Source organism: Rhododendron vialii, chromosome 11a (assembly GCF_030253575.1).
Source record: "Rhododendron vialii isolate Sample 1 chromosome 11a, ASM3025357v1".
NCBI classification, from domain to species: domain Eukaryota; kingdom Viridiplantae; phylum Streptophyta; class Magnoliopsida; order Ericales; family Ericaceae; genus Rhododendron; species Rhododendron vialii.
In genome coordinates this window covers 21,517,316-21,588,993 of record NC_080567.1, presented here as the reverse complement: position 1 = coordinate 21,588,993, position 71,678 = coordinate 21,517,316, and the positions used below count along the sequence as shown (strand labels likewise).

At 44.3% G+C, this 71,678-nt stretch overlaps 3 protein-coding genes across 4 annotated transcripts in view; 2 read left to right on the top strand and 1 right to left on the bottom strand.

The window, feature by feature from the left end:
- Positions 1-16,264: 16,264 nt before the first annotated feature.
- LOC131307793 (sucrose transport protein-like) lies at positions 16,265-19,279 on the top strand. 2 transcript variants are annotated; one of them, XR_009194230.1, is made up of 5 exons: positions 16,265-17,710; positions 17,839-17,902; positions 18,192-18,235; positions 18,324-18,625; positions 19,109-19,279. XR_009194230.1 is itself a non-coding variant. In XM_058334481.1 (4 exons), exons 1-4 carry the CDS (start codon positions 16,493-16,495, stop codon positions 18,468-18,470), a joined length of 1,473 nt encoding a protein of 490 aa, XP_058190464.1. In that variant the 5' UTR covers positions 16,265-16,492; the 3' UTR covers positions 18,471-18,820. The 2 variants fall into 2 exon arrangements, 1 of the variants encoding a protein (XP_058190464.1); XM_058334481.1 differs by lacking the exon at positions 19,109-19,279 and having other exon boundaries at positions 18,324-18,820.
- A 6,144-nt stretch (positions 19,280-25,423) lies between these two features.
- Positions 25,424-28,271, top strand: LOC131308472 (sucrose transport protein SUC8-like). Its single transcript, XM_058335415.1, has 4 exons — positions 25,424-26,873; positions 27,318-27,381; positions 27,462-27,505; positions 27,849-28,271. The coding sequence occupies exons 1-4, from the start codon at positions 25,659-25,661 to the stop codon at positions 27,981-27,983; spliced, it is 1,458 nt and encodes a 485-aa protein (XP_058191398.1). The 5' UTR covers positions 25,424-25,658; the 3' UTR covers positions 27,984-28,271.
- Positions 28,272-70,096: 41,825 nt separating this feature from the next.
- Positions 70,097-71,678, bottom strand: part of LOC131307450 (putative sucrose transport protein SUC6) — a 2,489-nt gene continuing 907 nt past the window's right edge. The window contains exons 1-4 of the mRNA XM_058333944.1: positions 71,120-71,678; positions 70,949-71,012; positions 70,825-70,868; positions 70,097-70,492 (exon numbers count right to left, since the gene is read on the bottom strand). The exon at positions 71,120-71,678 is cut by the window's right edge and continues 907 nt beyond it. Coding sequence (XP_058189927.1) covers positions 70,358-70,492; positions 70,825-70,868; positions 70,949-71,012; positions 71,120-71,678 — 802 coding nt within the window. The 3' untranslated portion in view covers positions 70,097-70,357. The remainder of the gene's footprint in view (positions 70,493-70,824; positions 70,869-70,948; positions 71,013-71,119) is intronic.

The following is a 71,678-nucleotide window of genomic DNA, read 5'->3' as shown; positions in this document are numbered from 1 at the left end:
AGGAGCCCATCTATAGGATTTTTTATCGAATAAAGAATCAACCTTACTTCAAGTGGCCCCCAAGTCTTGGTGGAGATAAAAATACAAAACGTGCTACGAATCAGCACTACAGCTACCATAAGGATTGGGGCCATATGACTGAGGATTGTGAGATGTTTAAAAGGTACTTCTATGATCTGGTCTCGCGAGGTTATCTCAAGGAATTTATCCAGGAAGACCCCAAGGATAAAGAAAAAGCAATGGAATTGGATTATGAGCAGAATCTAAAGGGCATAATCCTTATGATACATGGATTGGCCGAGCCTTATACGAGGAATGAGGTGAGATTATTCCAGAGACAAATCAAACATGACCAACATGTAATGCGGTTGGGAAAGAAAAGAGGGCGTGACGAAAAAACATGCAACGAGGGCATAGTTTTCACGGATGAGGATCTGAGAGGAGTCCAGGTACCTCACAATGATGCTTTAGTCATAACCCTACGAGATGGGGAATATGACATGGAAAGAATCCTGGTGGATTCAGGGAGTTGCACCCAGGTGCTATATTATGATGCATTCAAGAAGGTGGGATTGACTTAAGCAGATTTGATACAATCAGTAACCCCTTGGTCGGATTTGGGGCAGGAGCAATATGGCCATTAGGAAAAGTAACTTTGCCTGTTCGGGCTGGGACAGTGGTACTGCGAACTGACTTCCTGGTGGTGGATGTGCCATCCTCCTATAACGTGATTATAGGGAGAACATGGTTACACAAGATGAGGGCAGTCTCTTCCACCTTCCATCAAATGGTAAAGTTCCCAGGATCCAATGGGATTGAAAAGATCAAGGGTAACCAGAAGGTAGCTCAACAGTGCTTGGTGTCCATAGTAAAGAGAATCCAGAATGCCCACCATGTCCATACGGTGGAAGCCCCGGATCAACCGACTATCGAGGACGTCGGAAAGGACCCAACAGAGAGGGTAATTGAGGGTTTGAAGAAAATACAGATCAACGAGACTGATCCAGAAAGGTATTTCCTCATTGGAGAATCATTACCGGCTGAGGAAGAGGCTGAATTGGTAAGTTTCCTAAATAGATACATTGACGTATTTGCCTAGATACCAAAGGAAATGCCGGGGTGGATGCAGATGTCATCTGCCACCATTTGAATGTTGATCCACAATATAAGCCAGTCATTCAGAGGAAGAGAAGGGCAGGCGTGCAGCATGTTGACGCTGTTATCAAAGAGGTAGATTGTTTGTTGGAGGCCAAGGCAATACGAGAGGTTTATTATCCAGAATGGTTATCCAACACAGTGGTAGTGAAAAAGAAGAATTGAAAATGGCGTGTCTGTGTAGATTTCACAGACTTAAACAAAGCATGCCTAAAAGATAGTTTTCCTCTTCCCAGAATTGACCAGTTAGTAGATGCCACTGCTGGATATGAGCGAATGAGCTTTCTCGATGCATATTGAGGATATCATCAAATTGCTATGTTTGGGCCTGATCAGGACAAAACTTCTTTCATTACACCACGAGGGTTGTACTATTATAGTGTCATGTCCTTTGGACTAAGGAATGCAGGGGTAACATACCAAAGACTGGCAACCATCATGTTCAAAAAGCTCCTTGGTAAGACCATGGAGGTTTACATTGATGATAGAGTGGTGAAAAGTAAGACTCGCCAAGAACACATAGCAAATTTAAAGGAGGCCTTTGAAATCCTACGAAAGTACAAACTAAAACTCAACGCCTCGAAATGTGCGTTTGGAGTGGGATCTGGAAAGTTCTTGGGTCACCTTGTAACCATGAGAAGGATTGAGGCAAACCCTGACCAAATAACGACCCTACAGAATTTGCAAAGTCCCAAAACCACAAAGGAAGTCCAGAGATTGACTAGAATGGCTGCAGCACTCAACAGATTTTTCAGCAGATCAAGTGATAAGTGCAGACCCTTTTTTCAGTTACTAAAAAAAGGGGAAGGATTTGAATGGGGAGCAGAGTGCGAGCAGGCCTTCCAGGACCTAAAGAAGTATTTAGCCGAAGCCCCACTTCTGTCAACTCCACTACCTGGTGAGTCTTTAATTTTGTATCTGGCAGTTTCTGAACATGCTGTAAATGCGGTCCTGTTAAGGGATACAGGATCCGAGCAAATCCCAGTCTATTACGTGAGCAAAACATTGCTAGACGCAGAAACAAGGTATCTGCCCCTTGAGAAGCTGGTCCTAGCATTAAGGACAGCGACAAGGAAATTGCCACATTATTTTCAAAGTCATAAGGTTGTGGTTTATACTGAGTTCCCATTAAAGTTGCTGCTACGAAAAGCAGACTTCTCGGGAAGGATCTCAACTTAGTCCGTCGAGTTAAGCCAATACAATATTGATTATCAGCCGCGTACGGCAATCAAAGGTCAAGTGTTGGCTGATTTTATGGCAGAATTCTCGCCTGCAGTAGCACCTTTGCCTCCTACAAGAAAGGAGCAGGTAACAGGGCCACCAGCAAAGAAGAACCAGGCCCCAGCCGAACAGAATCTCCTAGAATGGAAGCTATTTGTTGACAGATCAGCAAGTAACACAGGATCAGGGATTGGGATTGTGCTCTTTCCCCCTGATGGAGTGATGTTGGAGCTATTTGTTCGGCTAGGGTTCAATGCATCAAATAACGTGGCGAAGTACGAGGCACTCTTAGCTGGCTTGAGAAGTGCAAAAACCCTAAAAGCAGAACGGGTTAGGGTATATTGTGATTCACAGCTCGTGGTCAATCAACTGTCCGGGGAATACGAAACCCGGAGTGAAAAGATAGCAGCCTTCATGCAGGCAGCCAAAGACCTGCTTGATACCTTCGAAAGGGTAAATATTGAACAGATAAGTTCTGGATAGAATGCTCACGCAGATTCATTAGCTTGGTTGGCTACAGCTGTACCAATTGAGTTTAAAAGGTAGGTGGCAGTAGAGTATCTGAGTGAGCCGAGCATTAGGAGAAGTGTGGAGTTGGTCTTGGATGTGAACCAAGGACCAAGTTGGATGGACCCAATCGTGGAGTTTTTACGATACGAAATACTCCCTTTTGACAAAAAGGAGGCTCATAAGATAAGGACCAAATCTGCTAGGTTTTCGCTGTCCCCAGAAAGAAAATTGTACAGGAAGTCATTTACAGGTCCCTATTTGCTTTGTGTGCATCTTGAGATGGTGCAAAAATTCCTACACGAAATTCATGAGGGAACTTGTGGAAGCCATGCTGGGGGCAGATCCATAGCCCACCGAGCAATTACCCAAGGTTATTGGTGGCCACACATGCAAGAAGATGCCAAGGTTTATGTGAAAATCTGTGAAAAGTGTCAGAAATTCTCACCAATGATTTGGACACCAGCAGAAGACTTGGTGCCATTGACAAGTCCTTGGCCATTTGCCCAATGGGGTATGGACATCGTGGGTCCACTCCACAAAGCAACTGGCAATAGGAAATTTCTGTTGGTGGCAATAGATTACTTCACTAAGTGGATTGAGGCAGAACCGTTGCCTAAAATCACAGAACCTATGATAGAAAGGTTCGTGTGGAAAAATATTATTACTCGATTTAGGGTCCCTTATTCATTGATTACAAACAATGGGTCCCAGTTTCAGAAAAAATTTAAAGCTTTTTGTGCCCAATACGGGATATGAAATTACTACTCAACCCCAGCCTACCCTCAGAGTAACGGGCTGGCAGAAGCTTCTAACAAAACCATTCTTGACGGGATCAAGAAAAGGTTGGATAAAGCAAAGGGAAATTGGCCAGATGAATTACCATTAGTACTATGGGCGCATCGAACGACGCCTAGGAGGTCTACGGGAGAGACCCCCTATTCATTGGCATATGGTACAAAGGCAGTTATACCCCTAGAAGTTGGCCTTCCAACCAATAGAACTGCATTGGTTGAGAGTGGGGGCAATGACAGGGCGCTTGAGATTGAGCTTGACCTTGCCGAGGAAAGAAGGGAAAGGGCTCTGGTTCATTTAGCCTCATATCAGGAGCAGCTGATGAAAAGCTACAACAAAAATGTCCACCCACGAGAGTTTGTTGTTGGAGACCTTGCACTTTGAAAAGTGCTCGGTAACACCAAGGTGGCCTACGAGGGCAAGTTAGGGGCCAATTGGGAATGCCCGTATCGAGTGACCGAGGTTGTGGGCATAAGGGCTTACAGATTGACAGATTTGGAAGGAAACCCAGTACCAAGGCCTTGGAATGTCCATAATTTAAGGAAGTTTTTTATTTAAAGGCCTCCAGCCTTTTAGGGCTGCATTTCGTGATTGTGTGGAAGTTACGAGTAAAACTTTTATGTTTTTATTATTTGTTAGTTGCAAGGGGTACGAATAACGCCCTCTTGAGTTTCAAAGATTATGAATAAAATCAATTTTTGCAGTATAATATTGCGTTCTTGGTATTTGTCCTAAAAATGTGAACTACGGGCTTGGTTTCCTCCATTCGTATTGGGGAGCAGGGAACATGCACCTATACACTAAGTACGAGAAACTTAAAACTGTTAAGTACGTGAAACTTAAAACTGTTGAGTACGTGAAACTTAGCAAGTACAAGTATAAAACACTTGTATGGTTTGCCATTCATTTTAAGTACGAGAAACTTAGAAATATTTAAATACGAGAAACTTAGATACATACAAGTACGAAAAAACTTGGTTCGCATACGAAAACATGCTTGAACACTTGCAGTACATACAAGTACGAGAAACTGAGGATTGTATAAGTACGCAAAACTTACAATTTTTTTAAGAGTACGAGCAACTTAAACATCATCTAAGTACGAGAAACTCAGATGTGCAGGATTACTGAGTACGAAGCACTAGGCTAAATAAACATAACGAGCATATGTTTAAAGGGTCAATCATCAAAAACTTTGTTTGGATAAACTGTTTGCATCCGAACACATGCAAACACATGAGAAAGCCGAGCAAAATGTATAGTTATGCCGCAAGGGGCCGAATACCTGTGTTATCAAAAGTATAGAAAGTACTGGTGCCACGCAAGGCTCAAATATCACGGTCACACAGGACCGGCCAAAATGTTTCGAAAAGTATTTTATGCAACCTTACCAAATCAATCCAAGTTCTGGACCTCTGAATGCGTTTCATCTGGGACCTTTCCACTGACTCCTGCGGTAGTATCACCTTCAGTTGCATTCTCCTCCAGGTTAATGGGCTCGATGGTTGAGTCTCGAACAGGTGATTCCACAGGGTGAGAGTCAATTGGCGTATCCTCTCATGCATCAGCAAACTCTTCAATCTGCTGCTCAACGTCATCCTCTAGGGTCTCATCGTGTTCTTGAGAGGCTGCAGAATGCCTGCTCGGTAGGTCATTCTCCACCCAGAGGACTGAGTCTTCGGCAGTGCCAACCTTTGTCAAATAGGCCTCCCAACTAGCGGTCCAGATTTGGTCTTGTATGGCTGGCATCTGCTCCACATAGCTGGCTGTAGCAGCGTCGAACCCCTTCTGGTAACCTTCTTCATAAGCAGCTTGTTTGGGCCTGTCCATTTCTGACAAAGCCTGGTTGAGGCTATCTTCAGCTGTTCCGAGTTTTCCTTTCGCATCTTCAAAATCAGCATTGGTTTTATCTCTTTCTCTCTCTAGTCTTGAGATTGTACGGAGCAGCCTAGCGTTGTCGTTCAACAACCTGATCCTCTTAGCATCTGCGTCTTGGAACTTCTCTCCCAGTGTAATCATTTTTTGAATGAACTGAGAGATGTTCAAAAATAGTGACAATACTGTAATAGTAAACAAGGGGAACATGGAGCGTGCATAAAGTAATGATAATACTTTACCTTTATCCCACTGACGAGACCAGTGGAGATGAGCCGATCAGGTGGAGATCCAGACTCCTTTTGCATATCAATAGGTAGCAGAAGGCCTTGGGCAAGTGCTAGTGCAGTTTCAGAAGAACTTGCACTATCTCCAACATGAACGGACCGATCACCCCTGGTGAATTGAGAGGCCCAGGTTTGAGGTAATGCTTGGGTACTCGGCGATAAGGGGGTGGAATCGAAGCTACGGCTTGTCCGGCGGCATCACCGGAGTCTTCTACTCTAGGACGTTTGTCCCGATAAGCATCACCAGCTTCATGAACAGTATCGGACCCTCGAGGAGAAGAGGAAGACCGGGTAGAGCCACCCTTGGTACGACGAGGTAGGGGAGGAGCATGCCCGGTTGACGCTGCCCTCCCAGAGCCCCGTCCCTGGGCAGAAACAGTCAGGAGAGAGCTAAGGTTTATGGGTTGATGGGACATTGTACTTGAATTTGGCGGAGACAGGGAATAACCGGATGACGATGATTGATTGGAATCAAGATCAACGGCTGGTTGTTCGGGTTGTCGTTCAGAGATGGCTTGACGTTGTGAGGACCTTCTAAGGATTAAGCGAGGCAATGAGATGCCCTCGGAGACGGGAACTTCACTTGGTTGTCCGGCAACAGTAACTCCAGCACGGGATCTCGAACTACGTGGTTGGGGAGCAGTCGAAGTTAAGGCAGCACTAGTACTTGGGTTGGCGAGTCTTCTGTCAATAACCCTTCTGTACGCAGGATCGTATCCTAATAGAACGTCTGCGTTGCGACCCCGACTAGCTGTTAAGGTACCAGGCTCACCTGTATATTTCAGGATCCTGTTAATATCCGCTGTTCGGACGTAACTTGGCTGTCGCCTAGGACGTTCGTTGGCGTTATCCGCTGCAGATTAAAGCACAGGTATGCTTTAAATACAAAAAAGAGGAAAACAGTGGAAAGAAATTATAAGTAGAGCAAAAAAAATCAGGAGCATACGTGGGTAGCCCTAAATATAGGGGCAATAGAGGCCCACCACCTGGCCATCTTCCCCTATTGGCTCGAATGCTCCGGTAACATAGAGGAATTCAATCTCGTGGTCGCGAGCAGAATCAGGCAGATTTAGCACGAGACGCTATTCTGCTCTTCTGACCTTGAAGTCATATGTATTGTAATCGGGGTTTAGCACTATGCTATACCACCACTGAATGTCCCAAATTCCTAACTGAGTCCCCAGAATTCTATTCAGAGCTTTTACTCCTATTACAAGCCTAAATACATTCGTAGAAACTTGCATGAGGGTGAGACGATACCAATTCAGGATCTGGCGGAGAAGTGGGTGAAGGGAAAATCGAACCCCACCCTCGACAATGGCCACAATAGGGATACACATTCTATCCCATGAGCCACCGTTCCTATCTGCTCCCAATGGGGCAAGTTCGAGGCCCACATTGTCTGGGACGTTATACTCTGCCCTAAATGCTGCCATGGCAGTAGGAGTTTCACAAAGTTTCCTAAACTTACTGGGTTTAGGAAGGTTTTCATTGTCATCCGCCATAGAGGTAATCAAAAGAAAGCTATGAAATCAGAAAAAGGGTATGAACTAGCCCTAGAAACCAGCGGTTCTGAGATCTCAGAATGGACTAAAAAATGAAGTAAGAACGAGGATCTTACAAAGATACTGTGAAGACTCCCTGGGATGCAATCGAATTTGCAGACGACGACGATGGCAGATGTGAGGCGGGTTATTTTCGCTTGGTTTTAGAGAGAGAAAGAGAGGATTCAAGTTTTAGGTGGAAAATCCAAAAGTATCCTTTCTAGGGGTTTAAAGTGGAAGGAACGGAGACGAAACGTCTCCTCCCACACCGTTACAAGAAAAGTAACGGAAAGAAGGCTTCGAAGGATGCCGTTGTGATGCCATTTTGGCCGAAACGTCAGTCAGAATTAAATACAAGACGTACGAAATATACCACGTGGAAATAATACTTCGAGGAAATGATGATTAAACCGCCAAAAACATCAATGGGTTTGGGTATTATATCTACATGGAACTCAAGGAGCTCGGCTTAGGGTTTAATTTTAGCTTTACCTGTAGTCCCCAAACAGTGGCAACAAGCAAAGTTGGGGAGCAATTGTAGGGAGGTATTCCCGAACAAGTACAATCAAATGGCCGAATACGTGGTACGTGGAATCACGGGTGATATGAACCACGATAAGCGGTGATCGGCGATATGGACAAGTGGCATGAGAGGTCATTGGTCCAAGCTATCTGTTCGGCAGATAGAGACATACAATGACACTGGTCCAAATAGTTAATACAGGACCAGTTACATGTGAAGTAACTAGTCCAAGCCAATCTGTTATCGCCAGTTCGGCCGGGATCTACGTTGAAGTGTCGTTCTTCTGTTTCTGCGTGGAAAAGGAGTCCCGATGGCAGCCCCCTTCTATTTTTCTCTGATGTGAAAAGTAATGATATCTCCCACTAAACCCTTGCTGCTCTTTTTGTATTAGCCGTGAGTTAGCAGCCATGGGCTCCAATCTCCATATTAACTTACTTGCTTAAGCCCACAAGTCAAGCTTTGATTCTTTAAGATTAGCCTCATTGGTACTTTACAAATATGGGTCCAACAATTAAAATCATAAACTTCAACAAACTTCCTTCCGAATTGAATTTGCTTTTCTACGTGGGCCCATCACATAAAATAATTCTCAATTTAGCTCCGTACACTATGTAATTACTTCGCGAGTCCTGAAACACAATTAACAAGTATCAAACTCTAAATACCGTGCTAAATGGACATAAAAAGCCTAAGTTAGGGGGCGTAAATAGGCATATTTACACACCTATCAGTACCCTATCAAACCCTTTACCCCATCTCAAAACAACCAACCTTGGAAGAATGCTGCACTAGGGCATGGTGAACCGCAGAGGGGCGGCCAGAACATAGCAACAGTTCAATGCTAAAACTGTCAGGCCATGAGCCACATCAAGCGCGACTGCCCCCAACTTCAAAGGGGAAGGAATGGGAGCTTTAGAAGTCAAAAAGCTCAGCAACTTGAACAGGCCGATTTCGTGAAACAAAACCTCAGAGGCCCATCGCAGCAGCAGAATGGGCAGAACAAGGGGAAGCAGCCCATGGGAACACAGCAGGATACTAGAGGGCGTATCTTTGCGCTACAAACAAAGGAGCAAGAGCAGGATCCCTTTGTGATCCAAGGTACACTATTATTGTATAGTACCTGTGTGCAAGCTTTGTTTGACTCTGGAGTATCACATTCATTTTATATCTTCTGCCTGCGTAACTGCTCTAGCATTAGAAACAAAACCCCTAAGAACGAGTACGAAAGTCACATCGCTGTTGGGGGGAGTATAGCTGTTAATTTAGTGTGTAGAGGGTGCGAGATAGAAATAGCCAACCTACGTCTGACCTGCGACCTCAGAGTGATCGACATAGCGGATTTCGACGTAATCCTTGGAATGGACTAGCTATCAGCTCATAGAGCGGTCATAGACTGCCATCAAAAGACTGTAACGGATTATACCTCTGAAGGGACTCGTTTCCAATTTAAGGGGGATAGACAGATGGCAAATTCAACGACGAAAAGATCAAGGTGGCAAAATCAACTGTTTGGATGGCTAGCTAGTCTCCAAATGGAAGAAACTGACTGGATGGAATTGGGATTACCGCACATCGTTTGCGAGTACGCCGATGTTTTCCCTGAAGAACTTCCGGGCTTACCACCTCAAAGTGAGATAAACTTCTCTATAGAGCTCCAACCGGGAATAATACCAATCTCTATGGCACCATACCAAATGGCCACTGCAGAACTAAGGGAGCTCAAGACCCAATTGCAGGATCTGTTGGACAAAGGATTCATCAGACCAAGTACATCACCATGGGGAGCGCCTGCATTGTTCGTGAAGAAGAAAGAAGGAACGTTTCGACTGTGTATTGAGTACAGGAAGTTAACCAAGTCACAGTCAAGAACTGATATCCGTTGCCTAGGATCGATGACCTATTTGATCAATTAAAAGGAGCAACCTACTTTTCTAAAATCGATCTCCGGTCAGGCTATCATCAGTTAAGGATTCGAGATGAGAATATCGCCAAGACAGCCTTTCGCACTAGATACGGGCACTACGAGTTTGTAGTAATGCCGTTCAGGCTGACCAACGCTCCGGCAGTATTCATGTGTCTCATGAATAAGATCTTTCAGCCCTACTTAGACAAATTTGTAGTGGTGTTCATTGATGACATCTTGATATACTCCGCCAATAAGGAGGAGCACGAAGAACACCTTCGGATAGTACTACAAGTACTCCGAGATAGCTAACTTTATGCCAAGGTAAGTAAATACAAGTTTTGGCTGGAAGTGGTTAAGTTCTTGGGGCACGTGGTATCCAAGGACGGAATCGTGGTTGATGAAGGTAAAGTCGAAGCAATGTTGAATTGGAAACAACCAACTTTAGTGTTCGAAATCAGGAGTTTTCTAGGATTGGCTGGGTATTACGGAAGATTCATACAAGACTTCTCAACCCTAGCCAAACCAATGACCAGGTTGACTTAGAAGGAGTGAAGCTAGATTGGAATGAAGCGTGCGAGAAATCCTTTAAAGAACTGAAGAAGAAGCTAACCAGTGCACCGATATTCATCATTCCTGAGCAGGGTGTGGATTATATGGTTTACTGCGACACATCAAGAGATGGCTTGGGATGTGTGCTGATGCAAAATGGAAAAGTTGTAGCCTACGGATCCCGACAACTTCGACCGCACGAGAGGAATTACCCTACCCATGACCTAGAATTGGCTGTAGTAGTATTCGCCCTCAAATCCTGGCGTTACTATCTGTGGGGAGAACAATTCAAAGTTTTCACCGACCACAAAAGCCTCAAATGTCTATTCACTCAGAAGGAGTTGAACCTAAGACAATGTCGATGGATGGAATAGTTGGAGGACTACAAATTCACGCTCCAGTATCACCCCAGCAAGGCCAATGTAGTAGCTGACGCTCTAAGTCGAAAGGATAAGGCACAGAAGGTCAAGACAACTATTAAAGAATGGGAGATGGTACGTGGACACCCTCAACGAGTTCAACATGCGACCATCATTAGAAAATAGGAACGCTCGATTATATGCTTTAGTTTGCAGAATCGGCACTTCACCGATAAATCCTACTAGCCCAAATCTTTAAGCACGATTGTGGGTTCATTCGGTATCGAATCCGAGAAGAAAATGCGCTACCAGGATGGACAATCGAGAAGGACAACAGCTTGAGATTCAAGGGAAAAGTGTTCGTACCTAACATTGGAACCCTTCGTGAAGCTGTACTTCGAGAAGCTCACCATTCAAACTTCGTAGTCCACCCTGGTGGTACAATGATGTATCATGATCTGTGAAGAACGTACTAGTGGAAGGAATGAAGAAGGATGTAGCCCAATTTGTATTTACCTGTCTAGTGTGTCAGCAAGTCAAGGCTGAATACCAGAAACCTGGGGGAGACCTCCAACACTTACCAATACCAACCTGGAAGTGGCAGCGCATCTCAATGGATTTCATGACTAGACTGCCAAAGTCTACCAAATCCAACACTGCTATTTGGGTGGTTGTGGATCGACTCACCAAATCTGCGCATTTTCTGCCTGTTAAGATGACAAAGAACGTAGAACAGTTGAGTCTGCTATACATTCGAGAGATTGTACGTCTACATGGAGTACCTATCTCGATAGTATCTGACAGGGATCCACGTTTCGTATTACACTTTTGGAAAGGATTGCAGAGGGCATTGGGAAAAGATGTAAGGCTTAGTACGGCCTTCCACCCGCAAACAGATGGACAAACAGAGAGGACAATACAGACATTTGGAAGATATGCTGAGAGCTTGTGCTTTGAATTTTTCTGAAAACTAGGAGCAGCACTTAACATTGATAGAGTTCGCTTAACAACAGCTACCAAGCCAGCATTGAGATGGCACCATACAAAACTCAATACGGTCGACCCTGTCGATCTCCATTCTGCTAGACAGATGCCGGGGAAACGAGATTGATTGGACCCGACATTGTACGAGATACCACAGAGAAGGTCAAAACCATCAGGCAAAGGATCCAAACAGCTCAAAGTCGACAGAAGAGTTATGCGGATAAAAGGAACCGACCATTAGCCTTTGCAGTAGAAGATTACGTATTCTTGAAGATCAAACTAAAGAAAGGAGTCATTAGATTTGGGAAAAAGGGAAAGTTGTCCCCGTGCCACATTGGACCCTTCGACATCGTGGAGAAGATCGGAAGAGTTGCGTATTGTCTAGCGCTGCCGCCACAGCTAGATAGAGTACATAACGTGTTCCACGTTTCAATGTTCCGCAAGTATCTTGCATTGCCCACGCATGTCCTCAACTGGGAAGACCTCACCATCGAAGAAGATGCGATGTACGAAGAAGAACTAATAGAAATTCAGGACCGAAGTGAAAAGACAATCTGAAACAAGACAATCAAGTTGGTACGAGTTTTGTGAAAACACCGCGGATCTGCAGAAACCACATGAGAGAGAGAAGAAACCATGAAGGCAAATTTACCCCCACCTGTTCGAATCCGAGCGTGCGTCTAATTTCGAGGACGAATTTGTTTAAGGGGGATAGTTTGTAACGACTCTGATTTTCAATAAATAAAAATTTCGTTATATAATGGAATTGGAATTTTTATTACTTGGTATTACTTTTAAAAAATTACTTTTTAATTCTTATAATCTGTCATAATTAGATTTAAGCCTTTAAAATTGTATTATTGACTAGAAATCCTATATGGCAAGAAGAATTAGTTTTCAACCAATTAGTTGAAGGAACCGAACTATCAATTCACCTAGTTACGATTTCCTAACTCTAGATGGACCTTTTTGACCATCTTTGAGCCTTATGAACCCCTCCCAACCCTAATTGAACCATTAGGCTATTAGAGGTTATACCCCATGACTAGTCATTCAAGCCCATACCTATCTTCTTTATTTCTTAACCCATTGGTCAATAATTTGTTAGGGAAATTTTTATCTCTTGGACAATGGAAATTAGATTACCAATGAATATATGATTTGACAAGACAAATCATGGGCCATAGAAAACCATCATTTTACTTCCAAAAGAAGCAAACTTAGCCTTGCCATGCATGCAACCCTAAGACTAATAGCCTTAAACCTAAATTACCCACCAAAGTCACGTTCCTAGATTCTCTAAGTACATATATGTACTTATATATAGGTATACACACCTCATAACCTATTATAAACATGCCTATATATGTCTATATGTACATATATACACTTTATAGGAAAAGTGTTAAACATTGAACAATGTTCTTGTCATTGAAAGCCTTAACCTCTCTTCATTACTTTTCCTTAGCTTTAGTAAGTCTACTTGATACTTTAGTGTACTTATATATATACTTAGGCATATATATATATATATACATAGTGCAAGAGAGAGAGAGAGAGAGAGAGAGAGAGAGAGAGAGAGAGGGAGAGGGAAAGGGCCGAAAGGGAGAGAGAGGAGGAGTGAAGTGTGTGCTTGTGTTTTGGGCACTTTTACAAGCTATCTATTGTACCAACTTCACACTCAAGCCTAGTACTACATGACAACCCATTCTAGGCTTCTTTAAACACAAACCTAGCCAATCATTTTCTTCTTTCTTGCAAGCAACCCATCCTAGGACATGACAAGACTAAAAACCCTTCATGATAACCTAAGGTATGGCCTAGAATGGAAATGACAAGTGAGGAAGGCATGGCATGCTCGATTTGACCAAACAATGGAACAAAATCCATAGGGGAGAGAGAGAGAGAGAGAGAGAGAGAGAGAGAGAATCGGCCGGGGGGAGAAGGAGTCAAATTTTGCTATAAATAGCACCCCCCCACTCACCATTCAACTCACACCTTCATCCTCCAACTTCTCTCTCTAGAAATCCTTGTGTTCTTACCTTGTTCTTCTTTATTCTTGAGTTCTTCCTAAGTTCCTCAAGGAACTCATCCTAAGCCGCCACTAAACCGTCATTCGACCACCCTCTCGATCAAAAAGTCTTAGTAGTATTAGTCAAGATTTAGTTTCGAGAGAAACCCTTCTCTTTCGAAGCTACCGGAAGCTTACCGTAGGAAGTTACTCCGATCGAACGCCAACTCATTTTCCATAGCCATCCTACCTCCAAGAAGAATGGTAGAATCTTCTTATCTCCTATCTCTAAGTATATGTAAAATACCACTCTAGCCGTTTTCTCTAAGTATAATTAGAAGTTGTATATTACTTGTACGTTTGAAATGCATGTTAGTCAATAAACTTATTTTGCTAATGGAAGTATGAACATGTTGAATAAATGACTTTTATTCCAATAAACATATGTTGTTTAGAATTTCCCACAAAGGAAGGAAGAATGAATTTTTAAAAGATAAGAATTTAACGTTTGATTAGAAGTATTCGTATTTTGATCTTAGAATGGTTACGAGCATGTATACATGAATTGTTTGTATTACTTGTTGAGTGACAAAGCATAAGTGATTTTCATTCCAAATGCGTTCGTACATGTGGCGTTATGCTTTAAGTGATGATTTGAGCATGATTGATAATATAGAGTTGGATTATCTTGCTAGTTTAGTTTCAAGATTATAAATGAATGATTTATGATTACGTATGTGAAAAGTCCTACCGCGGAGTCGTTGCATGATAACGAGACACAAAAATCGAGGACGTAGAAATATGACACCTAGGGTGTGTTAAAGGCAAGATAAGTTTTGAAACCACAATAGAGCCGGGCTTGACAGCGCATTGTGTGGTGTGTGTGTGTGTGAAAATGATATTCGAAAAACCCAATGAGAACCCGGACCGGCAGAATCATTGTGGGGATACTCGAGAATCCGGAACGGCGGAACCGAGGGATAAATTGTGGTTTGGTTATCTATGGAGAGGAGCCAACACGATTTTTTAATGATTTTCGAAAGCCCAAATGGGAACCTGGACCGGCGAAACCATTGTGGGATACTCGGGAGACCGAAACGACTTTGAAAACGTTGACTTGGTAAATGAAAGGTGAAACCAGTGACACAGTCTACGAAATGATGCGTAGGAGAAACTCAGAAATCATGAACATCAGCAATAGTTGAATAGCAAATGTGGATGTGTCATTATTAACTGTCTTGTTAAATATGCATGAACTATGTGGCAATCGTTAATCTTATGATCTTATGTTTGTAAGTTAAGGGTTAAAGGGTATAGATTATTCTATTGAGCTCTTGTAGCACATGGTGTTACTTTTTGGTGACTCTGACATATTATACCAGGGGCGACGCTAGAATAATGTGTCAGATTTTGTAGATGAACATGATGAGCTGTACACCTTGGAAGATTTTTGAGCTGGCTAGGATGGAAGAGCAGGCGGAGCAGTAGATAGGAATCCTAGTTCCCCCTCCTTTTGTTTAAAAATAGTACTCTTGTTAGAGTTATGATATAATATCGAGCCAGACTCTACTTAGTTTTTCAATGAAATTACCTATTTAATGTTCCCAAAATTAGGAGTGTTACAATTTTCGAAAATATAGGTCTCTACATCGATAAGAGTATCAAAAATTAAAATTTTCTTTGTAAAATGGATATTTTATCTTTATTTTTATTGACAGAAATCAGATCGTCCATTTTATAAACCAAAATTCAAATATTGATATATCTATCGACTTTCGATCAAGCCGATTTTTTGCATGGCAATACTATATTGCGGGTCTTAAAATATAAACGGTTTGATCACAATAATAAACACTCGGTAGAGCCCATAATAGGCAGTGATGAAAAAGTAATGTTTTACACCGTCAGTGGATATAATTTATTCTCATATAGGATTTCGTTCAATTAGCTTAAGGTCTCTTTACTTTTTTTGTGATCCGTGTTGCGCAGCTCCGTGCTACGCAGCGTGCTGCGCGGCCGTCGAAGCAGTCTTGCCGGCATCGGTCTGGCATCGGTCTGATGATCGAAAATGTCCACTGCGTAGAGCTCGTTGAGTACTACAAGTGTACCAAAAATCAACTCGATCAAATATCGTTAAGTACCTCATTGGAATACATATAACTTGAAAAAAATGAATTCAGTGGTTTTGATCCAGTGTTTAGTATCCATTAGGATTCATTTTTTTTTCCGAATTATATGAATTCTGATGAGGCACTTAACAATATTTAATCGAGTTAATTTTTGGCACACTTATAGTACTCAACGAACTCTACACAGTAGATGTCTTCAATCGTCAGACCAATGCCAGCAAAGCCACGCTGGCGGCCGTGCAGCACGTAGTGCAACACAGGCTGCACAACACAGTCCCCGGATCCCTTTGGGCTCTCCTCACTTGTCTGCCCGTTAGCCAAGCACCATCCCCATACTCTCCGTGAACCCCTCTCTCTCTCCTCCCCTCTCTCTCCTCCCACCACACTATAAATACTTGTTCCCACATTGCATTTCCCTCATCTCATCCTCCCAAGTCCTCTATACACCTCCCAATAAGTGCGACTTACAATAAGTCTCTCCCTCCCACCCCATCCTTTTATCTCCAAGCCTTGGCCGGTGTTTCTTTCTCATCAAACACCCGATACCGCCACCGGCCAACTGCGACGAGAGATAAGGGATAGTAAATAAGCGTGAGCGAGAGAGAGACAGATACAGTCGTCTATTTCGGGAAAAAAAAAAACGAAAAATGGAACACGGAGCGATAGTCACCATCACCTCCGCCTCCGGAGGAGATGCCCCCGACGTGCCGGTCGGGAAACTAATCCTCGTATCGTCGATCGCCGCCGGTGTCCAGTTTGGGTGGGCCTTACAGCTCTCCCTCCTGACACCTTATGTGCAGACTCTTGGTGTCCCCCATGTATGGTCTAGCTTTATCTGGCTCTGTGGGCCCCTTTCAGGCCTACTTGTCCAACCCACTGTTGGTTACTTCAGTGACCGATGCACCTCGAAGTTCGGCCGCCGCCGTCCGTTCATTGTATCTGGCGCAGTCTTGGTCGCCGTCGCGGTCTTCCTCATCGGCTTCGCGGCCGACATGGGGAGAATCTTCGGTGACTCGGCCACAGAAAAAATGAAACCACGAGCAGTCGCGCTGTTCGTTGTTGGATTTTGGATGTTGGACGTGGCGAACAACACCTTGCAAGGGCCGTGCCGAGCCTTCCTGGCCGATCTGTGCGGGTCCAACCACTCGAAGATCAGCGCGTCGAACGCGTTTTTCTCCTTTTTCATGGCCGTCGGAAACGTCTTGGGATACGCGGCGGGATCCTACTCTAAGCTGTACAAAATACTGCCCTTCACGAAAACCGAGGCGTGCGACATCTACTGCGCCAACCTTAAAATGTGCTTCATTTGCTCCATCCTCTTCTTGATTATCCTAACCACAATTGCAGTCACGATAGTGAAAGAAACACCGATAACGCAGGAAGATGTCAACAACGGATCCGAATCGATGCCATTTTTCGGGCAGCTTTGCTCCTCGCTCAAAACCCTGCCAAAGCCGATGTGGATTTTGTTCGCGGTGACCGCGTTGAACTGGATCGGTTGGTTCCCATTCACATTGTACGATACCGACTGGATGGGCAGGGAGATCTACGGTGGCAACCCCGATGGTAACGCTGCCCAGGCCAAGCTGTACGATCAAGGAGTGAGCGCGGGATCGCTTGGGCTAATGGTGTATGCCGTGACCTTGGGATTCATGTCGTTGGCAATCGAGCCAATGGCAAAATGCCTGGGTCACGTGAAACGGGTGTGGGGACTTGGAAACCTGGTGTTGGCGATATGCCTGGCGATGATGGTGGTTGTGACGAAGATTGCCGACAAAGCCCGTGGCACAGCCGTTCAGCCACCGGATTCCAACATCAAGGCCTCCGCCATTGCTATTTTTGCCGTCCTTGGTATCCCACAAGCGGTTAGTTTATACTCCTTAGTTCCTCTTCTTAATCCCAATAATGTAAAAAAAACTATTCAGCAAAACATTCAGAATTCAATTTATATCAGAATCAGATTATTTAATTTTTTCGTCTAATGTTTGTGCAGGTGACTTATAGCATTCCATTTGCTCTAGCTTCAATATATTCTAGCAGTTCAGGATCCGGCCAAGGTAATGGTTTTTCCTGGACTGAGGATGGTGTTGTACACATCCAAACCGTCCGTCTCGACAATTAATAGTCAAAATTGCTGAGACGGTTGGACGGTTTAGATTATGCATAACACCGAACAATCGAACCATTGATTGTCAAGATAGATGGCAACACCATCCCCTAAGCCGCTTTTTCCACTTTCATTCATTACCAAAAAAAAAATACTTTTGCAGAAAAAAGGTCACTAACAGAGTCACATCACTACCATATATTCACCTAACACAATATCTATGTCTAATATTTTTGTAGGGCTTTCTTTGGGGCTCTTGAACGTTTCAATTTGCATTCCACAGGTAAGACACTAAACATCATTGCTATAATTCACTAGTTCTCCAAAATGCAGAGTTTTAACTAATAAGTGCATTGTATTTCATCAAACAGATGCTCGTTGCGGTGGTGGTTGGGCCGTTGGATGCTGCGTTCGGAGGTGGTAACCTTCCCGGGTTTGTATTGGGAGCCATTGTAGCCGCCGCGAGCGCCATTTGCGCGTTCACAATCCTCCCATCGTCGGCCGGGAAGAATGCCTAAGAATCAAGGGAGGCGTTCGTGAACCCGCATGTATATGTGTACATATTCCTCATCTGGCGAGCAGAATCGAACTACATGGCCCAAAGTGATTACTCCCAGAGTTACATGCGGCTGCGTCGGGGGCTTCAACCGGGATGAGTGAAAAATATTGAGCTGTAAATAAACACATTGTTCGTCTTGCAATTTTTGTTTTTTGGGTTTTGTGAGAAGATAGGACAATGTGGCGTTAATTTGCCTATGTTAGTTTTCTTATGCTCTTTTAGGCATGTAAACTAATGTAGGAGTTGCCAATTTTGGCTTATATTTAATGCTTATTTCATTGAAATTAAATGGTGTTCTTTCTTTTTTTATTTTCGTGCCGTATCCGTTACCAAAGTAACGTGGTGGTGGAATATTGGTTTGGGATGACAATCTCGCCCGAAACCAATGAATTACCTGGCTTAAGCCGCACCGACCGAAACGGTTTTTTGTCTGATTTTTTAATCGTCGTTTCGGTTTTCGATTTTAAATAACTGGCGGAATTTTGTTTAGATTTACAAATATTCACACTCCACACCGAATCGTAATCCCCTATATATTGTTGTGTTTTAGTTGGTATCATTGAGTATCTAACTGTAAACTCTCTGTTTTTCTTTCAGGACTAACATCGTTGGGTTTCAGCCCGTCAATGGGTTCGGGAAAAAAAAATCAAACGAAGTCGTTTCCCGTCGGCTAGGGTTACTATCTAGGTGCAAAGAAACCCATCGGATTTCGTTACGGCCGGGTTGGTTTCGAGTGGAAATTTTGAATTTTGGTTCGATTATGTCAAATTCCCGAATCCAAGCCACCCGTTGCCATCTGTGGTGATAAAAAAGGGGAACAGTGCAATGTTGTTTATACCCATTTTTGGCTCCAAACCTCAAACTAGCACTGGATGGCCATTTAATTAAGTATTAACTTAATTAAATTGGGCCGATATTCATTGTTTTCTCTGGCTAAAAATTAGTTATAAGCTATATTAATTTTGCGATTTGGAACAATGCCCGATTAATCAAAGTCCAAGTGAGGCTAGGTGCACCAAATAATTTTCCCATTGAGATCGATCAATTTATTAGAAGGAAGCTGGGGTCAATTTTTTAACCATTATTACGTGGAAGAATTAGATGCTGTAAAGGTGGAGTGGCCCATCAATATAGGAAGCAGTTGGCCAATTTGAAAGTGGAAAATGTTATGGACACTTGGCAAGTTCAGGTAAAATAACAGCCCATTTCCCGGACTTTGGGTCGGTGCCGTGCAGTCACCTTCGAGCCGTCGGATGCACGATCCGACGGCTCGAAGGTGCGCAGCACGGTGTTGTGCACACCACTGCATAGCACCATCCCCCAATTCCCATTTCCCATCCATTCAAGCTGTGTTCAAACGACTCCAATGCCCGTGATCTTAAAACCGCTACGAACTGCCGTGGGTGTGGAACGTGCATGGGACACTTAGCCAATATTGGAGGAGTTGGCAGTTGATTTTCATAGCTTTGCGGGAAGGGGACTCTCGTCAAAAAATACTAGTTTCAACGAAGGAAAATGGGTTCAGCATCAATTAAGTTCTACAAACTTTTCTACTTTCAACAAAGTACTGTAGAAAATATCCGAGTACTTTGTACTCAACCCCATTCAACTTACTTCTTCAAGTAATTTGGATTTTACGTTTCCGTTGTACTCAACTTTATTATTCCGACATAATAAAGTTTACGTTTTACGTTCTCTTTCCTACACAATTAGGAAATTCTAAGTCCACAACCGTGTGGCAGCAAATCACGAACCTCTTTGTGATCCTTACCCTTTGGATCATACACGATCGCTCTACGAGTTAGAAGTCAAGATTCACGGCAATCATCTTCAAAGAATCAACGCCTGCAAACGCATTTGCGCCTTGCTCAGCGTATGTGTGTCAAAAACGAGAGTTTTCAAATGTGGAATGGTGTATGTTTTGATATCCGGAGAGGTTCGACTTATTTTTTCGAAGAATTCAGGAAATTAGCCAAAAATTTGTCCTTAATAAAATGTTATTGTTGCCGATTAAAAAATAAATAGCCAAAGATCTGTAATAGCAATATAGGATTTCGTTCAACTAGTCCAAGCTGTCGAGCAAAATAATTGTTCGTTTGAGAGGTCATCATCCACTCCACTCCAGTTAAAAGTTGCCAACCTAATTTTTAAAATTATAAAAAAAAATACCAGTAAATTTTTTAAAATATATTTAGTACAATTAATTCATCCCGAATCCTCCCAATGAGGTATCATTAAGATCAGCAATGCTACACACACAGCAAAAGTGCACAGATTTTTTGTGGGGCACACTATGGGTCCCACACAAATAATCCGAGCCGTTCATTAAATGTAAAACATTTTTTCAAGGGCTCCCGCGAAAAATCAGCTCAATTCGATACTCATAGGTGCTCGATTCAATCATTTAACTTTTCATTTGAATTTCAGGATAATGAAAAGTTAGATGATTGAATCGAGCACTTATAGGTGTTGGATTAAGTTGATTTTTTGCGGAGGCCCTTGAAAAAATGTTTTACATTTAATAAACGGCTTGGATTATTTGTGTGGGACCCGTAGTGGGCCCCACAAAAAATTTGTGCACTTTTGTTGTGTGTGTAACATTTCTGCATTAAGATCCACGTTTTTTTTTTTTTTTTTTTTGATCCGCCATTAAGATCCACGTTGGAAATGAAATTCTTGTTCAAGAAAGAAAAAAGTTTGTACATAGCTTTTTTTTTCTTCAATAATTCTAGTGCCACACCCACACTCACATGAGTGGTGGGCCCCATACACACACTAGAGTGTGTAATGTGTGTGGGACTCACTACTCATGTGAGTGGTGGGTGGGTGTGGTACTAGCACCACTCTACACACACTAGAGTGTGTAGTGTGTATGGGACCAACTACTCATGTGAGTGGTGGGTGTGTATTTGGGTGTGAAAATGGGTATGATACTAGCACCACTCTCAATAATTCTAGTGACACACCCATTTTCACACCCAAACACACACCCACACTCACATGAGTGATAGGCTCCATACACACACTAGAGTGTGTGTTGGACCCACCACTCATGTGAGTGGTGGGTGTGTGTTTGGGTGTGAAAATGGGTGTGGTATTAGCACCACTCATTTTTGTGCCGACGGACTTATAGTCCAATGATACTTTCTCACCTCTTCCACATGGAAAGTCAAAGTTCAGTTCACGCCAGGAGCGCGAGTGCTTGGTATGGTGCTTGATGCCCTTTGGGCTTGCCCCACCCGTATACCATTTGGTGGTTCCATTTCTCCATCCCCTTATAAATAGCCTAGCCATCTATCGGGGGAAAAAAAAAAAGAGTGGTGCTAGTACCACATCCATTTTCACGCCCAAACACACACCCACCACTCACATGAGTGGTGGGTCCTACACACTCTAGTGTGTATATGGGGCCCACTACTCATGTGAGTGTGGGTGTGTGTCACTAATATGGGAACCAATTTAATTCTAATTTCCATTTAGACAAACAATTTTCTACACAAATATAGAAAGCCCATCTCCCTCTAAGTCTCAGGGAAAAATTTTCAGTGCCGGCTGGGTATCACATGGTGTCCGCTCAGCGCATTCAAGTCATCCATTATGTTTTTGGACGGCTCAGATTTGAAGAGAAAAAAATGAGAAAGAAAGTGTTGGGGTGAAAGGAGAGAAAGGGTTTCAATCCGAGTTATTCAAAAATGAATTGAATGGTCAGTATGTGCCGAGCGGGTATCATGTGGAATATACCCACCTGGCACCGAAAAATTTCTCAAGCCTCAAACCTTAACAATCAAGACAAGCATTTCAAAATCAGACAACTATTACTACGCATGAAATACAATTTCAGAAAGTTTACACAAACATTACAAATCAATCCAATCCTAAACAATGTGTGTTTTTACGAGAAATTTTTTTTGGAAGATTTTGATATTCTAGCTTTCCAAAATCAGTTTTGAGTGTTTGTTAAAAAATTTAGGTAACGGATTCTCCGATTTTATGGCTTCTAAAAAGCTAAAATAGAAATGAAATTCTCAAAATCTCACAACTAGGTTTAGGTAGTTTTTGGATTTCTGCAACTAGGGTTGGTTAGCTTTTGGAATTCTACAACGCAGATACTCAAAATTAAAGAAAATGAAATCCTCAATGTCGCAGCTGCAACAAACATGTTTTCCAACTTGTACTAGAATACGGAATTTAAAATTTGCAATAGAATCTATAGCTAAAATCTAAAATTTATATCCACATATCTATTGCAAACGCACCCAATCTATCTTGATGAGGCCTTCAAATTCAAAATATCCCTGTACTATTTTTACTTATTTCATTCCTTTATTAGTCACGACAAATTAAGATTCTCTCTTTTATTTCCATGTTCAATATCAATTAAGAATCATTCCTGGCCTTGCCCCTGTTTCGGAAGTGGACTAAATGAGTCAGCGGCACACTCACTTGGCCCACCAGGTTGAGAGTTTACAGCCCCACCCTTATCATGGCCCACCGAATTAAAATGTATCAATGGCCCACCTGGGGCCTCTGTAACAACCAACTGGGCTTCCTCAAGGGCTTCCTGCTTCCTCAACTGGGCCCACATTATCTAACTCGGCATCTTTAATCTCGATCACATCAAACGAGTCCTCAACCAGGGATTCAAAATCCCCTGATGTTACTTGTGTACCAGACTGATCAAGCATGCACCCTCTTGTTGAGTTCCCGCCCCCCTACCATGCCTTTTGTCTGCCCCAAGTGAGCCTGCAATCTCACCAACCCCCTCTTTTCTACTCTTTTCTATTGGTTGCCAGGTCTGCAAAAAGTTCCACGTCATCGTCACCTTCCACTCCATCTCTGGTTTGAGGTTTCAAACCAGGATCCACTGGAGTATACTTTGGCTGCCGAAGACCATCACTACTAATATTAACCATTGGCATACAAGCTTCCACTTCATCTGGATTGTTAGAAGTGGATTCCTCAGTAACTTTGACATCATATTCCATCCCTTGGACCACAATTTTTATCCATCTGTCAATTTTTTGGCTTTCTCCCGTAGCTATCAACACCCTCCCCTTGACAAAAGATAATGCTTTCAAGGTATCCTCATCCATCGAAATAAAATAACCCCAAATCTCACCAAACTGTCTGAACATTTGAGCATTCCAGGCATTTAAAGGAATTGCTTGACACCCCAACCAAACAAATCATTCAAAGCTAGCGGGTTTACCATTCCACGGTTTTACCACTTCGAACCAACGATTCATCCACGGATCCTTAATAAGCGAGTCCCTTGCTTCTTGACTCTGAAAGGTAATAAGGACTGATCTTCCTCCCAAAGCCCTGAACGGTCACTATGTCGGATTCACAACTGAAGCTTGCTTTCAAAATTCAAAGTCTTCAAGGAAACAACTCTGTGCATGCTAGCCACATCACTTCTGAACAAACTTCCATTACCAACAGCTTTGGCATGTAAAGATATACTCTATTCTACAAAGGGGTTTAGAAGATTCCCCGAACATGTACATAAGGTCTTGTCAACCCATACTTGCCCATATTTGTCTCCTTTGGCCCCGAGGATTTTAGCTTGGACACCTGCTCACAGGACTTGTGAAATATGGGTACCCTCTGTTTTGAGTTAGCATCACAGTGACCAAAGCTAGCTTCCTTAACAAATAATCTGTTGTTGTCCACCCAGACCCCATTCATCCTAGCCACAACCATGCCAGCCGACACACGGCAATTGTATCTTACAAAACCAAATTTACTGCCAGTACGTTTACTCCTTTTCCATGGTATGAAGGCATATCCTTAACTACCCCAAATTTATTGAAAGTTCTCTGCAACCAAGTTTGATCCCTTTCCTCTGGAATGTTGTCCACGAACAGAGTGAACCTCTCCATTATTTCTGACTCCATGTTCTTCAATAGCCTTACAGCCTGGCTTCTGTGACTATTGATCACCGGTATCCAGCCACCACCATTACTCTCTCTCTCTCTCTCTCTCTCTCTCTCTCTCTCTAGACATTTTCTCCTCAGATCACCTTCATTCTTGGTGCGATTGCTTCACTTTCAGATCTTGTGATATTATTATGCTTTGTCTCAATGAGCAGTGTTGTGGACGCAGTTGTCTGTTTACTGCTCATAATTAATTGCATTCCCCTCCTATTATTTTTGCAATGATCAGTTTATTCCTTAGAGCAACTCTAATCAAGCTCTATGATCAGTTTACTCCTTAATGCTCCAAATCTCTATATTGAGGCGAGATTATTTACTCCCTCTTTTCTTCACCTCCATTTTTGGGTTCCTCCATGATTCGCCCATGGATCGAGTGCAAAAAGTTGAAGGAAAAAGGGAATAAATTCAAACAAAATTCATTCAAGAATTTACAACATATCAATAAATTCTTTTAATTATGACAAAAAAAATCTTGAAAAATTGTACTACAATTATTTTTAAGTTCTTGTTTTGGGAACGAAACAAATATTTTGAAACAGAGGGAGAGAGATCCAAAAAATGGAGATCAAGTGGTAAATTGGGATAGATAAGATTGATTATTTTAGTGTTCCACGAACGCTACTACGTAAGTTTTTTTTCCACCACACGTGGACGTGAGCCACATATGTAGTTGAGAAGGCCCTTAAAGCACACAAAGCGGTTCCCTATTAACAATTAATGTAATACTAGTATTCACCGGATCACATAACTTTGAACTCTGCTAAAAAAAAAAACAAATGACGGGACATCCGATAAAATTGAAAAAACACCAAATAACCAAATATTGACCCGTTGTTCTTTCAAATCTACAATACTTTTTGGTGGGTTCTCCTCAGTTGTCTCTCCGTAAGTCAAGCACCACCACCCCTTCTCTCTCATCTATCTATCTATCTATCTCTCCCTTCCCAACACATTATAAACACATCCAGCACATTGTCTTTTGCTCTCATCTCATCCCATCCCCGAATAACCCCCGTGTGGTCTCTCTCTCACCTCTCCCTTGTACTTCTAGTCCTGGCCGGAACTAATTCCATTTCCCATCAACTACCTTCCGGTACGGCCTATTCAGGCCACCAGTGATTAGAGACAACGGGTAACAGTTCTCAAAAGAGGGTTAGAGACCACAAAAATAGGAAAAAAAAAATTTTAAAAAATTAGTGAATGTGAAAAGCATGGAGCACGCAATAATCACCACCTCCGCCTCCGGCGACTCAAATGGCCCCCCGGCCCCGATCGGGAAACTTATCCTGGTCGCCTCGATTGCCGCCGGGGTCCAATTCGGATGGGCCCTGCAGTTGTCCCTCTTGACACCCTACGTGCAGACACTGGGTGTCCCACACACCTGGTCCAGCTTTATCTGGCTCTGTGGGCCCCTCTCAGGCCTGCTGGTCCAACCAATCGTCGGCTACTTCAGCGACCGTTGCACCTCGAGATTCGGTCGCCGCCGTCCCTTCATAGTCTCCGGCGCCCTCCTCGTTGCCGTGGCCGTCTTCCTCATCGGCTGGGCAGCCGACATGGGAAGGAAATTCGGCGACTTGCCCGACAAGAAAACCAAACCACGAGCAGTCGTGATGTTCGTGCTTGGGTTTTGGATTCTGGATGTTGCCAACAACACGTTGCAAGGCCCATGCAGGGCCTTCCTAGCCGACTTATCGGCCAACAACCACTCCAAAATCAGCGCTGCGAACGGCTTCTTCTCTTTCTTCATGGCCGTCGGAAACGTGTTGGGATACGCGGCCGGATCTTACCCTAAGTTACACAAAATATTTCCCTTCACGCAAACCGAGGCATGCGACATTTACTGCGCCAACCTTAAAACATGCTTCATTTTCTCCATCCTCTTCCTCCTAATCCTTACTACAATTGCTTGCGCGATAGTGAAAGAGACCCCGATAACAAAGGAAGAGCTCGAGAAAGGAGGGGAATCTGTACCATTTTTCGGGCAACTTTGCTCGGCAGTGAAAGTCCTTCCTAAGCCAATGTGGCTTCTTTTCCTGGTGACCGCATTGAACTGGATCGGATGGTTCCCGTTCCTCTTGTACGATACCGACTGGATGGGCCGTGAGATCTACGGTGGCAATCCTAGCGGAAGCGATGTCCAAGTGAAGCTGTACGATCAAGGAGTTAGCGTCGGATCGTTGGGGCTGATGCTGTACGCTGTGATCCTCGGGATTATGTCACTGGCCATCGAGCCGCTGGCTAAATGCCTCGGTCACGTGAAGCGGGTTTGGGGGCTTGGAAACTTGATTTTGGCTATCTGCTTGGCATTGACGTACACGGTCACAAAGATGGCGGAGAAGGCCCGCGGTGCAGCCTCTGAACCGCCGCCTTCCGACATCAAGGCAACTGCGGTTGGACTTTTTGCCGCGTTTGGTATCCCCCAGGCGGTTAGTTTAGTCCCCCTTCTCAAGCCATATGTTGGAAAAAATATCAGTAAAACAAAAAAAAAAAAAAAAAATTCATTCTCTAAATTCTTAGTTTTGGCAGCGCTACAAAATGAATCGTTTTTAAATTCTTTAAACCGTCAGTGTAAATATTTTTTTTCTTCAAATCAATTGCATTGCACCACGTTACCATATTTTATTAATTGGGATAATTGTTTTGACACGTGTAGCGATGCAATTGATTTGAAGGAAACAAATATTTATACCGGCAATGTAAAGAATTTAATATCTTTTTTAGATAATCAGAAGAGCAATGCTAGATACTCCGAAATGCGAAATCAATGGTCTAGATTCACTTCAAAACGAATCTGGTTCATTGATTTCTCATTTCTGTGTACATAGAATTATTGTAATCAGAATAATTTGATCCCCTAAATGTGTGTGCAGGTGACTTTTAGCATTCCATTTGCTCTGGCTTCAATATATTCTAGCTCTTCTGGAGCCGGCCAAGGTAATGCTTGCTCCAGTTTTGAGCTACACATTTAACTTTCTAAGAACAAGATTAACTGACTGGCTGTTTCAACTGTGTAGGGCTTTCCTTGGGGATCCTGAATATTTCAATTTGTATCCCTCAGGTAAAATTGTTGATTACCTAAATGAACGCAATCAAGGTTTCAAATAGCAGCCACCACGTAACGGGTTTTTTTTTGCCTTGTGATACTGGTTCAATCATAGTACCCGAAAATGGTTTTAAAAAGTTAAAGGGTCACGGCCGCTTTAAGTACTCTGGCATTAAGACGGTTTTAAGAAATTGATCAAGACCGGCTGCCATTATTTAAAATCTAGAATGCAATGTAGCATAGCAAAATACTACAAAAACATGACATTGAGACTGTATGGTTTACCCTTCTTTCCATTGCCGATATCTACAGATTGGCACGATCATTGCTAATTTGATTGTACGATGTTTTGAAACAGATGATCGTCTCGGTGATCATTGGGCCGTTGGATGAAGCTTTTGGAGGTGGTAATATTCCTGGGTTCATTTTTGGAGCCATTGCATCTGCAATAAGTGCCGTATGTGCTTTCACAATTCTCCCATCGTCAGCTTGAAACAATGCATAATAATTTGAAGCTCCTCAGAAGCTGTTAATGTGAATTTGTGTACATATGCGCCTCATCGGGCACGAAGAATCAAACGACGAATGCCAAACATGATTTCCAAATTTTCATGCTGCTTTGGGGACTTCAAATTCTTCTTTTTTTCACGGAGGGGACTTCAACTGGGATGAATCAATTTTGAGTTGTAATTAATAAATATTGACAATGTAAAAATTTTGCTTGTATATATATCCATAGTGAACTATATATCTTGACAAAGAAATGGTTGTTCTTCCAGAATTTTGGCATTGTATTTTCCATTCTAATAAGAAGTGGCGTTGTAGTAACTTAAAAACAGTAGGGGAAAAAAAAAAGCAACTTAAAACAATTTGATACGGGATCAGGATCCTCCGGTCTGGACGGTCTAGCTTCAGCCATTTTAAGCACCTTTCTGGACCCACGTAAATGATACAAACCGTTCACATTTTAGAACTCATTGAGAACTTCGACCACACCAAAATAATCATGTTAATTGGATACTATCTAATATGAATTCGAGATGCATTTATCTTGGGGAAAATGGGTTTAATTGGTTCGTTCTTGGTTCGATTTTATGATTCATTTTCGTATATCTTTCTTTCCCACACTTTTCATAATACCAAAAGTTAAATATAAAAAGTTAGAAGTAAGCTCTCATACTTCCTTTCATGCTCTGTCATTATATTTTTCATATTTAATGCTAAATCATAAAGAAGGAGGGTAAATACGTAACAACTCTTTATCCGAAGCTATGAATAATAAATAACTTTAGACATAATAGAATTTAGGACGCTTGGTTTCCATTCTAATCAGAAGCGGCGTTATAGTAACTTAAAATAGTGGAGAAACAAAAAGCAACTTAAAACAATTTGATAGGGGATCAGGATCCTCCAGTCCAGCATACATTTGAACTGGACAGTCGCTTCAGCCAGTTTGGGCCCCTTTCCGGGCTCACGTAAATGATCTAAATCATTCACATTTTAGAACTCGTTGAGAACTTCGACCACGGCAAAAATCACGTTAATTGGATACTGTTTAATATGAATTCAAGATGCATTTTTCTAGGGAAAAATGGGTTTAATTGGTTCGTTCTTGGTTTGATTTTATGGTGTCATAGGCATGGACGAACCACATCATCCCTCGATTTAGAACTTAGGGAGCTTGCTATTCACAAGTGCACATGCGCGTTGTGCACCATCTGAGCCGTCTGTTCAGCCATCTGACGGTCCGAATCTTGACGCAGCGGAATTAACAAGAGATTAGTTGCATACTAATCGCACAAATGATAAACTCAAGTCCATGAGAGAAAGAGACAAAGTCTGAATATTATTGATAAAAAGCTGAATAATTGAATATGTTACAACACTTTTTATAATACCGTAATGATAAGCACCCGAGAATGTAATGTAGGGTGCGCTAGTGCTTAGTTTTAGTTTAATTTAAAGTATTAATTAGTTATTATTAACGATATTTGCTTGTAGAATGTTTTAGTTCTGTTTTGTAGATAAATCACCAAATAGAGGAATTTATGAAGTCTAAGACATGTCAAGGTGATTGCCAAGTCATTGCCCGAGCAGAAGTTGTTTCGCCCGAGCAGAAGTTGTTTTGCCCGAGCAGAAGTTGATTCGCCCGAGCAGAACCAGAAATGGCCAGAGCAGAACCAGATTTGCCCGAGCAAGAGGCAGACAGCCAAGGCAGAGGCAGGCAGCCAAGCGTCGAGTTAATGACCTCGGCATCGATGTCAAGCGATAAGTCCCATCGATGCCGAACCCCTTAGTGGTCCAGACTCTTATCCATTTCGGCATCGATGGAGGAAACCATGTTACATCGCTGCCGAGCAGCTTAGTCTGCTAGGCCGTTAATAGCTTCGGCATCGATGGACTCCAATACTTTACATCGATGCCGAGCCCCATAGCAGAGTACTCTAAGGCCGTTGCCATCGATACTGAGGGGCTTAGCATGGGATTTTCAGAGCATCTAGGGAATATTCCAGGCGCGGATCTTAGAAGTATAAAAGCTTATTTCATTGTTTTGTACAAGGAGAGTAGAATTAGATTTGCGTACCTAATTTTAGATCTAGATCTAGATTCAAATTGTTCTTGAGTGTTCTTCATTTTTCAGTTTTGAATATTTCAATTTCTGTCTTTAGTTGTTAGTTTTTGATATTGTTGCCTTAATTAAAGTTGTTTATTTTCTCCCCATCTATCTTAATCTCTAATTTTCTTCTAGTGTTGCTTTTCAATTTTGTTGAGTAGATTTTTGCTTGCTTTTATCTCTTTAGATATGAGTGAGTAGTTTCAAGGGTTAGGTCATGGGGTGATTAACACCTCAGGGCTCGGGCGAAAATTGCATTTTGCACCCAATAAAGCTTTAAACTTTGATTTGAAAATTGATGTGGGGTTCGGGTTTGTTTGTCAAATTACCGAGGTGTTAACCTCTTTGATCATGTGTAGGTGGGAGCTTCGCCTACCCACCACACATGATGCTTAGAGCTCTGTCGCTCGAGGTATTTGCCAAATGAACTCTAGAGCTAGCTTGGTTCTCAAATCATTTTATCTTCCGATTTGAGAACTTTAATCAAGTATCTTAAATTGCGTAATTGGGTGAAGAGTGTAATTTAGCTTGAGTCTTGAGTGTTAATAATTCCTAGACCTAACCTATCTTTTCTCTAGTAAATTCATTTTTAATTTAGCCCTTTTATTTCCATTGTTAAAGTAAAACAAAGTTGGCTGTCTAAAAGCCGAAAGCCCCTACTTGCATCTACAAATCCGACCAAGCCGTATAATTATTCCCTTGGGTACGATCCCGGACTTTCCGGTTTATTATGCTTCAATCGACGTGTTAAACCCTACGCTTAGGGTATTATTCCATATATCGGAGCAAACGAAGCTTTTTTGGCGCCGTTGCCGGGGATTTCTTATTTTGGCTTTCTTGGAGGTTCGACAAACCACTGTAAGTATCCCGCTTTCGTTTAGTAGTAGTAGTTTAGAAGTTTATATGTTAGTAGTTCGTATTTAGTTTGGTGGATACCTCTAACCTAGTTCATCTAAACTTGAGGTGTAACGAAGCTAGGCTAAATATCGAATTTGTTTCTTAGTTAGTTTAGCGTAATTAATTTAGTTAGTTAGCTTAAATTTGATTGCATTGCTTAGCCGAGGTGGTGGCATAACCCCTCGCATATTCTGTTTGTTGAGTTAAGGTGGCGGGATGGCCCCTTCTGTCTGGTAGTTAGTTAGTATTTTTGCCTATGTATGCGTGTTTACCGAAGCCCAATTTCAAATCGGCTTCGTCGTTCTTCGTCTCCGCCAAGAATCCGTAGCATTACCAGGGCGTATCCTGCCCACTCTCCGCCTCGCAAATTAAATCGCAATTGCAAAGGCCCAATGGCCGAAGAAGTTCCAGTTCGTACTCTACGTGATTATCTGAATCCAGAACGGGCTCCTCAAGTATCTCCTATCGTTATTCCGACTCCGACCGCTGGGAATACATTTGAATTTAAGGCTGAGTATCTTCGTATAATTCCAGAGTTTCGGGGGAGAGAATTGGAGGATCCGTATTTGCATATCCGGGAGTTCGAGAATATTCTACACTCTTTTGTTACAGTTCCGGGGCAACTTGATCAAGCTCGTCTGAAGTTATTCCCATTCACTCTCAAAGACAAGGCGAAACAATGGTTCAATTCTTTGAAGCCTCAATCTTTGCGTAACTGGGGAGAAGTTCAGGATGCTTTCACTACTAAGTTCTTTCCAGCAAGCAGGACAAAGTTACTTATCGATCAGATTCAATGTTTCAAGCAAAGGGATGGAAAGACTTACCATAAGTATTGGGAACGTTACAAGGACTTGCTTATGTCGGTTCCTCATCACAACCTTCCGTTGTATCTCAAAGTTAACTATTTCTACACCAGGTGTTCTCAAGAGAGTAAACAGCTTCTGGATACTATGGGTGGAGGTGATTTTATGGGAAAGACACCGGAGGATGCTTAGGATTACTATGAGTCACTAGCTGAGAAGACCCAGTCTTGACAGTTTGCAAACCCAGGAGATAGAGCAATGTTCAATCAAGGCCCTACAGGTTCAGGAAAATTCTCTATTGCGGAGCACACAGCTTTTGAAACTCGTTTGGAGGAGATTGCCCGAAAACTTGACAAGTTGGAATTAAAGAGTGCTCAATCTCAAGAAGTGAAAGCAGTGCGCCAAGTGGAGGAAATATGTGTTATTTGTGAGATTGTGGGCCATTCTACCGAAGCGTGCCCCAATATTCCTATTTTGAAGAATGTGATTAATGGGATTGCTCCAGAAGAAGTACAAGCCGTGCAACGTTTTGACCCTTATTCTCAATCTTATAATCCGGAGACAAGGCAACACCCAGCTTTCCGTTGGAATCAACCTGTTGAGGGGGGTTCTTCTCAAATTCCACCCCCCGCTCCTCAACTACCTTGGAAGCAACCTCAGAATGCTTTCCGTTTCTCTCAAGCTCAAGGTCCGCCTGGTTTTGCTCCTTCTGCTCCGTTCCCACATGCAAACCAATTTCAGCAACCACCTACCCAGTTCCACCAACAACCACCAAAGCGCTCTTGGGAAGATCAATTCAGTGCTCTCTTGCAAGGCCAAACAGCTATCAATGAGCAACAAACTCAGATGATGAATGACATCAGAAATCAGTTGAGCAAGTTGACAACTACGGTGGGTTTGTTACAACAAGAGAAAGGGAAGTTTCCTACTCAACCTCAACCTAATCCACAACCGAATTCTAATCCGCCTTCTCAAGGTCTTCACTTTGCTAGCTCTTCGGTGACTTTCCCCGAGCAAGCAAAGGCTATTATTTCTTTTCGAAGTGGGAAGACAGTTGACAACCAAGTGGTGATGCCTCTGGAACCATCTTATTTGCCTCCTCCTATCGAACGTTCAATTCCGATCTTTGGGGAATCTCCCAAGGAAACAAGCAAGGAGATTCTTGAAGAAGAAGGAAAGGATAAAGGCAAGAGCAAGGAAAGTGTACCGGAACCTCAAGTGATTCCAACACCGGCACCATTTCCTAATCGTTTGAGGCTTTGGCGAAACCAAATTTGAATGAGGAGTTGCATGAGTTGTTCAATCAAGTGAAGATTAACATTCCTCTTATGGATGCAATTAAGCAGATTCCGTCATATGCCAAGTTTCTTAAAGATTTGTGTACTCGGAAGCGCAAGCTTAATGTTCAAAAGAAGACATTCCTTACTGAGCAAGTGAGTTCTATCATCCAGACAAATATCGCGCCTAAGTACAAGGATCCGGGGAGCCCTACAATCGCTGTAACCATTGGAGAGAAGCGCATCGAACAAGCTTTACTTGATCTTGGTGCAAGTGTCAACCTGCTTCCGTTTTCTGTTTATCAAGAACTTGGGTTGGGGGAGATGAAGCCTACTCATGTCACTCTCCAATTAGCCGATCGAAGCGTTCGTACACCGAGGGGAATAGTAGAAGATGTTCTAGTGCAAGTTGGCCAATTCGTTTCTCCGGTGGATTTTGTGATTCTCGATACAAATCCAATCGACTCTTCTACTGCTTCTACTCCGGTGATTCTTGGGAGACCTTTTCTAGCCACGACGGATGCAGTTATCAACTGTCGAAATGGACTTCTCAATATGACCTTCGGTAACATGAAGATGGAGATCAATGTTTTTAATGTGGGTAGCCAAATGGGAGATGACGAGTACGTGAATGAAGTGAGCCTTATCGATACTCTTATAGAAGAACACGTGGATGAGTTGCTTTACAGTGATCCTCTGGAAGTTGTTCTTACAGCCGAAGAGGTCGAATTTTTCGAGTCTTCTGAAGTGAGTTATTTGAGTTCATTGCTTGGTAAGGAAGATGAAGCTTGTGCTATAAATTCTTGGACTCCAAAGTTTGAAGAGTTTGAGGAGCTACCACCAATTGAGAAGAAGGTTCTCCCATCTAGTGTTGAGCCACCGAAATTGGAGTTGAAGCCCCTTCCTGATACTTTGAAGTACGTTTTTCTTGGAGACAACGAGATTTATCCTGTGGTTATTTCCTCTTCTCTTGGGAATCTCCAAGAGATGAAGTTGATCAATTCACTAAGGCGGCACATGAAGGCTATAGGATGGACAATTGCTGCTATCAAAGGGATCGATGCTACTCTTTGCTCTCACCATATTGCTTTGGAGGATAATGTCAAGCCGTCTCATCAACCTCAACGTCGTTTGAACCCGATTATGAAGGATGTAGTTCGTGCTGAAGTTTTGAAGCTCTTGGATGTTGGAATCATTTATCCTATCGCCGATAGCAAATGGGTGAGCCCGATTCAAGTTGTACCAAAGAAATCCGGAGTTACAGTTGTGCGAAATAAGGAGAATGAGCTCGTACCTACTCGTGTTCAGACTGGATGGAGAGTTTGTATCGATTATCGCAAGCTCAACGCAAGTACCAGAAAGGATCACTTTCCCTTACCATTCATTGATCAGATCTTGGAGAGGATAGCCGGCCATGCATTCTATTGTTTCTTAGATGGTTATTCCGGTTACAATCAAATTGAAGTTGCTCTAGAGGATCAAGAGAAAATGACATGCACTTGCCCCATCGGAACGTTCGCTTATCGTCGTATGCCTTTCGGTTTGTGCAATGCTCTGGGGACTTTTTCACGATGCATGATGGGGATTTTTAGTGATATGGTTGAAAAGATAGTAGAGGTCTTTATGGATGATTTCTCTGTTTTTGGCGACTCATTCGATTCATGCTTGGCCAATTTGGAGAAAGTTCTAACAAGATGTGAAGAGAAGAATTTGGTTCTAAATTGGGAAAAGTGTCACTTCATGGTCACTCAAGAGATTGTCTTGGGGCACATTATATCGTCGGATGGTATCGCGGTGGATAAGGCCAAGATCGATCTTATTTCCAATCTCCCGACTCCAAAATGCGTGAAGGATATCCGTTCATTTCTCGGGCATGCCGGATTCTATCATCGGTTCATCAAAGACTTTAGTGCTATCTCTCGACCCTTGTGCCATCTTCTTGTCAAAGACGTCCCGTTTGAGTGGACCGCCGCGTGTGAGCAAGCTTTTGTTAAGTTGAAAGCTAGTCTTACCACCCCGCCTATTGTGCAACCACCGGATTGGAGCCTCCCGTTTGAGCTTATGTGTGATGCAAGTGACTATGCTGTAGGCGCTGTGTTGGGGCAAAGGAAGGACAAGCATCCGTATGTTATCCATTATGCAAGCAAGACTTTGAACGATGCTCAGGTGAATTACACTACCACGGAGAAAGAGTTGCTTGCGGTAGTGTTTGCTCTTGATTAATTTCGGTCATATCTTATTGGAGACACCCCTATTGTTGTGTATATGGATCATTCTGCTCTCAAATACCTACTTACCAAGCAAGATGCCAAAGCCCGTTTGATACGATGGATTCTGCTTCTCCAAGAGTTCAATTTGACTATCAAAGACAAAAAGGGTGTCGAGAATGTGGTAGCCGATCATTTATCAAGGTTACAGTTCGAGGACCCTACTCCAAGCTTACCTATTGTGGACACGTTTCCGGATGAACAATTGTTTGCTATTTCGAGTGCCCCATGGTTTGCGGATATAGTGAATTATTTGGCAACGAGACTCTTACCGCCACATTGGTCTCCTCAAGAACGTCGTCGGTTCCTTCATGAAGTACGAATGTTCTCTTATGATGACCCTTATCTTTTCAAGTATTTCCAAGATCAAATAGTGCGCCGTTGTGTCCCAGATTCAGATCAACGAAGAATTCTTGAGTTTTGTCATTCAGAAACTTGTGGGGGCCACTTCTCTTCTAAGAAGACTTCTGCCAAGGTGTTACAATGTGGATTTTATTGGCCAACCTTGCATAGGGATGCTCATCACTTTTGTGTAGCTTGTGAACGTTGTCAAAAGCTTGGGAGTGTGTCTCGGAGGGACGAAATGCCATTGACTAACATTATGGTGGTTAAGATCTTTGACTGCTGGGGCATAGACTTCATGGGACCTTTCCCCGTTTCTTTCGGCAACTTGTACATCTTATTGGCGGTTGATTATGTTTCAAAATGGGTAGAAGCCATCGCAACACGTACCAATGATGCCAAAGTAGTGGTGGAGTTTCTCAAGGACAACATTCTTTCACGTTTTGGGATGCCGAGAGCAATCAAAAGCGACCAAGGAACTCATTTTTGCAATCGTGTTTTTGGGGCATTAATGAAGAAGTATGGAATCACTCACAAGGTCTCCACTGCTTATCATCCTCAGACGAATGGGCAAGCTGAGTTGGCAAATAGGGAAATCAAGCACATTTTGGAGAAGACGGTGAATCCGAACCGGAAAGATTGGAGTCTTCGTTTGACCGATGCACTTTGGGCTTATCGTACAGCATACAAGACCATTTTGGGAGCTTCGCCGTATCGTTTGGTTTTTGGAAAAGCATGCCATCTTCCGATAGAGCTCGAGCACAAAGCATATTGGGCAATCAAGACGCTTAATTATCGTTTACCGGCCGCCGGAGCACACAGAAAGCTCCAACTCAATGAGCTTGAAGAAATTCGGAGAGATGCTTATGACAACACCGCCATTTACAAAGCAAAAGTCAAGGCTTTCCACGACAAGCGAATTCACCGGAAAGAGTTTGAGGTTGGACAAAGGGTACTCCTATACAACTCTAAGCTACATTTGTTTCCCGGTAAATTACGTTCTCGTTGGGCTGGCCCTTATGTTATTGAGCATGTTTATCCTCATGGTGCTGTTGATGTTATGAATCCGTTAAATGGTAAATCTTTTAAAGTTAATGGCCAAATGCTTAAACCGTTTCTTGATACTTTAGAGGTTGGAGAGCCGGATGAGGAGTTAATCGATCCAGTTTACACGGTTGATTAGTTTGCTACTTAAAATTGCACGGGGAGCGAAAGCGTAACCGCTGAACTTAACTGTTTGTCGGACCCGGCCCCCGGGTAGGGGGTACCCTTCATTGACTTGGGTATATGTAGCTTCGCACGCCGCTACTAAAAGAAGGATCGTGTGCCCAGCTCCGGTTCGAAGGGCAAATCATTTAATATCAGTGACATAGGGCTTTAATTAGCTTTTCTGATAGGAGTAATTCACAGTAAACCACTCATGTCTCCCAGATTAGCCCCAACGGGGGCGGTATAGATCCTTAGGTTTGGCCTTGATATTCCCGTGCTTACGCACTTGGCTCTATCTTGTTTGCTTGCCTGGTTACGATCTTAGGGGACGCTGGACTTCATTGTTTGGCGGAGTCTAGCTGTGACTTTGACGCTCCGAGTTCTGATATTAAATTTGTATATAATGTGCATATTTGTGTTCTTTCTTTCTTGCTTTGTTTCTCTTTTAGTTTAGTATGCATGCTTTGTTTGTTATGTTTTGTTTGTTTTTGTTCTGTGTTTGCATCCAATAAAATCTTGGAGATACATCACATGCAAAAGATTTCGCCAATATGTTAGTGTAAAAAGGGCTTTTATTAGTTCTTCTTGGTAATAGTTTATCGTTAATGATCCATGCTCTCCGCGATTGCCCCTAATCGGAGGCAACTTAGGTCTGTAAGTGAGGTTTGATATTGCCTAGAGTGCACGCTAGGTTGTATTGCATCTTGCTTTGTTTTGATCTTAGGGGACGCTAGACTTCATTGTTTGGCGAGGTCAAGCGATAGATTTTATTACGGGCGCTAGCATAACACATGTTCAACAGTCTAGTATAGCCACCCATTTCTTACCCCACCAGTAGGGAATGGGAAGAAAAGTATGACTCGTGTGATCGCGTGATGATCGGGTGGTGCATTTCATTATGTTTTGCATGTTTTCATTTGTTCTTTGCATTGTCTTTTTGTTTTGTCTTTTAGTTTTTGTTTGGTTTGAAGCCGGATAACACGGGCCGGTGGTTCTAATGTCATTTATTTTGTGGAAGGTCGTTCTCTTAAGTCTTCTGCAGGGTTTATTTGCTACCACACCAGCCTTGGTGGATTAGGTCTAAAGCCGGGGTGAATGAGGCGTTCAGGAGCCCTAAGTATGGGTGCGGCTACGAGCCGCGGTTGTTAGTCCGATAAAGCTTTGGATATGGCCCTGTGTGACTAGCTATGGTTCCGAGTTGGTAGAACCGAAGGAGTAAACCCTGGAAGCATCTAATCTGGCTGGAGCAAAACATTGACATAAAATCCTCCAACTTGGTCGAGGTATTTAGGGGTTGACATTCCCCTTGGACGGTACATTCGCGCACTCTTTCTCTCTTCATCTTGTTCCTAATGCTATGAGGGCATAGCATCGCTTTAAGTTGGGGGGAGGGGTTAGCTTATGTGCTATTTGTTTGCATTTCTAGAAAATTTGAAAATTTCAAAAACAATAGAAATTAAAAAACCAAAAACATGAGAAAATTGAAATTTTCAAAAATAAATAAAAGATTTTTACTTGCAATTCCTTCCTTTTGTCATGTTGTTAGTTTTGTTCAAGACTTGTTGCATGCTCAATCGTTGTTAGTTTGCAAGAATTTCTAGCAATCCTAAGAATTTTGTGTTTCTTAATTTACATGCTTAGTTGAAAATTGAATGGTTTAAGTGTTAAGCAAGTTTTGACCCATATCCCCATCTTCTCAATAAAATGCTTGTAGTTAGGTGAATAATCGCATGTCGATGCCTAGTTGTGTTTAAATGTCGATTTTCAATCATTTTGGAATCCAAGGCGCACTTAGGAAAGGATACAAGGCATTCTTTGCATGATTATACCACATATGGGTCACCTTGTCCGATTTTGCATCCTGTTATTCTCCCATTCTTTGCTTAGCCTAGGCGACCGGTTGTTTGGAGGGATTGTTGGTGTGGTTTTCAATATGCAAAGGTTTTTTTTTTTTTTTTTTTGGGGCTGTTGAATCAGTTGTTGGAAGTTCTGGGGACCAAATTGAAGAAAGGCAGAATTTTTGAGATAAGGCAGTCGGCATCGATGGGTTGCCAAAGTTTACATCGATGCCGAAGTGGATATCCTCCTGGGCAGTTAAGGCACACGGCATCGATGGATTAAATCTTTTTACATCGCTGTCGAGGGTGTTATTCTACTGGATCGTTAAGCAGATCGGCATCGATGGACCAAAAACCTTTACATCGATGCCAAAGGTATTTCAACCACAGAACAGTGCCCTGCTCGACAGAAACTCAGTCCAACTCCTTCTCAAACTTCTGAACCCAACCCTTTCCCTCCTCTTTCTCCATTATTCCACAAAACCTTAACCAAACCGTCAATCCACCCACCAAAGCACCCACTTTTCCACAGAAAACTCCCAAAACCTCCATCCCCTACAACAATCTTCAAGAGTTCTTCACCAATTTTGAATTTCCAAGCCAAAAACAAGGTAAACCCAATTCCCCCCCCCCCCCCCCCCTCCTCCTTAAATCCGAATTTTTTTCTTATTTTTCCACTTTAATCCTTTATTTCTTCCTATGTTCCACCCATATATCCACTCCCCAACATAAATCCTACCCTATATTCCATTTTCTCACCAAAAATCAAAACCCTAGAAAAATCCCACCAAAAATCCGAAAATACAAAATAATAAAACCCTAGCCTTTTTAAAAAAACCTACAATGCCAAGGATAAAATAGACCGCGCACTGTGCTCCCTTTTTGCAATCAGAAATCGAGGAAGAGGATGATTTTATGGCTGAAAGTGAGGAAGAAATTCAGCCCGCGGAGGCTTCGGGATCTAGGAGTAAGCGGAGGAGACGGACTCCGGGCCAAATTGCAGCGGATAAGAGGAGGGTTTGGGAAGATAGTTTTGTGGGCAGAAAGTTCAAAAACGAGAGGCAAGTGGATAGTACGGCATTGGCCGATGATCACACGGGGCTTCGGTACATTATGAGAAAAGGTTTGAATTTCTGGACTGAGCCGTTATTGGGTTATAATAAGAATGCTGTTATTGAGTTTTATAAGTTCATGATTATACCTGAGGGTGATTGGGAAAGTGACCCGGCTGTTAGAATTTTTTCGAAAGTAGGGGGAATAGATATTGTGATTACTCCTAATGATATTGCTGCGTATCTGAAAATTCAAAGACCCCCTCCTGAATCTGTGAATTACCCTAGAAAGGATGAGTTGATTGATTTGCAAGTAGTAAATGAGACTTTGTATTATGATCCCGCTTTGGCTTCATTGCCCCATGTGCCCGGAAATTTCAAAGGCAGCTCTAAATTCCTGAACAAAGTGATACATTATAATCTTTATCCCCGAGGTTCAGAGAGTAGACCAACCAGGAAGAGTGGAGAAATTTTATTTGCTTTTACAGCTAATGATTTGATAGTTGACTGGGCTATGTTCATATTTACTCAGCTGCGTGATTTTAGGGCCAATACTTTGATTACTGCCAATATGCCATTTCCATGTATGATTACTAGCTTGTGTAAGGGCAAAGGAGTTAGGGGGGCAGCTTATGAGCAATTGGAAGAACTTTCTCCGGGGCCTATAAATGACACGTTTGAGGTGAAGAGCTCATCCCAGATTCACACTGCAAAGGGTAAACAGGCAAGAAAGGGGGATTATTTGACTACAATGCCATCAAGAAAGGAGAAACAAGGGTCTTGGCTCAAGAAGCTATTCTGTCAAGGGGTTTCAATTATCAACTCTCAAAGAAAGGAGAAGGCTGAAAGAAGAAAGATGATGAGGGAACAGGAAGCACAGAGGAGAGAGATAGCCTGGCAGACATCGATTCTGGAGCATCAGCATGGGGTGAAGTATGTCCCCAAGCCGGTTGATGAGGGAGAAGTGAGTGATGATTTTGCAGGATATGAGAGTGAGGAGCTGGGGGATTGAGAGGATGACTTAATGAGGTGGTGACATGGTGATGTCTGATAGAGAGTCGGTGGCTCTAGAAATTCCCCTTACTTGGTCGGGGTCTTGGTTGGTTGACATGCCAACTATCCTATCCTTTTATTTTGTTTTGTTGCATTTTCATTTCTAGTATAGCTTTGCACATTGTTAGTTAGTAGTTGGTTTATTGGTTTGGCCAGTTTGGCCTTGACTTGGTTCATTTCATGTGTTGGCGGCGGTCACTCGGGTAGTTAACCAAGCTAGAAATAGACCGTCGCCCATTTTTGCTAACCTGTTCTTTGTAACCAAGGTCAGTACAAGCTTAAAAGACCTTAGTTGATCTTTCGTGCGCCTGAATTTCATTTTGATTGACTGTCTGATAGTTGCATAACTAGCTAATGGCATGCTTTCCTTTCGTTGTCCAACTTTCATCTACTAGTTTTCAATTCAGTTGAATAAAAGTGCTTTAGTTGTTTGAGGCATAGTATTTCTTGTTCGCTAATGCCTGTTGTTGAGCACGTTTTCGGTGGATATGGTTTAGTCTGAATTCGCAGGTTCTGTGTCCCGTATCCTCCCATTGTTCGAGGACACAGACCATTTTTGACTTGCTCTTAGACTTGCTTGATACTTAACCTGTTTAATTGAATGCTGAAAATGTGAGTTGTAGAAATGAAATAAAAAGCTGGATTGTTGAACTCTTGCTAGGTTACAAAATTGAGCATGTTCTAAGTTGTGAATGCGGAAGGATTGCATAGTTGCTAATGTTTTAAGTTTCTGCATTTCGTTCGCTAGGGACTAGCAAACCTTAAGTTGAGGGGTGCGATAAGCACCTGAGAATGTAATGTAGGGTGCGCTAGTGCTTAGTTTTAGTTTAATTTAAAGTATTAATTAGTTATTATTAACGATATTTGCTTGTAGAATGTTTTTGTTCTGTTTTGTAGATAAATCGCCAAATAGAGGAATTTATGAAGTCTAAGTCATGTCAAGGTGGAAACAACCCAATTGCCAAGTCATTGCCCGAGCAGAAGTTGTTTCGCCCGAGCAGAACCAGAAATGGCCAGAGCAGAACCAGATTTGCCCGAGCAAGAGGCAGACAGCCAAGGCAGAGGCAGGCAGCCAAGCGTCGAGTTAATGACCTCGGCATCGATGTCAAGCGATAAGTCCCATCGATGCCGAACCCCTTAGTGGTCCAGACTCTTATCCAGTTCGGCATCGATGGAGGAAACCATGTTACATCGCTGCCGAGCAGCTTAGTCTGCTAGGCTGTTAATAGCTTCGACATCGATGGACTCCAATACTTTACATCGATGCCGCGCCCCATAGCAGAGTACTCTAAGGCCGTTGCCATCGATGCCGAGGGCCTTAGCATGGGATTTTCAGAGCATCTAGAGAATATTCCAGGCGCGGATCTTAGAAGTATAAAAGCTTATTTCATTGTTTTGTACAAGGAGAGTAGAATTAGATTTGCTTACCTAATTTTAGATCTAGATCTAGATTCAAATTGTTCTTGAGTGTTCTTCATTTTTCAGTTTTGATTATTTTAATTTCTGTCTTTAGTTGTTAGTTTTTGATATTGTTGCCTTAATTAAAGTTGTTTATTTTCTCCCGATTTATCTTAATCTCTAATTTTCTTCTAGTGTTGCTTTTCAATTATGTTGAGTAGATTTTTGCTTGCTTTTATCTCTCTAGATATGAGTGAGTAGTTTCAAGGGTTAGGTCATGGGGTGATTAGCACCTCATGGCTCGGGCGAAAATTGCATTTTGCACCCAATAAAGCTTTAAACTTTGATTTGAAAATTGATGTGGGGTTCGGGTTTGTTTATCAAATTACCGAGGTGTTAACCTCTTTGATTATGTGTAGGTGGGAGCTTCGCCTACCCACCACACATGATGCTTAGAGCTCTGTCGCTCGAGGTATTTGCCAAATGAACTCTAGAGCTAGCTTGGTTCTCAAATCATTTTATCTTCCGATTTGAGAACTTTAATCAAGTATCTTAAATTGCGTAATTGGGTGAAGAGTGTAATTTAGCTTGAGTCTTGAGTGTTAATAATTCCTAGACCTAGCCTATCTTTTCTCTAGTAAATTCATTTTTAATTTAGCCCTTTTATTTCCACTGTTAAAGTAAAACAAAGTTGGCTGTCTAAAAGCCGAAAGCCCCTACTTGCATCTACAAATCCGACCAAGCCGTATAATTATTCCCTTGGGTACGATCCCGGACTTTCCGGTTTATTATGCTTCAATCGACGTGTTAAACCCTACGCTTGGGGTATTATTCCATATATAAGAGCAAACGAAGCACGTAACCCTAGAAATCCTATTGAAAAAGAAATCCTAAATCATTCCAAAACAAGCGGCATCGAATAAGAGATAATTATTAATTATTCAAATAAAATCTTAATTCTTGTAGACTAAGAATCCTAATAAAGTAGAAATCAAAATCAAACCGAATACAGAAAGTTAATAATTCTAACCTCAACAAAAAAATCCTCATAGTCAAAATCTTATTCTAAAACAATAAAAGTAAAATATAAAAACCCTCCGGTTTTTTGTCCTACATCAGATCTCATCTCGGCAATGAACGACCGAGTGCCATTGGCGAGATAAGATGTGGACCATCGGATGACCAAACAAATGGTCCAAATTGTGCACAATATGTATGCTATGCACAAGTCCCCAAAGTTGCCCGATTTGCGTCTGTCGAGAAGAAAATCGAAAAGAGAACCTTGATGTTACAAAAATATGAGAAAATTTGTATATAATGGTTATGAAATTCTCTACAATTCAAAGTGTGCACATAATACACACCCAAACAGTGTGGAGTATTGTAACATTTCCTGCCTTGTGTACATTCCAAATCATTCTACATTTTAAGGATTTCCAAAGTTACCCTTGATGATGTAGTAGAAAATTTGATGAGATCCGTCACTAGTTAAAATGGACAACTAATTTGGGACTTTTAAAAAAGAAAAGATGGACTAAAATTTTGGAACAGAGGGAGTCTCATTGTTGAATCTTGATGGCAAAATTTAAGACAAAACCTCTTATAACATCATTAAAGAAAATAATCAAAAAAATCTGTCATCTATGACACCTCATGATAATTTGATGATATCTGCACAATAAATCAGGACAACTTTGATCGAGTTCAATATATTTGTATTTGGAACCATGACCTTTTCCTATGTTATTCACAGATTGAGGTGTTCATTTGCATACATTGTATGCATACCTTACCTTTTCAGGAAGAACCCTTTTCACCTCCTATCCAATACTCACTTGTTTTGCCTGGTAAGTTGAAGCAGAAAAATTGTAGAACCATGGTTAGAAAATATTCCTAGTAATTAAATCACAACTGTCTTATATTATAATAAATCCATTTGTATCGCAATTCTTAGCTTGTTCAACCTCATTGACTCCGACATACCGTGCCAAATTACAAGGGGAAAAGGTCAACAATTCAAGTAGACAGCGAAAGCACAACGAGTGTAGGATGCATACAGAACAAGAAATGTTTGAGCCCTGGTTTGAAGTCGACTTGAGCACTCCAACACTTAAATCAGCCATGCAGGACAATATAAGTGCAAAATTTTGCAACTTATTATTCCTGCGTACTATATAACCTTTAGGCATTGGAGCAAATTTTGGGAGCTTCTTTCCTCTCAGCTACCTTCTTCAAGGTCACCAAGCATATTCCATGGTGATACTGGGGACCTTGGTGTGGGCATGCGTGCCCGTTTTCAGAATTTTCGGATTCCGAGACGCGAGGCAAGGGGGCCCGAGTCGAGGGAGCGCGAGCGGGGAAGCAAGCGCTCGCAAAATACAGAGTCGCCACTCGGGTTTTGAAGGTTCGACACCCGAGGAACCGTATTTCGAAGCACTTGCCGCGCTGTTTGATTTGAAAAAGTTAAGGAACTGATCCGTCATAACCATATCTGGGTTCGGGAGCCAGGTTACGAGAGGGGAAGGGTTTTATGGCACCCCTCTCGCCCAATCCGGAGATCGGTCTCTACTTAGGCATTTACGAAAGATGTTTGTTTGCGATTCTGTTTCATTAATCAATTTTTAGCCATTTAGGGCGGGGGAACAGTTTAAGGGGATTAAAACTGTAACATGTTTGCAGGATGTGATAAGATATGGCATGGGTTAGTGAGATGACAAGTAATAAATGGAATGAAGTTCAAAACGTTGATCATATATCAAAACAGCGCTGTGTATGATTTTGGCACAAACGAACAGCCAGCTTGCATGCGTGAGTTCATCCGCATGCAAGCAAACCATCGCGCGACATAACCATATACTCGCGCGAGTATTGACACTTTACCAATAGTATGAATTTCACCCCCTTCTGGGCTCTGGAAGGACCAGTGCTCACCCAGGTGCAAACCAAGCAGTTTATGGGTACTTGAAAGTAAACAATATTACAGCCAACCGATGAAAATATTATGAAAATGCAACCCCTAAACAGTGGGGGTGTCTAAACAGAGGTCAAGGCCAGGTTGCTCATGCAAGGGCAGTCCCTGAAAGACAGAGAACCATCGCGCGACAGAGTGAGACAGCCGCGCGATTGTTCAGACTGGACTTCCAGGAATTGCTTTGCATACTTAGGGCTCTGAGACACGTTCAGGGGCATCCCAAGAGCATTCCAAACCAAAAGGAGCTTTAAACTAAGCTAAAGAATGATTTTCAACATGCAAAACAGTGAGCTGGTACTTTTTGAAAGACTTGAAAAATGAATAAAAAACACAACAAGTAACTCAAAGACCAGGATCCCTTCCCCACGTGGTCCAATCTCACGCAGACAGAATTGTCGCGCTAGCATACGGGACCATCGCGCGAGGGTTTCCCAGCTAACAGTTCTTGAAACTCTGCCGGCTTTAGGGCCAGAACTGGTATCGATTACCAGCCTTGACCCTGCCAGCCCCCCTCAGGGGTTCGAACAGTGAGCAGAAAGATATTATATCTTTGCTTGAGTGTCTTGGAGATGGCTTGAATGATGAGATGGTGAGATTTGGAGGGTGATTATGTGGGAGTGAGTGGTGTGAGATGTTTGTGCTTGAGTTTGCCTTCTTCTTTCTTGGAGAGAGCTTGGTAACCCTTTGCAAGGATGCATGAGGGGGGTATTTATAGAAAGAAGGGGTTAGTGGATGGCTAACCAAGGCCTTGTAACCAGCCAACAATGCTGGTTACAAATGCTTGGTGGAGGAGTGGGTGGCAAAGGTGATGGGAGAATGGGGGGTGAGGTGGTGCAAGGGGAGCCCCCCCAGAACGCTGTTCAGCCAAGAAAACGGGGTCACATAGGCCTGTAGCCCCCTGACCACCACGCAATCTGGGTGAAAATGACAGGTGTTGACCATCGCGCGATGAAGTGAGAGCATCGCGCGAGGGTCCAGCCAACCCCGCGATGGTCAATGGTCAAAGCTTTGACTTTGACCACCACCTGGCAAACGGACCATCGCGCGAGGGTCCTAGATTATCGCGCGACATTCAGACCAAGGTCCAGGTTCTGATTAAAGGTTTTAAAGGCTAAGGATGGGTTCCTCACATGCCAAACTCAAGCCATTCCAAGTTTCCGAGACTGTTTTCGACCTGATTCATCATCGGGGAATCAAGAAACCGAAGAAGAAAGTAAAACGATCGGGAAGTCAAATTGGGGTGTCTACAGTAGTCCCTCTTTGACGGCACGCGGAGCACCATTGGCTGGTACGGGTAACGTCAAAGATTTCTAGACACCCATCTAATCCACCCAAAAGCCGATTTAAACGAAAAGTGCTAGTAAGTATATACAAATACCGTGCACCAACGGATTGGGGAGCAGATTGATTGCTGATCCGAATTTGGACGGATAGATCGTCGTTGATTCGAAATTGGACGGATGGATCGTCGCTGATTTGATAATTGGACGGATGGATCGTCGCTGATTTGATAATTGGACGGATGGATCGTCGCTGATTGAAAATTGGACGGATGGATCATCGCTGATTGAAAATCGGACGGATGGATCGTCGCTGATTGATATTGGACGGATGGATCGTCGCTGATTGAAATTGGACGGATGGATCGTCGCTGATTGAAATTCGGACGGATGGATCGTCGCTGATTGATAATGGGACGGATGGATCGTCGCTGATTGAAAATCGGACGGATGGATCGTCGCTGATTGATAATTGGACGGATGGATCGTCGCTGATTGAAAATCGGACGGATGGATCGTCGCTGATTGATGATTGGACGGATGGATCGTCGCTAATTTGAAATTTGGACGGATGGATCGTCGCTAATTTTGGTGCTGGCGGACCACTGCTGGGGATATATAAATGTGTTTCGGGTTTTAAAAGGACATTGACTCGTGATAATCCTCAAAATCATTGTGGGGCCTAGGCGAAAACCCGTGTGCTTTGAACGGACGGATAAACAGGATCGGGCTTGTCCAAAAGTTGGATTGGGCCTAAGGCCCACTTGAATCATCGCGCAACAGAGCCAGACCATCGCGCGATGGTCGCATGCCAGGACTTCGGTCTAGGAATGGCCCAAACCCGGCCCAACCTGTTCCACGCTTTTAAACTTCCCGAGGACGTTACAGAAGCAGTTCTCAGTGGTTTCGAAATCCTACAACCCCTCACCACTCTCAAACTTCTCTAAGCCCTCAACTCAAAACCTTTGATTCCTTGACCAAAAACCGACAAACCCACGCCCAAACACGCACCCATGGCGGATCATAGCAATGGTGACGGTGGAGAAGAAGGGGTTGATCGTCCGGAGGACGAGGGAGGACCCACGGAGGCCATTACAGGAGATCAGGCGCAGGTGGAGACGACTGCTGGTACTGGCACAACAACCACAGGCGGCGGCGAAGGAGTTCAGGGCCGCGAAGAGGAGGCGGTTGGCGACGAGAATCGTCGCGCGACGCAGTCAGACCGTCGCGCGACAGTGGAGGTCGGGGCCGCGAGCCCTGGAGTCGTGCAATTGGACCCGAGTGAGGCCGTGAGTGGCTCGGTAGTAGTTGGCGGCACTCTCGAGGGTGTAAGCAGTGGAGGTACCGAGGGTGGTGGCGATGGGCCAAGCGAGACTCCGCCAAGGGATCCGGCGAAGGGTAAGGGCGTGGCGGCCGAGGAGGAGGAAGCCACGGAGATTCCTGAGGAGGAGGTACTGTTTCGGCCGGGGGCCACGTCATCGGGCCACAGGCCGATCACGAGACAGGATCTTGCGGAGTTCCTGAGTGACGAGAGATTAGCCCGGCTTCTGGAAGAGGATCCCATGATTGGGGCTGCCGTGTTGGAGGCTCGAGAGGAGCGAGAGCGGGAGATAGCCGCTTCAGAGGCTACGGCGAGGGCCGAGAGGGCGAGGGCCGCCGAGGAGGAGGTTTTGAGGGACGCGGAGGCCGAGGAGCGGGTTGGAGCGAGGGGGCAGGGACCCAGAGTGACAGCAGTGTCAGAGGCGGAGGGCTTGACTCGTGCTCCGTTTTCAGCAGAGGGATACAGGTCACCGGTTCCACACCTGTTTGTGCCGTCAGGTTTTGCGGCATACAAGCCACGGCAAGCGGAGTACGACCCCGAGCTCGTTCTGAAAGACCCTGACACCCACATTTCGAGCAGTTGGGCTGAGGTAAATTTCTGAAAATCCCTCATTTACTTTTGTGATTGCCATTTTAATACAACGCATGCCGCTTACGTACCGAGAAACATAGGATGATCCTTTGAAGTAGATACGAATAGCGACACTATAGTTTCACGTTGGATGCCATGCATGAGACATAATAACTTGAACCAACCATCTGCTGCCAAGTTGTATTGATTACCTAGAACTTGAGAATGAAAGCCTCACATGCTGATATATTTCCTGTTGCTTGTTTCCGTGTCTAATGCAGGATAGAGCGAGACAGAGGGACATCCGGGGTTTCGGAGGCGCCTGTAGCTCCTTGGCGTTGTACCAGGGTTTCCCGGAGAGGGTGAGGCAGTTGGTGGATATGGCAGGCTTCGGGGAGTTCATACAGACCTTGACCCGGGCCAGAAATGACCACGCGGTCTTGGTTGCGCTTGCAGAGAGATGGAGAGATACCACCAACACTTTCCACCTACCGCTCGAGGAGATGACAGTGACGCCTACTGACTTCGCGGCGATTACTGGTTTGAGGGTTGGAGGCGACCCTATCCCGTTTGACTCGGGCATTCAGCAGGACGAGGCGGCCCTGGAGTGGTTCTTGGGAGAGGTGCCCAAGGTTGAGGAGGGGATGGCGAGATATGGGCAGTTTACTCGGTACCTTGCAAAGGAGGTGGCGACGGAGCAAGAGGCGGAGCAGATGGCCCGGGCTTACTTGCTGTACCTTTTTGGTGCCACCCTGTATCCGAACAGGCGAAGCAAGGTCCACCTATCGTACCTGCCTGCACTGAGGGATCTGAGGACGGCCTCACGTTTTGACTGGGGAGGAGCTGCGCTTGGCGCGGCCTATGGTTTCATGGGGGACTCGTCGAGGACCAAGATGAGCACAGCTGGATACTGGCGGATTTGGGAGGTATGATCAAAATTGAGTAAAGCACATTTTCCATTATGTACTTATCTGTTTGAATACATAAACTGCTTAAATATATTCCTGCATTGTACTAATGATTTGAACCTTGACAACTGTGCAGCTCTGGGCCTATGAAGTTCTGAACATGTGCCGTCCAGTGACGAAGAGCCTGGACTTGGGGATCCTCCCACGTGCTCATATCTGGAGCAAAAAGAATATGGGAGAGAAAAGAGGGCGAGGCGACCTGAACGGCTTCAGGGTATACCTAGACGAGCTCCGACCCTCACAGGTATGACACGACTTCATCAAATATAAATATACGTCCCTTTTATTGCTTTAATGCTGTCGCTGACCGACGTTTGCATCGCTTGCTTGCGCAAGTAGAGTGGGATCCTTGGAAAGTGGCAGAGTCAGAGCCTGAGTACTTGGCCAGGAGCAGGGCCGTGACAGCGAGCAGAGAGCTACTGGAGTCGGCTTTTGGTTGGCAGTGGTACTTGGGTGACCGAGTGACACGCCAGTCGCTTGGCCACGCAGGGTTCCAGGTGCCCGGACCGCTTCCACCACGGGCCTCACACACAGGGGAGTACACGTTGGCCGAGCTAGAGATCTTCACACGGCCCGACACTGACTTGACACGCTATCTGCGTCCCGGCATGGACTACGCAGTTTACCAGAGAGAGCGCTTGGCGGGGCCGTTGAGAGTACGAGAGTTCAGGGAGGTCCGGAGTCAGGCCCGGGGAGCTGCTAGGAGAGGAGGGCCGTCGCTGCGAGGCAGAGCAGTGGCGAGAGTCGCGCGAGGCGGGGTCCGAGTGGACCTGTGAGAGGTGGGCCACCAAAGTTGACATGGCGTATAGCCGTGGTGGATTCTCAGGGCAATCCGGCCGAGCTACACCTAGTTCCTGCCAGAGTTGAGCCAGCGCCCGTCACTGTGTCGGTAAGGCATTGTACCCTTCATTATTGTACTTCCATAAAGCCTTGAGATATTGCTCCATTACGTATGTTCAAGTTATTCTTGCAGGTGCCCAATGAGTGGGCGAACGAGGCCGTTCGACGTATGCTTGCACTGGAGAACGTGAAAAGGCGAGCGGCAAGTGGCCTGCCTTTGGACTTGCGCTATCCATCACCGGCAGCTCAGAGATCTCAGGTATATACCCTTCAGAGAAACGATACATTCCTGCATTCGATACTTGACATATGCATGCTTTGCTCGATACATAATGTACTTTAATTGCCGTCAACTTTGAAATATATTGTACCTGCTTGCAAACATACAACATATAGAATGTATACTAAATGTGCAAAATTTTTACAATGCAGACACAGGGACAGGCGGCTCCTAGGAGGAAGAGCGCGAGAGAGCCTCCACAGAAGAAGCTAGCAAGCAGGACTCCCGCTCCTCCACCTACTACTAGACCACAGACGCGGGGCGTACAGCCACCCGTCGCGAGTGAGGAGGCGGCCCGAGAGGCCGTGGCGCGCGCAGAGGAGAGGTATCAGTTGAAGATGCGCCAGAGGCCCTCGCAAGATGAGCCGGTCCGCAAGAAGCGACTGATCCTGCCCGAGGATTCCGAGGAAGAAGAGGAGGATAAGGGAGAAGAAGAAGAGGAGGACAAGGAGGCGCCTGACAGCAGTGGTTCAGACGACTCAGCCGATGACCCTGGTTTTAGACAGGATCCTAGAGAGGGAGACGACGACAACGACGACGGGGATGGTGACTGGTTCGGGGAGGACTGAGGGCTACTAAGAAGCCTCACTTGTCTCTCCGCATCTTTGATTTTTGCTTTTGGGCCTGCGTGCCCGCGTAGATAGATGAAAGGCCGGAGTGCCTTAGTTGATACATGATACATGTTTTTGGGGCCTGGGTGCCTTTTTGATTTGATGGGCGAGTATGCCCGAGCTGACATGATGACTTTTGACCGGCCGAAGCGCCGCATGCACAGTAGTATTCCTTGTTTCGACATGGATAGATATGGATTAGCTATAAAATTTGCATTTTCAGTTCATTTTACTCTTGCAATGATCTTAGAATAAATAAACGCTTGCCACTAATACCATGCTTGCATTGATAATGTACCGAGACTGTTCACAAACGCACACACACGCACACACATGATTGACTCGGAGAAAAACAAAAATGTACCCCAGGATACGGTTAGGATACGAGGATACGAAATATTGGACATTTAAAAGCCAAAACCCAGAATATTCTAACTTGGATAAAAGAACACCTTCATGAGGTCATGAGTACACAAAATGACTCAAGAGAGCCGACGGACTCGAGGAATACCTCCCGAAATGCAAAATTGCCCAAAATCCTTACGAAGGACACAAAAGGGACACGAGATGGGAAAACAAGACTCTATTATGTCCCGGACTGAAACCGACACCTCCGTACAGTCACAAAAGGTCACCATGACCTGTACGGCCTGAGAGAAAAGGACACGACCCTCCGGAACGAGTTTCGACCTTCCGAAACACACATTTGGCCTTGAAACGAGCCACCGAGGGTTCAAAAACCTCGTTAAACGTGATATCTCGAACCCGATGCTTGGATATGGTTGCATATGCTCACATTGACTTTCCGGAACCACAAAAGTTGCAAAAGTACCCTTGGAATAGGATGCGACCAAAATTGGACAGTAGCTGGTGAAATCTGTCAAAATGCAAGCTGAACCATCGCGCGAGGGAGTGAGAATGTCGCGCGATGGTGTGGATGGTGCTCTCTCGCGCGATGGACTGAGACCATCGCGCGATGGTTGGGCCGTGTCAGGCCATCTTTATTTGACCATCACAGACTTTTGGACGTCCAAGCCTCGTCATCAACCTTTAACTGCTCAGAGTACTTCAGGGGGGGGCAGTGCAGAGATGCCCTCACTTTGGAGAAGAAAACGCCACATGGCATGGACGTTTGTACTGGGAAGAGACGACACTCTATGCATTCTGCCTATAAAGAGGCCAATATTCTGCAAATGAAAGGCATTCCTCCCATAGTTTGAAAGTCCCACAAGGAAGCAGAATGGCAAATAATCTTTCGGCCTTGATTAGCCCTTGGCTCACGGCCTTTGTTGCTGGAGATTGGTTGTCATTTCGGTTTCACGGGCTGGCCGCATTCCGTTTCCTTCGCAATGTGAGGGTCCGTCCAGAGTTTCTGAGGGCAGCCCTACAATTCTGGGACCCAGAGGTTCACGTATTCAGGTTTGGGATTAACGAGCTGTGCCCAACCGTGGAGGAATTCCAAGCATACCTCCAAGGAGTTGCCTCGAGCGTGATTGTCGTGCCGCCTTATAGGAAGAGCATGTCAAAGCTGTTACAGTCAAGTCTTGATATTACTAGAGGGGCGGCCAAAAGTTTGCTAACTGGAGGGCAAATCAACATCATGCGCCTAATGGAGTGGTATGGGCCAGAAGGGGACGTAGAGAACATAGCCGCGCAGGCTCGACGTCGATTTGCCCTGGCAATTGGCGTGCTGGCTGCTTATTTACTGGTGTCTCCAAATGGGCAAGTCAACCCCATGTTGGTGAGCGTTGCAGCTCAAATGGGTGCTCGGAGAAATGTGGTACCACTGGTTCTGGCAGAGACACTCATAGGTTTGGATTTGGTTTCTTCAGGCCAAACAGACGTGTTCGGCGGTAGTCCACTACTACTGCAGGTTAGCTAAGTTCTCACTCAGCTCTCCTTTTTCCGGCTTTCACACGTTCTGTTTTTACCTCATCTCTCAGCTAAGGCTATATCGAAGCTCCTTACTTGTCTTTTCTCTCAAGCTTTATGTGACTTCTCACTTGTTTTTCCACTCATGCAGCTCTGGTTATCTGACAAATTGGGATTGCTCACAGCACCGGAAGCAAATTGGCCTCATCTGCCCGACCGAATGCACCAGCGGGGTATGATCTATCCGGAAATGTCTGTGAATCAATGGTGCGCATTTATGAGAGAAATGCGGTCGAACGAGGTCACATGGCGGCATGAAGCTTTAAACATTCCAGACATGGCGCTGAGTTCTGCAGGGTTCGAGAGAGTAGTGATAGCTGGGCTGACCGCTTTCACATTCTACATCCCCGGACGCATCCTTCGTCAGCTAGGAATGAGCCAAGGACTCCACCGAGCTGGGACTGAAGATTTCCAAGTCCCTGCTTTCACTGCCCAGAATCTGAGAGGGTATGAGCACGACTGGGGCCTGCGGCAACTCGGAGGAGCTGACCCAGACTTCAGCACGGAACTTACGCACCGATATCAAACATGGCTAAGAAGGGAAATCGCAAGCAGGCAAAACAACAATTGACTTCTGACGAATCCTGATGATCTAGAATAAACCGTGAGCCTGTTAAGGCCTCGAGCACTTTATTCTGTTTTTATGCTTTAATCTTTTTAAGACTGCTCAGCCTGTGTAATAGAAGTTATAATTTGAATAAAGATGAAAGTTCGAGAGTTGTCCCCTTTTGATCTAAGTGTTGAACCGCCGTGTCCCCCAAGTATCGGGTTGATTCCTGGTAATGGGAAACCGTGGATCAAGTTGAAGGATTGTGACCGAATCTCACGGAGAGATTGCCTACATATCCCTTTTCAGGGAATCAGGTCAGCACGTAGTTCCGGCCAAGGTTCACTCGAGTATTTTAACTCTCCTTTTGCGCTCTAAATTTTGCCTAGTGCTGCCACTTCGGGTTTTCAGCCTAGCGAGCTTTGATTGATGCCTATTTATTTTTGCCTAAACCGCCTTCTCAGGTTTTCGGTCTAGCAGGCTTGCTCTAATTTTTGCTTAGAACCGCCCACCCTTGTGGTTTTCGGCCCAACGAGCTTCTCTCAGGGATAGTATCGTTTGAGTTGATCCAGGTTAACCAGAGAGCTGAATTCGTTGCCGTCAAGATCAATGAGCTGAGCTGCTCCCCCAGAAAGGATGGTCTTGATGATGTAAGGTCCGGAACGTTTGGGCCGAAACTTGCCACGGGGGTCAAAAACTGGTGCCCGAATCTCTTTCGTAACCATGTCCCCTTCGACCAAGTCTCTAGACTTCACTTTTTTGTTGAACGCCCGGGCAATTCTCCGCTGATACCCCTGAACGTGATACAGGGCCCGAAGCCTCCTTTCATCAAAAAGCATGAGTTCAACGAATCTCCCACTGAGCCATTCAGATTCCGAAAGTTCCGATTCAACCATAATCCTCAAAGATGGCACCTCAAGCTCTATAGGGAGAACTGCTTCCATCCCGTAGACCAAGGAATAGGGGGTTGCCCCCGTTGATGTTCGAATCGATGTTCGATAACCCCAAAGAGCTAAAGGCAGTTGCTCGTGCCAGTCCCTGGCGGACTCTGCAGACTTCTTGATGATTGTCTCGACATTTTTGTTGGCCGCTTCAACCACACCATTTGTTTGGGGACGATAGACCGTTGAGTGATGGACTTGGATCTTGAATTCTTCGAAGAGCTCCAGGACCCTGCCTTTGAAATGACTCCCATTGTCTGATACGAACGCTTACGGAACCCCATATCGGTAGATGATGTTTTTCCTGATGAAGTGAGCGACTTGAACTGCCGTTAGGCTTTTATAAGATTCGGCCTCCACCCATTTGGTAAAATAATCTATGGCCACGAGGATGAACCTATGACCATTTGATGCGGACGGTCTAACCATGCCGATGACGTCGATACCCCACACAGAGAAAGGCCAAGGCGAAGCCATGCCAAATAGGTTAGAGGGTGGAATATGCATTAGATTAGCATGAATTTGGCATTTGTGACATCGCCGCACATAATCTACACACTGAGATTCCAAGGTAGACCAGAAATAACCCTGGCGCAAGATTTTCCTAGCCAGCATGACGCCGCTCATGTGAGGGCCACAGACCCCCTCGTGGATCTCTTCCATGATTCTGACGGCCTCGGCCCCGTTGACACAGAGCTTGTGCATTCCGCAATGAGACCTTCTATATAACTTTCCTCCACAAATGATGTACTGGGCGGCTATCCTTCGCAATGCAGTCTGATCCTTCTTGGAGGCCTCAGCCGGATACGTGCCATTCTCGACGAAGTTCCATATGTCATGGTACCAGGGTAGGCCATCATCGACATCATCGATGGCGTTGACATATTGATAAGCGGGGCGGTCCCGTTGTTCGATTAAGACTGGGCGGAGTTTGACTCCGAAGGGTAGTTCGACCATGGAAGCCAAGGTTGCGAGGGCATCGGCAAACTGGTTCTTCAAGCGGGTGATGTGGGTGAAAGTCACTTTGTTAAAGCGAGGAATTAGCCCCTCCAAATCTTGATGATAAGGTTTCAACCCCTCTTCACGCACCTTCCAGTCCCCATTGGCTTGAGATACAACGAGATTGGAGTCCCCGATGACTTCGAGTCGTTCAACGCCGAGCGTGAGTGCAGCCTCCATACCCACGATACAGGCCTCATATTCAGCTTGGTTGTTTGTAACATCGAAGTTAAGTTTGAATGCAAGCGGAATATGAGAACCATCGGGGCCGATTAGCAAGACCCCGATCCCAAATCCTTTCTGATTGGCCGCCCCATCGAAGTACAGAGTCCAGACGTCCTCGACAACTGTTAGCACCTCCTCATCTGGGAACACGAAATCTGCATCTTCCGGTCCATCCACAGGGTGATCAGCAAAAAACTCAGCGATGGCTCGCCCCTTTACCGATTTCCTCGTGACGTATTCGAGGTCGAATTCTGCCAGAAGGAGCAACCAGCGTGCTAACTTACCAGTGAGAGCCGGTTTCTCAAACAGATACTTGAGTGGATCCATTCGAGAAATCAATTTCACTGGGTAAGCCAGCATGTAGTGTCTCAACTTCTTAGAAGCCCAAACCAAAGCCCAACATGTTTTTTCCAAGGCGGTGTAGCGCTCTTCAGACCCAACCATTTTCTTACTCAAGTAATAAACGGCCTTCTCAACTCCCTGGTCACCCTCTTGAGCTAGCAAGCATCCCATGGATGTAGAACTCACAGATAAGTATAGAATCAAGGGCTTTCCGGGCACCAGCGGCATCAAGACAGGCGGGTTTTGCAGATAGTTCTGAATGGACATGAAGGCAGCCTGACATTTGTCCAACCATACGAACGGGGTGTCCTTCTTAAGTAGACGAAACATCGGCTCGCAAGTTAAGGTTAACTTGGCGATGAATCTGCTGATGAACTGAACCTTCCCTAAAAAGCTTCGCACTCCCTTTTCAGTCTCTGGTGGCTTCATTTCAAGCACCGCTTTGATCTTGGATGGATCGACCTCAATCCCACGCGAAGTGATCATGAAACCGAGCATCTTACCTGCTGTGACCCCAAAGGTGCATTTCTGTGGATTGAGACGCATGCGGAACTTTCGGAGCCTCTCGAAAAACTTCCTCAATACAGGAACATGCCCTTCCCGAGTTTTTGACTTAGCAATCATGTCGTCCACGTAAACCTCAACTTCTTTGTGCATCATGTCGTGCAGAATGGTCGTAGCGGCTCTCCGGTAGGTGGGACCAGCATTTTTCAAACCAAACGGCATGACCAAGTAACAATAAGTCCCCCATTCAGTGATGAAAGTCGTCTTCTCACGGTCTTCTGGCGCCATAAGAATCTGGTTATATCCGAAGAAACCATCCATGAACGAAAGCAGGGCATGGCCCGCCGTATTATCAACCAGTACATCGATATGAGGCAGGGGAAAATCGTCCTTGGGGCTTGCCTTGTTCAAATCCCTGAAGTCCACGCACACTCGAATTTGCCCATTCTTTTTAGGAACTGGAACAATGTTGGCAACCCACGTAGGGTATTGAGAAACCATGAGAAAACCGGCGTCGATCTGCTTAGTGACCTCTTCCTTGATCCTCTGCACCCAATCTGGCCTCATCCGCCTCAACTTCTGCTTCACAGGTTTGGCATTTGGTAGTAAGGGGATTCGATGCTCCACTATTTCTGGGTCGATGCCGGGCATGTCTTGATGAGACCACGCGAAGATGTCACTGAATTCTGAGAGCAGCTCTTTGAAATCGTGATGTTCCTCTGGAGATAAAGTGGAGCCCACCTGAACCATTCGGGGATCATTCTCGTCTTTCAAGTTTATTAAAACTATTTCTTCTTTTAACGGCTGAGCATGCCTTTCGTCTTCCCTCTCGATGAGGGCACGGATTTCCTTGGGAATGTCCCCATCGAAATCTATCCCTTCATCGTCGGGGTCGACACAGTTTATATAAAGATCATTCAAGTAGTCAGAAGAGGATTCCTTCATTTCATAAGGCCCTGCAGGGTCGCCAAGTACAAGGGAATCAAACTCAAAGTAAAAGCCATGACGTGGAGGGCCAAGAGGCACAAATTCCGACTCAGAGCTAGACTTAGACTCAGACGACTCAACAGACTCAGTGTCAGACTCTGATACATCATCAATGCAAGTAAGGCGTGGTTTGAAAATGCAATTTTTAAGGCTACCCTTTGCTTCTGTGATGAGGGAGAGGGGATCCTTGAGGTCATCGGAACCGAGCATGAACACCTCGGCCTCTTCAGCTTCCTTGGCCAAACCCACCTGGGAGAATTCATAAAATAACTGCTCCAAGCTCCCTTGATCAAAAGACATCAGCCAATCAGTCTTCGGCTTAGGCTGGCTAAGCTTCCTTTTGAACTCCGCCCTTGCTGGCTCTTCATCACTAGAGGACCAAGTGTCATCAGCGAAAACCTCAAACCCAGGCAGCAAATCCCCAGTGACTGAATCGATAAAAGGCTCAGGCTGTCCGGTGTAGACGTCATTCCCCACTTCGCGCACAAAGTAGCTGTCGGGTTCACCATAGAGAGATCGAGGTTTTCCCGTGCATTTCCTTCTTTTGGCATCCTTGGTAGAGGAAGAGTACCCCAAACCAAAGCGGCCCTCGCAGGAAGGAAAGGCAGGGAACTCCGGGATCCCTTGTTGGTGAATCCCAAGACCAAGACCAGGCAAATAGGACATCCTCCTCATGATGTCTAAGGCGACAGAGCTTATGATGAAGTCCCCATCCACGTTGATAGCCAAAACCGAACCAGAAGTGTCGAAAGAGAAACCCCCGAGATCAACGTCTTCCTCGCCGTGTGCAATCCCCAAAACAGGCGTGCCATCTTCCTTAAGCGGGCGAATGCCCGAGTCCCCGCAAATAGTCAAAGTTCCAGTAGGCAGTCCCAACATAACCTTTTGGTGAAGAGTAGACGGTACAGCCATGATGTCAGATCGGTGAAGCCACGGCCTTCCCAGCAGAAGATTAAAGGTGGCGGGGATGTCGACCACATGGAACTCAACATCCATCTCAAATCCTTCAGCGTCAAGTTTGAGCACGAGCGTGCCTTCGACCACGCGACGAGTGCTGTCGTATGCCTTAACAGCCAGATTGGAAGGTGCAAAGTCTTTCTTGGCTAGTCCCAAGCGGTAAGCCACCCTCAATGGGCAAACATTGATCGCCGATCCGTTGTCGATCAAAACAGTTGGAATCCAGAGTCCCTTACACTTAACAGTGATGTGCAAGGGGCGATTGTGATCAACCCCTTCAATTGGTAGATCCTTGTCAGTGAAGACCACGGTGTGCTTCGAAGTAGGCGAGAGAATTATGGATATCATGGCTTCAGGCGTGACATCGGGTTGGATCTCAAGGCGAGAGAAAGTATGGCAAAACTTTTGACGATGCTCGCGGGAGGAACAGATTAGTCCCCAGAGTGATATAGCAGCAGGAATCCGCTCCAGCTGCCTCTGAATCATGTCATCATTCGGGGAGCTAGGAGGTGCCTCAAACGGTGCAGACCTTGAGAATGCAGAAGGTTCGTTCCTTTTGTTAGAAGAATTGGACGAGCTCCCAGCCTGAAGATTGGAAGGCTGAAAAATTCGTCCACTCCTCGTAACATTGTGAACGTTCTCTAAAGAGGGTATCGCTTGAAGGTCTTGACGGTCATCCCAAAGATCAGCAGGGACCTCCCCCAATTTGCGTTTTCCTTTGTCAGAAGGCAGTGGGGCTACAGGTGCTTCCATGCCTAGATCGAGGTCTTGAGCTAAATCGTTCCACAGCAACGACTCCCAGAAATCTGGCTCCTTAACAGCTACAGCCTCCCCAATGGGCTCCGTGTTAGCAATAAACGGGACGTCCCAGAGTCCCCCATCGGCAAGAGAGCGGTTGACAGTCCAGACCTCGGACCCAACTTGGATATTAACTACATCATCAACATCCCAGAGGTCTGCTGGTGGAACCAGGTCCGTAACCATAATGCTGTGATCTTCCTCGGTCGGATAAGGCGGTGCGGGGCGCGAGAGTTCCTCGCTAATGATGTAGAATGTAGGGTCGTACTCAGTGTTAGTTACAGAGCCAACCAGCCTGTCAAGAGTAAAAGGGAGAAAGCATTCTCCCAATACGCGAGTTTCCTCCTGAACGAGACCCTCCTCTATGAATTGAATCTCGTGATCGGGCAGAGCATATCCTTGAAGAGGATTAAGGTCGAACTCTAATGGAAACTGCCACGCGGGCTCGGGATCCCAATAGTACTCCTCCTCAGGCAGAACGGGCTCAGGCTGTTGAAAAAGCATGTTCAAAGAGAATCCATCCAAAGGGTCCAGCATGCCTGCCTCATAATTAGCCATCCAGGCGTCATACCAAGCATGGTTAAATGGGACATATTCGGGGTTCTGGGGGAAACCGTCCATCTCTAGCTCCGTCCATTCATTGATTATAGGGGCTGCATAATCATCATTATCGGCGATAGCCCATCCTACTGATTGCATATCAACCTGCCGTTCCGGTAGAAAAGGGACGGCAGACCTAAAGCGGCTTATCAAATTCGGAGAGGAGTTTGGATCCGTCACATCGAAATACGAGCTGTCCAAGGAAGAAGCAGAGTTGAGCTGCACGGAAGGAATGGACTGGTGAAACAGTTCGCTGATGGAGGCATTGAACACAAACGTTCCATTTTGCAGGCGTGCGAGAGGCACATCGGGATTGGACGATTGTCCTTCTTCAAGATGGATGTAGGAAATCTCGGCTTCGGGCTGAGAAGGGATAGGCACGACCGGCCTGGGTTGGTTTGTTGAGGTTATATGGTCAGTGGGGTTGAATATAGTGGAGCTAGGGTTGATATGAGTGGAGCTGATGGATATTTGGTTGATGCGGGGAGCAGCATTGTGCTTTGGCAGGGAGTTGGAAAGGATGTTTGGTTTTTGGGTTGGTGGAGGTGGAGCATGGAGAGTTCCTTCATCTGTGAGATCCTGGATCGCATGTCGGAGGCGGAAATAGGAGTCCGTAAGATGTCCAACCCCTTGGTGGTAGGCACAATAAAGGTTAGCTTTGAAGTTGGGTGAAGGGTTCTTAGGCAGAGGAGTCGGGTCAAGGGGTTTCAGATGCCCTGACTGGATTAACTTTTCCATGACAGATGACAGTGGAGCTTCAAACGCAGAGAAACTGCGGGACTGACCGCGCGGCCGGTTATTTTGTGGGGTTTGCACCTGGTTAATCTCAGCGACGCGATTGGTTGTATTGGAAGAGGAAGCATTAGCGCCGCTAGTTGCTGTGTTGGAAGATGTCCCACTGCCAAACAACGCATTGGTGTTTCCTGAGTAGACCTGAGGCTTTGGTTTCGAAGGGTTAGAAGACTCCCCTCTTGACAGGATCCCGCTTTGTAACGCATCCTCGATGGCCAACCCAGATTCGAAGAAAGTATCGAAGTTGGAGGAAGCTTGGACAAGAACCAAATGCCTAGCATAATCAGGCTGAAGATTGCGAGAGATGATTCGGAGCTGATCTCTCTCACTCGGGCGATCGGTCATCTGAGCAGCCTTCGTCCTCCATCTTTTGACAAAATCCGCGAAGGATTCCTTAGCTTCCATTTTCGTGGACTCAAGCTCTCAGGTTGTCATTTTGAGCTGGGAGTTGTAACTATACTGCGAAATAAACGCAGCACCGATATCCTCCCACGTCCTCCTTTTAGCGATGTCGAGCGACAAAAACCAGTGAAAAACGGGTCCTGAGAGAGTCTGAGGGAATAGCTGTGACATGGCTTCGGGTTCAACAGCCAAGAGTTTCATGGCGGCATGGTAGCCATAGAGATGAGTCTTCGGGTCGCCACTCCCATCAAACTTGGCGAGATCAGGCATTTTGAACTTGTCGGGGAGCTTAGCATTAGGATACAAGTAGAGGCGATCTAAATCAATTCCCCCGGCGCTGATCTTTTCAGATTTGGACACAGATTCCTCCAGCTTGACGATCTTTGCCATGAGAGCAGTCATGTTAGGATCCAGAACGGGTCTTGCCACAGCGAGATTCAGATTCGCAGCCTCCGGGTGAGCCTCTCTCGGGTTGGGCTGAATTATGATCCGCCCCGCATGGTTAGGGTCTTCAACAAAAACCGGTTCCGCATGGTCGTCCTCATCGACCTCGCCTCCCACTTCTGCAGCTGGCGGAAGACGAGTGTTGATAAGGTCATTGAGCCTAGTGAGATTTGCATTGGTCTGAGCACCCCTTTGCTGCATGGTGGTGATGCTGTTCTGGATGTTCATGAGCATGGTTTCGAGACTCAATGGTTGCGGATGATCTGCCATAATGGGGGTCCCGGATGAGCTTGACGAGGATGGGGAGGTTGGTGACGCCGGAGATTCAATTTCCTGGAGAACTGACGGTGATCCTGATCGTAAAGCGGCCAAAAGGGAACACGGAGAGTCTTCCGTTGTGACTGACTGAGCTTGCAACCTGACTAGCCTTTGAACGGAATTCTGATGCAGACGTTCCCAAGTGGGTTTGGCTTTCTGCCTCGATACTTTCCTTGGCGGCGCAATGGTTCAGAATCCTGCTTTGCTTTGCTGCTGTAAGAAAAGGTTCGATAAGGGCCCTGCAGCAACCTTACTCTAAGCAAAAGACTTTAAAGTGATAAAGCAGCCATCGTCGTCAGTGTCGCCCTTAGACTCTAAGACTACAGACGAGTCTGTCTCATGATGTTCGAACACTGCCAAAATCCTCGGATTTCTTTTTGAGAGCGTGTCCTCATTTGAATCGAATAATACTAAGAGATGTCAAAAATAGCCTAAGCCTCTGACTTTTCCGTTCTTGAAGTTTCAACTTTGAACTTGGAATAACTCGGGGTGAATGACGTGACACCTTAACCGGGGCGGCGTAGGCAGCACAGTGCCATAGCCTGAACGGTGTACGTGCTGTGCACGATAACCAGGGTGGTGTGAGCATCACGGCATTCTCTTCGTCGTTCCTTGTTTTCTATTTGAGACTTTAATCGGGATATGGCCAAGGACTCAGAAAGTTTTGATTTCCCAAAGTCTTGTTGATCCTAGGACTTTTGAAAATCTAGCGACATGCACCGCGAAGATGCATGACTCTTCATCGGACCTAGCAGCATCCTAATAAACATAAGACAGACTCGAAAGAGAGACAACCTAGAAGCCGCCCTAAACATGCCCCTACGCAAAACGGTATGTATGTACAGTGCATGCAATAGGGAAAGCAGTAACACGTAGACAGTATATGGGGGTTAGATGCAAGTAGATTTTACCCTGCAGGTACCTGTCATAGTTTGGAGAGTTCTAGTGCTTTGTATATGCAAAGGCTGGTTTTGGCTTGTAACGGGTTCCTCGGACTAGAGCCAAGATATACCTCCCACTGCCCGCGTAATCGCAGAGCAACAGTCGAACGGTAGAATGACTCATCATCGTCGAAGGTTGTTGGTCATTCGGGGTCCCCGGGCTCCGGTAAACCGTGCCGGATTGCCAAAACGATCCAACGGGGCTTATCCCACATCGATGCAAATGAAGATGCTAAAGAAGTTGATTAATGAAAATAGAATCGCAAATTCGCAAACGCCTTTTTCAAATTTGGCTCACTTTATTTAGTCAATGCTTAGAAGAAACTACACGAGAGAATGATCGGAAAAGTCCCAGATTGGATTGGCCGGACACGAGGTCCCGTTAAATCACCATTCCAACCTTCGGCAGCGCGTAGCTCACCGTTTTGACAAACTTTTGTGGGATCGTTCTTCAAGTGTATTGAAATCTAAACATAGACCAATATTGGTTCGATCCCCAGCAGAGTCGCCACTGTGGGCATGCGTGCCCATTTTCGGAATTTTCGAATTCCGAGACGCGAGGCAAGGGGGCCCGGGTCGAGGGAGCGCGAGCGGGGAAGCAAGCGCTCGCAAAATACAGAGTCGCCACTCGGGTTTTGAAGGTTCGACACCTGAGGAACCGTATTTCGAAGCACTTGCCGCGCTGTTTGATTTGAAAAAGTTAAGGAACTGATCCGTCATAACCATATCTGGGTTCGGGAGCCAGGTTACGAGAGGGGAAGGGTTTTATGGCACCCCTCTCGCCCAATCCGGAGATCGGTCTCTACTTAGGCATTTGCGAAAGATGTTTGTTTGCGATTCTGTTTCATTAATCAATTTTTAGGCATTTAGGGCGGGGGAACAGTTTAAGGGGATTAAAACTGTAACATGTTTGCAGGATGTGATAAGATATGGCATGGGTTAGTGAGATGACAAGTAATAAATGGAATGAAGTTCAAAACGTTGATCATTTATCAAAACAGCGCTGTGTATGATTTTGGCACAAACGAACAGCCAGCTTGCATGCGTGAGTTCATCCGCATGCAAGCAAACCATCGCGCGACATAACCATATACTCGCGCGAGTATTGACGCTTTACCAATAGTTTGAATTTCACCACCTTCTGGGCTCTGGAAGGATCAGTGCTCACCCAGGTGCAAACCAAGCAGTTTATGGGTACTTGAAAGTAAACAATATTACAGCCAACGGATGAAAATATTATGAAAATGCAACCCCTAAACAGTGGGGGTGTCTAAACAGAGGTCAAGGCCAGGTTGCTCATGCAAGGGCAGTCCCTGAAAGACAGAGAACCATCGCGCGACAGAGTGAGACAGCCGTGCGATTGTTCAGACTGGACTTCCAGGAATTGCTTTGCATACTTAGGGCTCTGAGACACGTTCAGGGGCATCCCAAGAGCATTCCAAACCAAAAGGAGCTTTAAACTAAGCTAAAGAATGATTTTCAACATGCAAAACAGTGAGCTGGTACTTTTTGAAAGACTTGAAAAATGAATAAAAAACACAACAAGTAACTCAAAGACCAGGATCCCTTCCCCACGTGGTCCAATCTCACGCAGACAGAATTGTCGCGCGAGCATACGGGACCATCGCGCGAGGGTTTCCCAGCTAACAGTTCTTGAAACTCTGCCGGCTTTAGGGCCAGAACTGGTATCGATTACCAGCCTTGACCCTGCCAGCCCCCCTCAGGGGTTCAAACAGTGAGCAGAAAGATATTATACCTTTGCTTGAGTGTCTTGGAGATGGCTTGAATGATGAGATGGTGAGATTTGGAGGGTGATTATGTGGGAGTGAGTGGTGTGAGATGTTTGTGCTTGAGTTTGCCTTCTTCTTTCTTGGAAAGAGCTTGGTAACCCTTTGCAAGGATGCATGGGGGGGGTATTTATAGAAAGAAGGGGTTAGTGGATGGCTAACCAAGGCCTTGTAACCAGCCAACAATGCTGGTTACAAATGCTTGGTGGAGGAGTGGGTGGCAAAGGTGATGGGAGAATGGGGGGTGAGGTGGTGCAAGGGGAGCCCCCCCAGAACGCTGTTCAGCCGAGAAAACGGGGTCACATAGGCCTGTAGCCCCCTGACCACCACGCAATCTGGGTGAAAATGACAGGTGTTGACCATCGCGCGATGAAGTGAGAGCATCGCGCGAGGGTCCAGCCAACCCCGCGATGGTCAATGGTCAAAGCTTTGACTTTGACCACCACCTGGCAAACGGACCATCGCGCGAGGGTCCTAGATTATCGCGCGACATTCAGACCAAGGTCCAGGTTCTGATTAAAGGTTTTAAAGGCTAAGGATGGGTTCCTCACATGCCAAACTCAAGCCATTCCAAGTTCTCGAGACTGTTTTCGACCTGATTCATCATCGGGGAATCAAGAAACCGAAGAAAAAAGTAAAACGATCGGGAAGTCAGATTGGGGTGTCTACACTTGGTGGACTAAGTTATTCTAGAAGCTTTAGTTATAGACGCTTTAGAATACTTTCACATGGTATGCATGACTATTAATTTCTAGAGTGTGCGTCCTCTTATTTCATGTCATACAATGCTATGATAATTGTCTCGAGTCCTAGGCTAGTGTCATCGATCTCATTCATTAGGCAGGGGTGGGGGATTGCAAGGATGTATGGGTTCACAATCAATATCCTATCATGTACTCTTACAGTTGAATGCAAATGACTGTGAAGTACCGATAAACCATGCTTCTTTGAGAATGTCCAACGTGTATTTGCATTGACAATAAAATAAAATAAAAACTTGTTGAGATCATGCAACTTCAATCCGAGGAAGTATTTGAGATGACCAAAGTCCTGGATGAATAAATGCCTCTCAAGAAACTATTTGAGATTTTGAATGGCGGATGGATCATTTCCCGTTACGATCATATAATCAACATATACTAGAACAAATGCCGAAGATTGTCCTCTGACGCAGGTAAACAAAGAATAATCATCCTTTGATTTAGAAAAACCATCTTGATGAATAAGAACTTAGCAAATCGTTGGCGAGATGCTTACTTCAATCCATTTAAGGATTTTTTTTGTGTGATTTGCACGCTCGAGTCAAACCCAAGTGGAAGAGTCATGTATACTTTTTCATCCAAATCACCATGGAGAAATAGTACATTGTGGACGTCAAGTTATTGAATGGACCAATTTTTGACAACAGTAATAGATAAAAGAGCCCGAATTGTGACAAATTTGGCTACAAGTATAAAGTTATTGTGATTGTCGACCCCTTGAACTTGTGTGAATTCCTTTGCAGCATAGCAAAGCTTTATAATGATCAATGTGACCATCATATCGATTTTGATTTTGTAAAGCCACTTGCACCCAATAGGCTTTTGTTGGATGAAAAAGACTCCATGTGTGATTCTTTTCCAAAGCTGCTAATTCTGCCACCATTCCCTTATGCCAGTGTGGAGTTTTACTGCTTGAGAAAATGACTTGGGCTCTTCTACGGGGGAAATTAATGGCTGAAAGAAAGGCTCGATGTGCAACTGAACAATGGCAATCGTGAACCAAAGGGACTTTTATTTCGTGAGGCAATTTGTTATGAAGTACGGGTGTACGTGGAAATCTTTGTTGATCGGAGATATAGCTGTGAGAAGACACTCCCCCCAAAAGGAGATTGGTGTTGTTGTGGGTGCTTGCGTCCTACAACACCATTTTGTTCAAGTGTAGACACACAAGTACTGCGTTGATGGACTACACCATTTTTAGAAGAAGAAGAAAAAAAGTTGTTGCATTTCATTGGATAAATAGTTCTGCCCCGTAGTCTAATCTGATTTGTTGAATATCTGGAAAAAAAATCATCACCATCACTAGAAAATATATGTTTTATTTCACTGTGATCACCCAAGATAGTAAGGAAAAAACCAAGCACCACTCAAAAGGTTGGGAAAAACTAACCCACATGTGTCAAAATGGATTAATTGAAAAGGTTTACCAGATGAAATGGAACAGTTGGGAAAATTAGTCTCGATTGCTTTGCTTGTGGGCAAATGTCACACTCATAGTTATTTGAATAAGAAATAGATGAAACAATCTTAGCTATTTATAATACTCTATGATGAGAAAGGCGTAACCGAGTACTGATGGGACTTTGTTATGACTGAGGGATAACGAATTGAATTTAAAAGATGGAAGATGAAACACATGATCAAGTTGTTAAGGTTGGAGAAAGCTTTGCAGTTCCATTGTGAGTAATCTGTGCATTGGAACCATGAGGTAATTTCACGAACGACAGATTGGCGCAAGGCCCATATATGAGAAAAGCGACAAGGACGAACACATGCAAGTGCTTACCAGCTCCTGTGTCAATGATTCAGGTAGAAAATAATGGGATGGAAATGGTGATACTTGCTAAGTTGGCATTCAAAATTGATGCGACCTGACGAAAGCATGGCCAAAACATTGTTGTATTAGTCCTGAGTAATCAATGAAGCGGGCCACCATTGCTCTGTCGTTGGATTGAGGAGTTCTAGAAGAAGAGCAACTTGAAAGTTTCAAAGAACGCCTTGGTGTATGTGTGCGATAATCATTCATGCAGCCTATAACGTGCATCTCTTTGATACTACAACAAAGTTGGTCTATGGAGACGAAAAAAAAAATTGCTGCTAAGGGCTTAGTATTTTATTGCCAAAGGGTAGCATTTGGCGAGGAATCCACAATTCGCCGCCATATGAGTAGCTTTTAGCGAGAAAATTTCAGAATTCGTTGCTATAGACCAACTTTTTTGACTAATTATTTTTTAATTTATGAAAATTCATGTTTTTTAGCATATAAAAATACATATATAATTAGATATTAAATAAAATATATTAATCGATTAATTTCTAATTTAATCATAAAAAGGTAACGTAAATTAAATTTAGAAGTATTAATAATGAAGTGTTAAGTGGCACAGTTGGTAGAGGGTCTGGTATGGGCACCAGGGGTTGCGAGTAATTTTTTTTGTTTCTACTTTTGCGGCCAATTTTTTTTTTTTGTTGCCGATAGGAACAATCAGCAACGAAAAAATTTGCCGACAATGAGACCATTAACGAGGAATATTTTTTTCGTCGTCAGGAATCTTCTGCGAAGAGTATAAATCTTATAATGGGTTTATATGGGTTCAACCCATATAAACCCACATTTACATTGGTTAAGTGGATTAAAAATGGATTAATTGATCTACTAATCTCTCGCTCATCCTCTCGCTCCAGCTGTACGCCATGTACAAAACAAGAATGAACTATTTTTGCTAAAAAAAGATCCAGTGAGACTAGTACATCCACACAAATGCTCTCTCTCTCTCTCTCTCTCTCTCTCTCTCTCTCAAAGACTTAATCTCCAAAATTGATCACTTTGACAAGGCTCATTCCGCTAAGAACGAGGAGTTTTTGGTGCCGGATCGGTATATCTCACGCGGTACCTGCTCGGTACATTCGGGCCGTCAAATTTATCCACACAAATTCTCTCTCTCTCTCTCTCTCTCTCTCTCTCTCTCTCTCTCTCTCTCTATTGGGCTTTTTTTCATTTTGTTCTTATTCAACTTTTTTTCGTACTTGTTGTTTTGCGACAAGTATTTTACGATTTTTGATTTGCTACAATCCGAAAAGTAAAAAATTATGATTTTCACCCAATTACTTTTTCGATTCTCTCGTTGATATGAACTAATAGAGGTAAAAAGTTTCGCGCAAAACAAGCAAATACAAAAAAAAAAAATTGAATAGAGACAAAAAAAAAAAAGTCACTTGACTTTTTAATCCAAATCTAAGCGGTGGCTTTGGCTCTTCGTAAGTCTTTCTCTGCATACATAAACTAACCATATTCTGCATCATTGATTTTAATAGTAAAACCAGAGACGATCGATTTCGTGTTTTTTTTAAGGCATGACTTGGAGTTTTTTTTTCTTATTGATTATGAAAGGTTTGTAGATGTGGTATTTTTGTTTAGCAAGTCTGAATTTCGATGCAGGGGAATTAGTTTTTTTTTTAAATATTTATAATAAATAAATAAAGGGGGAAACGGGTCGGGTCGGGCAGGTTTGGGTTTGGCTTGACCCGTATTCGACCCGACCTGTTTTAACCCGTTTACTTTTTGACCCATGTTTGACCCGCGATCCATTTCAACCTGCTCAGACCCGTCTGTTTACCACCTCTAGTATAAGACAATGATTGGGGCGACGAATTTTTTTCATCAGTAATGCCTATGGCGACGAAAACAAGCTGATTCACAACAAAAAAATTTCGTCGCCATAGACCAACTTTGTCGTTGTGTGAGTTGGGTTTGGGTTGGGTTGGGGTAACGAACCAATTAAACCCATTTTCCCCAAGATAAATGCATCTCGAATTCATATCAAACGATATTCGATTAACGTGATTTTTGACGTGCTTGAATTTCTCGACAAGTTCTAAAATGTGAACATATTATAATCATTTATGTGAGCGCCGAAAAGGGCCCAAAATGGCTAAAGCTAGACCGTCCAATCCCAATGTTGGACTGGAGGATCTTGATCCACTATCAAATTGTTTTAAGTTGGTTTTTTTTCCCACTATTTTAAGTTACTATAACGCCACTTCTGATTAGAATGGAAACCAAGCTTTCTACTCGTGCTATGCAAGAAAACAAAAAAAAAAATTTCTTTTATGTTTAAAGTTATTTGTTATTTATAGCTTCGGATAAAGTGTTGTTACGTTATTTACCGGAAATTGAAATCTACACTCCCTTTTTTGACATCTACACTCCATTTTTTGGATTTTAGTGTTGAAAGTGTTTGTAATTGTTTTGCTAGAAGACAAAAAAAGGAGTGTAGATGTGAAAAAAAGAAGTGTAGATTTCAATTTCCTATTTACCCTCCTTCTTTACGATTTAGCATTAAATGTAAAGATTTTAATGAGAGAATGTTTGACCATGAAAATGAAGTTTGAGATCTTACTTCTAACTTTTTATATTTAACTTTTGGTTTTATAAAAAGTGTGGGGAAGAAAGAGATACGAAAATGAATCACAAAATCGAACCATGAACGAATCAATTAAACCCATTTTCCCCAAGATAAATGCATCTCGAATTCATATTAACCAGTATCCGATTAACATGATTATTTTGGCGTGGTCAAAGTTTTCAATGAGTTCTAAAATATGAATTTGGATCATTTACGTGGGCCCGGAAAGGGGCCCAAAATGGCTGAAGCTAGACCGTCCCCCTATATCCAATTGTTTTAAATTACTATAACGCCACTTCTGGTTAGAATGGAAAATTAATACAATGCCAAAATTCTGGAAGAACAACCATCTCTTTGCCAAGATATATAGTACACCATGGATATATACAAGCAAAAATTTCACATTGTGAATATTTATTTATTTCAACTCAAAAAATGACTCATCCCACTTGAAGTCCCCAAAGCAATAACATGAAAATTCGGAAATCATGTTTGGCATTCGTCGTTTGATTCTTGGTGACCGATGAGGCATATATATGTACACAAATTCACATTAGCAGCTTCTGAGGAGCTTCAAATTATTACGCATTGTTTCAAGCTGACGATGGAAGAATTATGAAAGCACAGACGGCACTTATTGCAGATGCAATGGCTCCAAAAAGGAACCCAGGAATATTACCACCTCCAAAAGCTGCATCCAACGGGCCAACAATCACCGAGACGATCATCTGTTTCAACACATTGTACAGCCAAATTAGCAATGATCGTGCCGATATCAGCAATGGAAAGAAGGGTAAACCATACGGTGTCAAGGTTATGTTTTTGTAGTATTTTGCTATGCTACATTGCATTCCAAATTTTAAAAAATGGCAGCGGTCTTGATCAATTTGTTAAAACCATCTTAATGCCAGAGTACTTAAAGCGACTGTGACCCTTAACTTTTTTGAACCATTTTCTGGTACTACGATTTATCGAGTATCACAAGGCCAAAAAAACTCGTTAGGGATCTGCCGCTATTTAAAGCCTTGATTGCGTTCATTTGGGTAGTCCACAATCTTACCTGGGGGATACAAATTGAAATATTCAGGAGCCCCAAAGAAAGCCCTACACAGTTCAAACAGCCAGTCAGTTAATCTTGTTCTCAAAGAGTTAAATTTGTAGCTCAAAACTGGAGCGAGCATTACCTTGGCCGGCTCCAGCAGTGCTAGAATATATTGAAGCCAGAGCAAATGGAATGCTAAAAGTCACCTGCACACACATTTAGGGGATCAAAAATTATTCTGATTGTCCAAAACATAATTCATATTGTGGTGCTCTGCCAAAACTGAGAATTTAGAGGAGAGAAAAAAACTAACCGCCTGGGGGATACCAAACGCGGCAAAAAGTCCCACCGCGGTTGCCTTGATGTCGGAAGGTGGCGGCAAAGAGGCTGCACCGCGGGCCTTCTCCGCCATCTTGGTGACCACGTACGTCAATCCCAAGCAGATAGCCAAAACCAAGTTTCCAAGCCCCCAAACCCGCTTCACGTGGCCAAGGCATTTCGCCATCGGCTCGATGGCCAGCGACATAATCCCGAGGATCACGGCATACAGCATCAGCCCCAACGATCCGACGCTAACTCCTTGATCGTACAGCTTCACTTGGACATCGCTTCCGCTGGGATCGCCACCGTAGATCTCACGGCCCATCCAGTCGGTATCGTACAAGAGGAACGGGAACCATCCGATCCAGTTCAACGCGGTCACCAGGAAAAGAAGCCACATTGGCTTAGGAAGGACTTTCACCGCCGAGCAAAGTTGCCCGAAAAATGGTACAGATTCCCCTCCTTTCTCGAGCTCTTCCTTTGTTATCGGGGTCTCTTTCACTATCGTGCAAGCGATTGTTGTAAGGATTAGGAGGAAGAGGATGGAGAAA

Excerpts from the sequence above, each read along its gene's own strand:
- LOC131307793 (XM_058334481.1), top strand. The coding sequence starts at position 16,493 with ATGGAACACGGAGCGATAGTCACCATCACCTCCGCCTCCGGAGGAGAT. Across the intron at positions 17,903-18,191 it reads CAGTTCAGGATCCGGCCAAG|GGCTTTCTTTGGGGCTCTTG; the intron begins GTAATGGTTTTT and ends ATATTTTTGTAG. Across the intron at positions 18,236-18,323 it reads TTTCAATTTGCATTCCACAG|ATGCTCGTTGCGGTGGTGGT; the intron begins GTAAGACACTAA and ends TTCATCAAACAG.
- LOC131308472 (XM_058335415.1), top strand. The coding sequence starts at position 25,659 with ATGGAGCACGCAATAATCACCACCTCCGCCTCCGGCGACTCAAATGGC. Across the intron at positions 26,874-27,317 it reads CGTTTGGTATCCCCCAGGCG|GTGACTTTTAGCATTCCATT; the intron begins GTTAGTTTAGTC and ends ATGTGTGTGCAG. Across the intron at positions 27,506-27,848 it reads TTTCAATTTGTATCCCTCAG|ATGATCGTCTCGGTGATCAT; the intron begins GTAAAATTGTTG and ends GTTTTGAAACAG.